The sequence below is a fragment of the Ambystoma mexicanum genome, chromosome 8 (assembly GCF_040938575.1).
Source record: "Ambystoma mexicanum isolate Mex_15411 chromosome 8, UKY_AmexF1_1, whole genome shotgun sequence".
Lineage (NCBI taxonomy): Eukaryota > Metazoa > Chordata > Amphibia > Caudata > Ambystomatidae > Ambystoma > Ambystoma mexicanum.
Window position 1 is genome coordinate 682,557,599 of NC_090929.1, and position 72,089 is coordinate 682,629,687.

The window sequence follows — 72,089 nt, forward strand, 5'->3', positions numbered from 1 at the left end:
AGTGCGGGGCACCTGCCAGCAGGCCCCCACTCATGTCCCACTCATGTCCCCTTGCACACCCACCCCCCAGCAGTGCGGGGCACCTGCCAGCAGGCCCCCACTCATGTCCCACTCATGTCCCCTTGCACACCCACCCCCCAGCAGTGCGAGGCACCTGCCAGCAGGCCCCCACCCAAGTCCCCCTGCCCCCAGGTCATGACGATCCTCAATCATGGCACTTATGGCCAGCCTCCCCAGACCAAAGATCCTACCAAGTATTGCACCCACCCACATAGAAAAGGCAATCACATGATACAACCCCACTGGCAAGTATGTAAATGAACACATGTCTGTCACACACACACAATGGTTGCAAGTGAATGTGAAAACCCATATCATGACATGCATGAAACCAATGAGATAATACCACACATGGAAGTATGAAGACACAAATGTATTAAAAGCAACATGAATGTAATTAAAATCAAACAAACAACAATGGGAATGAAAAAAGAAAAGCTGCATGTCCGTAAAATAATGAAAAACAAGAAATCATAATCCAAAGGAAAGGTGTCCAAAGTCACATTCCAACAAATCCAAGGGAAAAACAAAAGTGAAAACCATGGAAAAAAAAAGATGAATCCAATAGTGAACTATATACAGATGAACAATCCAGGGTCCATGATCCCAACTGAAGAAATGAAACCTATAAAAAATACTACCTAATGAAAAACTATATACAGAAACGTGGTGCATTGTCCAAGCGCAACCAAAAAAAAGAAAAAACCAAAGGAAACCTAACACTATCTAACTATTTACAAGGGCAGCGGGCAAGTCCAACGGCTCACATGTTGATGTCCCGGGCCAGGGCATCAACGAACTCCTGCTCGATGTCCCGGAGACGGTCCTCTTCCATGGCCCCGAGGGTTCGCAGGGACGATGACATCTGGAACTCCAGGTCCCTGAGAATGGCCTCGAGTCACTCGGCCTGTCTCAGGGCCCTACGCATGGAGTTCTCCGGCCTGACCATCGTGAGCCGTGCCTCTTCCGCCCGCTCCGCATCTATCGCATGGCCCAACCGCTGCCACACGGAAGAAATTTCCCGTCCAGGGTCCTCCTGCCCCCCGGCCGATGCCTGCCCCTCTGATGATGAAGGCCCCGAGCCATCATGGCTCCCACCTTGTTGCTGCTGCTTCTGTGCCGCTGCCTGTGCCCTGGCTCCTGCTGCCTGCACATCCTCCTTCAGCTGGGGTGCAGTTGTTGAGGTGGCCACCCCTGCTGGACGTCCGACTCCCGACTGTGGCAGGGATGTGTCCTCCACCAGCCTGGCCGCACGGTCAGAGGCAGCTCCACAGGGCACCCAGGTGACACATGGGTGGGAAGATGGCACGGAGGACAACTGGCACATAGGGGGTTCAGTTGAGGAGGGGGTCAGAACAAGGTGCAGAAAACAGAGGAATCCCTGGTGAGTTGTCGCAGTGGGTCAACGCGGTCAACGAGCCATGCGAGAAGACGTGCACTCTCCTCATGAAAAGACTGCAGGTCAGCTCGCATGGCGCAATGACGCAACGCCACCCCAACCAGGACAGGCTCAACCCGGTGCCGGATAGCCACATCCGCAGGGATAAGAAGGCCAGTTGGTGTAAGCCAATCCCCTCCCAGAGAACGGGTCTGGACGTAGGTATCCCTGCTGGTGCCAGATGATGCACTCACAGGATCGGGGACAGGATTACACACAGGCACCTCCGCGGCGGCCTGTGCTGCCTCCTGTCCCTGCCCCTGCACTGCACCACTAGCACCAGTGGAATCCCCACCTCCAGACCCATCTCTGTCCCTTGCACGGCCTCCTCCTCCACCAAACCCCCCACCAACCTGGATGACTCCGTGCCATCTTCCTCCGTCGGGCCCTGTGGGGTCTCAGCTGCCCCTTCGGCTGCCGAGGAGTCCAACTCCAACCTCCGCCTCTTCGACCTCCCCTCGGCAGCTGCGACCTGGGAGGCGGCACCGGACTCCTCACTCCCCGACGAGATGACAACCTGGGAGGGGAGCCGGGGCTTGCGTCTCCAGCTGGTGGTGTGATCCCTGCCGCTGTGCTCCACAGCACCTTCTCCGCCCTCTTCATCAGTTGACGCTGCAGACAGGGAGAGATAGGAGACAGGCATCAGGGCACTGTACAATGGACTCATACACACATGACAATTGTACATGAGTGGCATTGTCAAACTTCAGACATGGCATCACAATCCCCAACACACATGTCATTGCAACTCACACACATGAGCTATTCCACAGCCATATTGCAACAGCCAGCACCATCCATACACATACAACAGCATGAGCAGCCAAAGGTGAGCCAGACATCACATGAAACACAGGGAGTGCACTAGACATGCACACACGCCACCACAATTACATGCATGTGTCCACCTCCGCCAACTGTCACAGTGATGAGATTGGCATCCATGTCACATCTGGCAATAAGTCTTCTACATATCAGTCTCACATGCATCCATGTTGCATCACTGTTGCACCCATGTCAAATACACACACATGCACATGTACACGGTGCAGATACATGCAGCTGGAACCAACATCCATGTGTGAAACCACAACCATGAAAACTTACATACACAGTAATCCAAACATGTGTGCTCAGACATCTGCATTTGGCCTGCATGCTTACCCACACATACACCATCCATGTGTCTCACACATGAAAGGACTTGCATGTGTCAGCCTCACAGCCCTGTACATACACATCCATACATGGCCCTACAAAACCTCATGTACAACCTGCACACTACTGGCACACCACCACACGCACAGCTTCCAATCAGTATGCATGTACACTTACTGCTCTACTCCAGACCGGACTGCCTTTCAAGGACCTGGACGTGGAGCGCTGGGCAAATGCGTTCCAGGACCCTCATCTGATGTTCCGACAGGTGGCCCCGGCACCCCTTAGCATCCGCTGCCTTCAAGAGGCGCCGGGCCTTGTTGAGGGTCCTGGACCTGAAGTCCTCCCAGCGCTTCTTGACATGTTGGAAGTCGCGGACTGCCACCCCCTCCGCGTTGATGGCAGTCACGATGTCCGTCCAGATCCGAGTCCGTCCTTCCTTGTCGGCGGCCGACCTTCCGAAAAAGGCATCATACTGCCCCAGGACTTGCTCCACCAGGACACCAACTTCGGTGGCAGTGAAGCTGGTGGCCCTCTGCCTCTCTGGCTGGGGGTTGCCAGTGGTGCCAGATGGTGTAGTGCCCGACATGGCAACTCCAGAGCCAGGTGTGGGTGGGCAACTGGGTCCTGGGGCTGAGCTGTGGAGCGATGGAGTAGCAGTCAGGAGTCTTCGGTTCCAGCAGGGGTGGTCACAGCAACAGCACCCCGGGCTGACCTGCAGGCAGCAAATGGCAGGGCACGTGGGCAGCAGGCAATCAGGCAGCAGCAGATGGCAGGTGGGAGCGTGCTCGGGGCTCTGGGGGGCAGTAATTTGGCCTTCTGGGCAGGAGCGTGGTCTTCCGTGTGCGAATGCGTGGCCAGCTAGATACTGAGTGATTTGGCACGTGAAAATCTTGCACGTCAGAGTGTAATTCGAGGAAAGGCCCTTAGCGCGTAAGCGCGTCAGCACGCATACGCAATTTCATTGGACCAAAGGCCCTTAGAGCGTAAGCGTGTCTGTGACGTGCGCGCGCGGGCGTTTCCCTGAACCCGGGTGCATGTTACACGTCCAAGAACTGCACGTCCGAGTGTCAGCTCGTGTAATTGGAGCATAGGGCCTTAGCGCGTATACACGGAAGTGACGTTGGACGTGTGGGCCGGTTCAAAAGGTACGTGTAGGACGTCATTTCCTTGTATGTGGTTTTCGTGGAGAGCGAGTGGGTGAATTCTGTACTTTTTGTCGGTTCACACGCTATTTACTTCACAGCGTTTCTAGTTCGTACTCCCTGTTACCTCTGACAGCTTTTTTCTGATTTTCTGTTGGTCCTGTTTCCTCAAACAGCATTCACTTCTTCTTTTGTCCTGTCTCCTCAGACAGCGTACAATTCTTCTTTTGGCGGGGGTGTTGCAAACGCGCACACGCGCGTATTTTTCACACTCTTTTTACAGGCAGACGGTGAGTTGTGCACGTATTTACCAACTGTGCTTGCCCCGTGTGTCGCGTACCCCTTCAGAGGTCATTGTAGGCTGCTTGTAACACACGTACGTTCATTTTTGTGTTTCTGGGTGCCACAGCGTAGTGCGGGTTCATTTTTCCATGCACGTGGTCTACGAGGGGTTGTGTGCACGTTATTTTCTGTTTTTGGCGTGCCTGTGCATTGCGTGACCTGTCATCTTTCCCCAGGGGTCACATACAGCCTTGCTAGAGCACTAGGGTACGAATTCCATCTAGTACCCTACCCCTTTGACCCCCAATTGCCCAGGACAATAGTTTACTGCAACTCCCATACGCACAACAACATCAGTGCCATGGTTGGGAGGCGACCAAGCGGTAAGGGTGGCAAAGGTGGCCGAGCCTCAAGAGGTGGGCGTGGTGGGTGCGGTAGGGGACATGGCCGGGATTTGAAGGGTACCCCTAGCCCCCCATGTGTGGAGGATCAGTCAGGGACACCCATGCCCCCCCCCTCCTCATGGTTGAGGGAAACGTGGCTGACACCATCTCTGCTCAGCTCTTGTTGGACCGGCCCATTGTGGCACCTGACCTGGCACAGGGTGACTCCCAGGCTGACTTCCAGGTTGCCAAGTCTAGGCCACATGTGGCAGTGCAAGTTGGTGTCACCAGGCCACGTGGATCAGGGGCAGCTATGTCATCTGCTGCCCCGAGTAGGCAGGGTGGGGAGGCTGCAGGGGCAGATGCAGCTCTATCCAGCCCAGCTCTGACTCTCCCAGCCAGGGCAGTGTTGGTCCCAGTCCATCTTGCTAACGTTCCCCCTGACTACCTCACACTTCAGCCAATGCCTGCACCAAGTCCCATGCTCAGTGTGCATTCCCACACTCCAACTACCAAGTCCACCGGTGCTCCTGCCCCTAGTGGCCAGAGTAGCATAGGCCACTCAGGATCCCCACCACCTTCCAAAAGAAAGAGGAAGAGTGCTCGTCCATTACAGGCTGATACCCCAGACACGGCCACGCAGTCCGGCACGCCAAGGAAGCCTAGCTTCAATGATGCCGAACGTGATGCACTTGTGCAGTATGTGTCCGCAGATGACAGCGAAATGTTGATCACTTCAGGGTGCAAGACCACACCTGCTCGACGTCAGGCACACTGGCAGACCGTCGTGGACATCATAAGTTCCCTTGGATTTGTGAGGCACACAGCTGGTGAGTGCTACAAGCGCTGGAATTACCTTAAGCGCAGGGCAAAGAAAAAGCTGGCCTCAAGTCATGCCGCTACTCTGGTGACTGGAGGTGGGTCTCCACAAGAGGACATTGAACTCACTGTACATGAGTCTTTTGCTGGGACCTACATCACAGAGGAACAGATCCAAGGTGTGGGAGAACTGCCAGATTACGAGGCATTGTCCGGTGAGTGCACATGCATGTGTGTGTGATCCATGTGTATGCTGTGTGTGTGAGGGGTTCTGATTGAGTGCCAGGTGAAGGTGAGTGTGCCTGAGTGGTTTGGGTCACCCATGTGCTTCATCCAAAACATTCTGTGCCCCTGTATTTGGGTATTACAGTATCCCTTCTGCCCACAGTAGACATTTTGTGCAACATCACGCCAGTTGCCCTTGAAGTGGCATCTTGCAACAACATTGTTCCATGTTTTTCAGTGTTCATTCACGCTGATTGTTTCAATTCCCATACTTTCACTACGCATTTGTCAGCCCTGTTTTCAAACAATATGTGACATGCCTATGGTACATGCCATCTGTGTGATGGCATGTGTCATGTATGTGGATTGGACATGCAACTCACAGGCCAATGTGTGATGGCACTGCTAGCCAGCATGCAGCTAATGTGTTGCTCTTCCATCTTGGTGTCATCAGTGTCTGACATTTTCCTCCCCTTCAAACTCAGTGACAGTGCATGCATGGGAGGGTTATAGTCATGTGGGACATGTGTCAATCAAGTACTGGTTCTGTAGCTTGTCAGGCCTAATTGTGTGCCATGGTGCTAATGCCTGTTTCCACTTTTTGTCTTTCATGTTTTTGCAGGGGATGACACACTTGATGCTGTTGAGGGTGAGGAGATGGTGCAGACCCAGGAGGGATCTCAGGCACGACCGGGCACCAGTGGGGGTTGGGGTGTGGTGGTGGGTGAGAACCCACTCTTGCTGCAGACCGTTCTCTCCAGGGGTGTCTCTGGGTGCACCTCCCCAGACCTCTATTCAGGTGTTGATTCGGATGATGAGACCTATGTGGCTTCACAGGTAGGTGTTTCTGGAAGGGATTCTGTTCTGTACGACCCACCTGCACCAAGGGTACAGCCCACTATGGGGATGCCAGTGTTGGTAGGTACGCCTTTGGTGGTTACGGATGCAGTGCCACACTCCAAAACATCTGATCCTGTTCCTGGGCCAGCAGATCAGAGGGGGAATGCAGTCCTGCAGCCTCAGGCAGTGCCGACACAGCAAGGCACAGTTCGCCTTGCCCCAGACAGGTGTGGTGCCGTACGCCACCAGGCAATACCGCATGGGAGCAATTCATATACGGTATGGAAAACCAACAGGCAGCATCATCTGAGATGATGGCTCAATCAATGGAGAGGGTGGCCACTTCCATTGTCCCCCCAGAAAGGCAGATGGAGCAACTACAGCAGGCAACAGACTCCATTTGCCAATCACTCAGGAAGGACATGTTGGCGTCCAACAGGGAAAGACGGGCGGCCCTGGACACTCTGCGGGAAGCCATTTCTTTAGAGTCCCAGGGCCAGAGGGAAACCCTGAGGTTAGAAGTCCATCACCTCAGGCAGACTCTTGTGGACCTTGAGGCTTCCACTGTCACGAGGACAGAACAGCTGCTGGAGAGGGTCACACGTACGCTCTCAGCAGAGATGCCGGCAACTCGGGAGGAGGTCCGGGCATCACGTCTGGTGGTGCATGGGGATCTCCGCACCATATTTCTCCAGAATGAGACCTTCCACACCCGCATGCTTGCTGCTATGGAGGACCAGACTAGAGCTTTGCATGGGCTGCCTCCCATAGCACCACCACCTCCTGTGGCGGCAGCAGCACAGAGTGATGAGAGCGACCACAGCAATTCAGAATCTCTCACAATAGCGTAGCCGTGCAGGCCATGAGCCCATGGAGGTGTTTTTTTTCTGCAACATCCACACAGGTGGCTGTTGGTGTGCACCCTGTCCTCGGACCTCCTGGGTGGCCTCCCCCACCCCCCCTGTCCCCCACATGGCCATTTTTGATTTTTGATTTTTGATTTTTGGTTTTTGATTTTTTGTTACAGTGTGTTGCCTTGTGTGGCTCCCGTGGGCATCCACTGTATTCCAGCTGGGCACATGCAGGCTTGTCCTGAGTTTGGGTTAGATGCTTGGGTTCATGAGACACACACCCCTCCTGCTTCCCATTTCCATGGGCTTGCAAAGGGTGTGCCCAAGTGACAGTGACTTACACAGTGACATTGGACTCCCATGACATGTGTGGGCAGTCTGTAGTCAATACTGTGTATACATTCCTAGTGCATATTGTTGTTGTATTGTACACTGCATGGTGTATTGATGTGTGCTTGTGCATCCATGTCTCCCTCCTAATTTGCAGGTTCATTCCTCATGTTTTCCCAAGGCCGTCTACTTTGGAGATGGAGTTCATGTTGTAAGCAGTGCACTTCCAGATTTGCGTGGCACCAACACTGTACAGTTGGAAGTGGTTGATGTGCTAGCGTCACCAGGTTGTAAGACTACGTATCCTTTAACTTAGTACTGTCATGTGAATGCTATGTTTGTGGTTGGGTATCTGCATTGTAGTGTGGTGAGTATTTGGTCATGTGTGTTGTCAGTTCTACATTAATGGGAGCATATTGTGTCTGGCCAGTTTCCATTCGGGACACTGTACTTTGTGACACTTGTGTTATGTTTTGGGGATTCCTTTGTTTGCTCTCACATAGCATGGCATGCCATGGTGTGTTGGGTGGCGATGCTGGGGAGGGGTTGGGTGACATGGCACTGTTGTCATGTTGTATCTTGCAAGGGGGTAATGATTGTAGCAGCATAGAAGTGTGTCTTTTGATGACACAGCATTGGTGGTATTTGTGTAGGTAGGGATGCACACAATGGAACACTTCCAGGTGAACAATCTCAGGCTGGTATGGTTGTGACAGTTGACTGTCACTTGACTCATCATCATTGATAGTCAGCTGGTATGTGCCAGGGATGTGTGCACTCCACAGGGGTGTGATTTTAAGTGAAGTAATTATCCACCAGCTGCGTACGGGCTGCCTCACCACGTGCCCTTTCCCCTCCCATGCGCAGCAGTCGTGCATGTGGTTGGGGATCTGGGGGCACCACCATGTCTACGGCCAGGCCCCGGCGTGTTGCAACGTTGTGCAGGACACCTGCTGCCACTATGATCCTGCACACTACTGGGGGAGCCTATAACAGCTGCCCGCCAGAACGGTCAAGTGAGCGAAAGCGTGACTTGAGCACTCCGAATGTGCGCTCCACTATGCCCCGGGTTGCAATGTGGGCTGTGTTGTATCTTACCTGGGGTGGTGTGGTGGGGTTCCGAATTGGCGTCATCATGTGGGTGCTCAGAGGGTAGGCACTGTCCCCTGGGGAGGTGGTGATGGGTATCATTAGTGGGGTTGTGACATAACTCAGTATCTGACATGCATGCATGTGCAGTGGCATTTATACTCACCAAGCAGCCATGTATCGCCCTGCCGCCCAGCTTCTAGGTCTCGGTTTAGGGTTGACATTCTGTAAATGAAACTGTCGTGGGTGGACCCTGGATAGTTGGCATATACTGAGGTGATGATTCCCTTGGCATCACATACTACCTGGACGTTGATGGAATGCCAGTGCTTGCGGTTTCTATGGATGTGCTCAGATGCCCTGGGGGGACGTAGAGCCACATGGGTGCAATCAATGGCACCTAGCACTTTGGGGAATTGTGCCACCCCGTAGAAATCCTGGGCGACAGCCTGCCTTTCTGCAGGTGTTCTGGGCAGGTATATGTGCCTGCGGACTGATCGGCGTGTAGTGATGATGGCCAAGACCTGGTGTAGGCAGCGTGACTGCGTGGCCTGTGACAGCCCCCCCCACTATGGCACTTGTCCACTGAAATGATCCAGTGGCCAAGAAGTGCAGTACATTATGGACCTTCTCCAGGGGGCTGAGTGCTTGGGAGCACAGGGTGGGTGATGTGAGGTCATCCTCCCACTCACTGACCAGGTCGAGTATTATGTGAGTGGAAACCTGTACCTCCCATACACGTGGTCATCAGGCATCCCAAAAAGGCTGGTTCTGTCTGTAAATATTCTGGCCCTGACTATCCTCCTCCTCCTCCTGTGGTATCCCACGGCCACTGCTGCTAGGAACGGTATATTCATCCTGGCGTCTGAGCTTGTTTGTTGTTTGCGCACACTTTTATGATGCGCGGGTCGACGTACGCCTGCTTCCTGCTGGCGTACGTGTTTCAGGATTGGCCCGTCTTTTTGGGTGCATGCCTTAGCCACATTCGATTCCATGAATACATGTTGTAGGCGAGCGTGTGAAACTTCACGCAAACCCCTGAAATACACGTACCCAGGCCAATCGCGTGTGACACTTCCCGCGCAACCCAGTAATACACGTACCCCGCTCACCCAGGCCTGATTGCGTGTGAAACTTCCCGCGCACCCCTGGAATAAACGTACCCCGCTCACCAAGGCCCGATCGCGTGTGAAACTTCCCGCGCACCCCTGGAATACACGTACCCCGCTCACCCAGGCCCGTTCGCGTGTGAAACTTCATGCGAACCCCTGAAATACACGTACCGAGGCCAATCGCGTGTGACACTTCCCGCGCACCCCAGTAATACATGTACCCCGCTCACCCAGGCCCGATCGCGTGTGAAACTTCCCGCGCACCCCTAGAATACACGTACCCCGCTCACCCAGGCCCGATCACGTGTGAAACTTCACGGGAACCCCTGAAATACATGTACCCAGGCCAATCGCGTGTGACACTTCCTGCGCACCCCAGTAATACATGTACCCCGCTCACCCAGGCCCGATCGCGTGTGAACCTTTCCACGCACCCCTGGAATACACGTACCCCGCTCACCCAGGCCTGATCGCATGTGAAACATCATGCAAACCCCTGAAATACACGTACCCAGGCCAATCGCATGTGACACTTCCCGCTCACCCCAGTAATACACGTACCCCGCTCACCCAGGCCCAATCGCATGTGCAACTTCCCGCGCACCCCTGGAATACACGTACCCTGCTCACCCAGGCCCGATCGCGTGTGAAACTTCACACAAACCCCAGAAATACACGTACCCAGGCCAATCGCGTGTGACACTTCCCGCCTACCCCAGTAATACACGTACCCCGCTCACCCAGGCCCGATCGCGTGTGAAACTTCCCGCGCACCCCTGCAATACACGTACCCCGCTCACCCAGGCCCGATCGCGTGTAGAACTTCATGCGCACCCCTGAAATACACGTCCCCGCTCCCTCGGCGCACACTATTTTTCACACAGCGGGTGTCGCTGTTTGTCACGTACCCCTTTGCACGTCATTTGTCCTAGGAAGCCACATTATGGGACATTCATCAGAGCTGTATATTCGTGCTTTTTGTTAGCGCACATTTTGGCGCACATTTTTTTCCAGCGCAGGGACGCTACCACCTGCCTTCGTGTGGCGGACGGGTTTGGGTCTGTGCGCGTCTTTGCCCGTGCGCTGGTTTGCCCTATTCGATTCCATGAATACGTGTTGTAGGCGAGCGTGTGGGCGTTCCGCGCACTTGCCTCCTGTACTTCCCCCGTGACGCCCACATTTTCACGAGTTGTTCCCCATTCCGAGTGTTACGCCCCGTCTTCCGCCTACTTTTGTTATGTGCGCCGCACTACGTGCGCTTTCGCTGTGGCCTTAGCGCATGCCGTTAGATGACCTGTGGGGCGGCGTGCGCCGCGCACTTTTTCAGCGCACATCCCTGATTTTACTTGCGCACGGACTTCCATGAATAGATGTGCGCTGGTTTCCCTGTGATATTCGCACTTGCACTGCGATTTTCGCTCTTTCACTGCTAATCGCACGTTTTCGCACACTTGCGCCGAAATTTTCAGCGCACATTAATTCCATGAATCGGCCTGAGAATGTTTCGCTGGATCTCATTGTAAGGATGGTTGCGCACATGCTCAGTTCCCGATGCACAGACATCCTAAGCTAAGAGATGTATTTATATAGGATGGGCTTGGCGGCTATAAGGAAAGCCATACTGTACAATATCATAAACACTCTGTATCACACACAAATGTCTCTGCAAGACAGCACCTACCTATCTAAACAATGCCATCACCATCAATAGTGCCTCTAGAATTCTTAGATCTAACAACTCTACCCGGTTGTTCGTCCCACGCTTCAAACTCTCAAAGGCAGGAGAAAGTAGTTTCCCAGTGTTGGGACCCAAATTCTGGAACTCCCTCCCTATGCACACCAGAAATGAGCCATCCCACCAGAAATTCAAAAACCTACTAAAAACACTGGCTTTTTAACAAATACTAAACGTATGAAGTCACCCCACTAGGTTGGAAGGACTAGACAGCCAAACTAACTATTCTTGTATTGTGCCTTACTAATCTGCTTCTGAGAAAGTCGCTCCCCGCACATGTAACTATATCAATGTTAACCAATTACCTAAACTTGCCACCCATGCAACGTCTGAATTTTCTACGTATGCATGTATTTCACCCATGTTTCCCCACTGTAACCAGAATATTAAGCACTCTGTAACCTACGCCGTGATCCCTCAGGGTTTGGGCGTATAACAAATGCAATAAATAAATAAATGAATAAATAAATAAAATCTCAATCAGGGATTGGGATCTGGTGCAAAAAAATGAATGTAAGAAAAAACAAAAATAGCATTAAACATGGATAGTGGTGGTAATAACACCCAGTGGCCCAGCTTTCCCCATCAACCTTGCTCCTCCCACACGCACTTGAGGATACCACATGCTTTGCCTTAGATGGGAGAGGTCAGAGTCACAGACCCAGCTGAGCATCAGCACTAAGGGCCTATAACAAGTTCACCATTTCGGGATACAATCTCTAAGCCAGACCCCCTCGATCTGCTACACAGAGCTCTGGCAGATCTGACAGCCGTTTATTAACAGTGGCCCCTTTTTATGATTTTCCAGGACATAAGAATGCTTTTTGTCTGCCAGCATGTTTCTATGTATTTTATGTTAAGGTGTGACATAATATCTTATATAAATAGAACTTTGATGATATAGGGAGCTGCACATTAAGGGCCCGATTCATGGAATTATTTGCGCAGAAAAAAGTGGATTTGCGCTACATAATGCTTGCAGAATCCGCTCCTTCCATTAATGGAATCGACTGCGCAGGATATTTTGCCGACTTGTGTGGATTACCAGCGTGCTCCACTCATCTCTGTGAGTGGTCGAGTGCCTTGCGCAAGAGACCATGCAGGACGTGGGCGAGGCCTACGCAGAGGGTGGATTTGTGGGCAGAACATAGGAAATGGGGAACAACATGCCAAAAAGTGGGCGTTACGAGGGCTGGCACACAGGCAATCCATGGCATGCCCACTAGTGCGCGCGACAAAGTGTATTCATAGATGTGAACGTGCAACCACTCGCCTGCGAAATTCCCATGCAAAGCCCTCGATCGCTTTGCCACCCGAATGCAGGCATGCAGACATGAACGGAGGATTTGCATCTTTGGAGGTGAGTTCACATGTAATATTTCGGGGTGTGTGCACACAGACAGGGTTCCGATCATAGTTATGTGTGCATGTACCCAGCATAGCGGGGTGCAGGAACAGTTTCCGGGGCTCGCACGTACATTTCTCCAAGTTAAAACTGAGTTACAATAAATCTTACGAATGTTGTCGGGGTGTGGGTGACAGTTTCAAGGGACCCTTCGCCAGTTCCCCGAGGTGTAGGACTGTTTGCACGGGACACTGCACACTGTTTATAGGGTGCATGTATGTGCATCCGGGGGGCATGCAAATGTATCTGTTTCTTGCTGTTTTGACTTTGCATGGGGGTGTGTCGGGGGCGTTTTGGCCGCGACTTGCGACTATTCATTTGCACAAGGGATTATTATGTGAATATGTGGAGCACGCAGTGCAACTTCTTCATGCTGGCTCGCGCAGGGTCATTCTCGGCATGCAGGCATTGTGGGGTATATGCATAGTTTTCCATGAATCGGCCCTAAGAGTTGATCTCAATTTAAATTTGACTCTTATAGTATCTGAGCGGCTGGCTCAAATTTCGTAAGGTGCTCATTTGGTGATGTTCCTTCCAACAATTGAGAGAGTCAAGTAAGCCTACTCTGGCTAGTTTTCATTTGGTGTAATACACTCTATGGAATACTTTCAGTTTGAATTCATGGTTTTTTAGACAAAGTGAAGCATGTTCCCTTATTGGGATCCATAATCATGTCCCAATATGCTTGCATAACCACATCCTCTATTTCTTCTCCTAGTTATTCAATGCAGGTGGCAGCCAAAGTCTTATTATGCTTTCTATAGGGCCTCATTACGAGTTGGGTGGTATTCCGGCAGTAACTCTGCTGGAATACAGCCCAACTGAATTAGTGTTACTGCCACTTTGTCCGTCGGAATTACCACCGGATTACAATTGGCGGTGGTGGAGTGTATCCCCATTAAATGTTTTGTGAGTCCATTGGACTCTATGGGGCTTTTTTGGCAGAATTACTGCCGGTGGAATTACTGCCATGGTAATTCTGCCAATTTTGCTGATTTTTTGTGGACATTGGGAGGATATACCTCCAGCATGAGGGATCTGGACAAATCTGCCACTGCAGGGCCATACTCCTAGTATGGTGGTGTGAGAAAAGTGGCAGTAATTGCATTACCACACATTTTTCCTGGCACTGCGTAATGTCCATGATAATGAGCCCTTGTAATGTCGATGTGAACGATCTATTAATTTACCTTCATTTAAATAATCTGTGTCTGCAAAGATGTTCTCCCAGGTAGGCAGTTTGTGATAAATTCCTGTTCTCCCTCAAATCCCTTTTTGAGATCTTGTTCCAGCGGGTGTGCCAATCTGTCAGAGTCTGGTAGTTCCCGCATCTTTTGTAGGGCCCCAAAGGGAATCAGGTTCTATTCCTGAATCCCTAATCGTACATGCACTCACTGCTTTCCCTGGACATTAGCAGCACTATCCCCATGCCCAACATATAGACCTTCAAAGATCCCAACCAAGAGGTGTCAGAAAGCGAAAATGTAAGGGTTCTCTGTCCTCCTGCGATTTATTTCAAGGTTTACTCGTGCAACCTACAATTGGTGTTATCTAAGGGAAATCTGCCCAGAAGTTCAAAAGTAGGGTGCCTATGTCGCATGGAGATGCAACAGCTTGCTCAAGAGCCTTGTTCAAGAGCCTTCCATGCTTGTCTATCCTTCATTGTTTGCTTTCCTTTGGCCATTACCATGTGGAAACCAAGCGGTGTGCCCATCCACCATGTAAAGCTAGCACCCCATTGATTTTCCAACCTTTCAAAAGTCACATTCAATCTAGCCCTTATGCGTCTACATATACATTTGCCTACTACACTAGCTAAATATTTGAATCTCTTTGACACTAACTTTAATCTCTTTAATTGGGAAATGAATAGATGAATAGGTTTGGACACTCAATTCGTTTTTCAGGCATTTATTCAACGGATTCAAATAAATACATACATAACCCATCACATCATTGAAAAATGGAGGTCCTCCCATTTAGATCATATCTGATCTTTGAAATTGTGGGTGGAAAATGTACCCGTACAAATGTTGTAGATTTTGTTGAATCTTAGATCCCTAGGTATTTGATTTTATGAAGGCAGGTTTGGAAGACTTCTAGTAGATCAGGGGGCCCCTCAAAATATGGGGTGATGGTACATCATTTCTGGCCTATGAAAGTTCACTGTATAGTCTGCTTTTGCCCTTGTCACAGATGGCCTCAAGGACACACCATCTCTCAAAGGTAGTTCAAGGGTTTTTATTTGAAGTTTTGAGAAAGAGTTCACTAAGAACCGCCCCTCTAGTAGCTAGTGCTGGTTGGTCCCTCCCTAACCCAGACTTACTAAATCCCTTGTTGGTCTCTGGTGATTGCTAATCCCTATTGTCTAAAAATCTATCTGACTGGTAGTGATGGCCCAAATGCAAACATGTCTTACTAGCTCCTGCAAGGAACACATCTAAGCTGCCCAATGGAGTATGATGTATGAATGGGTGCCATTTAGTCCTTTCATTCTGTGCCCTGTTATTATGTCCCCTATGTGACAAATTAACTTCCGGGGCACCAGTGGTCCAGGAATGAAAATCGGTTTCTAAACCATCAATCAACCCCACACCTCTAGTACAGAAGAAGGGATCTGAACAGATTGGAATACAAGTGAATTATAAGACCTCCTTGTCCAATTTTGTGCAACATGGGCGAAATGGCAGGCTTATCTCCGCAAGGTCGTGGATCGCTGGTTAGTTGCAACACAGCAAAAAAACAAATATCACTCAATGATAAAAGGGACTGTCGAGTCAATGTTGTATAAAAATATCTATTTGATTGTTTCTACAACAGACAGTTCTAGCACACTACAAAAATACAACCCACCCTGATAAGGAACACAGAGCAGAGACAGGTTCACGAAGGAAAGGGAAGTACTCTTGATACTAACAGAGGATAGTTAGTAGAGTAACCAGTCTTACTGTTCAAGGTTATTTGGTTTCAGCACAAAGGCAGAAAAGGGTTGTAACTGTCTCTAGGGGCCTTCGGAGAAGGACCAGGGGGATCAGAACCACAATGTACCTGGTGCTGAAGAAGATCTTGGTGCTTGACAGCGTTGTGGTGGTCCCAGGGCACTTTGCAGCCCATGAGACAGAGTAAGTGGTGGGAGACAGCTGCCAGCACCAGGCGGCAGGCAGTTTGGCAAGCAAGGTTGGATGGATGTCTGCAGGCTGTCTGGAATGGCAGCTTGGGGCCAAGAATCGTTGTCACTGTGCTGGTTGACAGATCTGGAATTCTGGTCGAGGCGTCTTGGACAGCTCTGGTGACTGCAGCATGACAACAGTCAATGGTGCAGCCGGATGCAGTTCGAGGACTCGACTGTCTCGAAAATGTCCTTAAAAGATGGATGCAGGATGATGTTTGTGTGCCACTCCTCCTAGCTTATTCACAGGACTCGTGTCCTTTCAAGACAGACGGCCCAAAGCTCTGGAGAGTGTTTGCAGGCAACGTCCTTGTCCTTAGTTCAGATACTCTCTGGCACTTCCCACCTAGGAAGCTTTCTGGCAGAACCTAGCAGGGCATGCTGTGTGCTGACTGGGTACCAGTTCTGGAGCTGCTGGATGGGTCTTCTAAGTCCAGTATCTCCCTCTGTTCCCTGGGAGATGTTTAGGGGAGGGAACTTGCTTCTCTCTTGGAACTCCTGGCCTTCCTTCACTGGCGGAAGATGTAAGGTAGACTGTACCTTCAGCTCAGGTCCAAATGAGTCCTTCTTATTACGCCTGTCAAAGTCTTCAGATGATCTTCTAAGTGAGGGGTTCAGACCTCTTTTAAACCCACATGGGTCCGAGTGATTGGTGTAGGCAAAGCCCACCTTAATGAACCAATCCTGGGTCCCCACCAACAATCTTCTGTTATGCATGAGGCCAGGACCAAAGTGCTCTGTAACAGGACAGACAAGGGGGTGACTCTTGATTAAAGAGCAGGGTTCCCTTGAAGTTAGTACTGGGAGCAGATTTCATGTCTCCCCCAAACTACATACTTCTCCCCTCTGAAAGGGGTCAACCCTGCAGGGGTTTGGCTACAGTAAATAGTGGACTCAGACATGCATTTCAATGCCTTTCATACAGAGGGGTGGGAACAAGCTTCCAGTTGACACATTGCATACCAAAAGGGTGTTAGCCCCGCCTTTCCTGTTGTCTATTCCGGCAACCATACCCCTTCAAGCTTGCTTCAATTATCTCTCATTAGTGTTCACTGCCACCAGCCGGAGGACAAAGGAAAGCAACTCCATGGGGCCTTTGATATTTAAATTAGGCTGCCCATGCTGGAGGAAGGTGTGCCTTCTCCCTCCTTGAGATGCTTTGATGTACCCGGGGCTGTCACATTCCACCTGAATATGACAGGGGAAGAAGGCACCTGTAGGCTGTGTCTTCCCGGAGTACGTGTGACTATGTGTTTTGTGTGGGAAGTAGATGAAATTTGTGTGGAATGCCCTCACACAGTCCACAGATGTTGGTCTCCCATCAGTCCTGTTCATTAATAAAACATTTTTAAAAGCCCAGGCGTGTGCACTCACCCGGTGCGGATGGTCGAATTCCTCACTTGCCCGCCAGCCTCAACATGTGAACCACCACCCTACTGAGTCTGGTCTAGGTCTGGTTCATCATCAAGACGAAAGTACCGGCTGAGGCCATCTGCATTCCCATTGCGGGAGCCTGGCTTGTGCTGGATGTCCATATGTAATCCCTGTAGGGATATAGCCCACCTCAAAAGCTTAGGGTTCTCCCCTTGCATGGCCATTAACCATTGCAGAGGCCTGTAGTCCGTCTGGATCATGAAGTGAGACACAAAGATGTAGGGTTTCAGTTCCGTTATGGCCCACAAGAGCACATATAACACTTTTTTTCTATGACAGCCCAGTTCTTTTCCCTTTTTGTAAACCGCCTGCTAATGTGGACAGATGGTTGATCTACCCCTTCAAAGTTCGGCTGCGCTAACACTGCTCCAATCCCAAAATCACAGGCATCTGTCTGGCTAATTAATTCCTCACCATACACTGGCACTTTCAGAACTGGGGCACTGCACAATCCATCCTTTAAATCCTGAAAGGAGGTTTGACAGGCGGGGGTCCAAGTTACCTTTTTTGGAATCTTTGTGGATGTTACAGCATTCAGGGGCATGGCAATGGTCCCATACCCTCTGATGAACGACTGGTAGTACCCGGTGAGACTTAGAAAGGCTCTCACCTGCATCTGTGTGTTGGGGATGTCCCACTCCTTCACAGCCTGTACCTTTGCTTCAAGAGGTTGTTTCATACCTCCACCGACCAGGTGGCCGAGGTAAGTCATGGTACCCTGCGCTTTCTGCCATTTTGTGGCTTTGATAGTCAGGCCTGCATTCTGCAGTGCCTGAAGCACTTGTTTCAGGTGGGATACGTGATCCTTGCAGGTGTGGCTGAACACAGAAATGTCATCTAGATAGGCAATGCTGAAATTTTCCAATCCAGACAAAACCTAGTTATCCATCCTCTGAAAAGTGGCAGGGGCATTCTTCAATCCGAAGGGCATAACAGTGAACTGATAATATCCTTCCAGGGTTGAGAATGTCGGCCTCTCTTTCGCTCCATCTGTCAAGCCGACCTGTCAATACTCCACTGTGAGGTCAAAAGAACTCATGTACTTGGCAGCACAAAGCTTGTCAATGAGCTCATCTGCCTGAGGAATGGGGTAAGCATCAGTCTTTGTGACAGAATTGAGCCTCCTGTAGTCCAAACAAAAGCAAACTTCAGTTTATCCACTAATGGTCTTTTTAGGGACCAGCATCACTGGGCTAGCCCAGGGGCTGTGGGGTGGATCTATCACTTCTAGTGATAACATCTTGGAAAACTTCCTCCTCGATGGTGTCCCTGACCTTATCAGACTATATAAGCCACATCCGTTGAATCCTTCTCTTCACCGTCTTACTGTCTCCATTGTCCAGATCATGAGTGCACCAATCTGCACGACCGGGAGTCAGAAAAAACAGTCCGGTAAAGTCTCCCAGTAAACGGCGACAGTCTGTCAGTTGCTGTTCTGACAGGTCCGTTGCAAGGTTGACACCTTCAACTGCCCCATCTGTGGCTCCAATTTGCAGGAGGGCTGGGAGGAGATCAGTCTCCTCCTCAGTCTCTCCATCAGTCACTAACGCCATGACCAAGTCATCCCGGCTATAATGGGTTTTAGCCGGTTGACGTGAAAGACCCTGCACATCTATTTAGGTCCTTTCATGTCAATGAGATAATTCACCTCACTGATGTTTTCCAGCACACAGTCCTCTTGTCCTGAAGGGCACTGGGTTTGAGAGGCTCCATGATCCACAACCACTGGCCTGGGGAATAGACTGTAACTGTGGCCTTGTCATCCCAGTGTTTCTTCAGCTCTTGAATGGCCTTCAGATTCTTTGTTGGCTGTTCCATGTATTTTGCCATTCTAGACCGAAGGCTGAGTCCATAATCCACCACATCTTATGACCTGGATGAGGGTTTGCTTTCCCATCCATCCTTCACTAGACTGAGGGCACCTCGTACAGGGTGTCCAAACAGAAGCTCAAAGGGACTAAACCCCACTTCGCTCTGTGGGTGAACCTAATCCAATATGTCTTCTGTTCGTGCTTTAGGCAAACAGAAGGCATGGCAGGAGAACATCCCATTTTCTGCTCAGGTGCTCTTCCAAGCCACCTATCATGCCTTTCAGGGTCTTGTTGAACCTCTCAACAAGCCCATTGGTTTGTGGATGGAAGGAGGTAGAGAACTGGTAGGTGACTCCACACTCTTTCCACATAGCCTTCATACATACTGATATGAAGCTTGATCTCCTGTCAGAAATGATTTCCTCAGGGAATCCAACACAGGAGAATATCCCAATCAGATCCTTCGGAAACATGGGGCCTTTGATGCTACTCAGGGGGACAGTCTCAGGGTATCTTGTGTCGTGGTCCACCACCACCACCACCACCAAGATATAGCTGTTCCCTGAGCTGGTTTGATGATCCAAAGGACCCACAATATCCATGCCTATTCACTCTAAAGGCCACCCAACCACGGGTAGGGGAATTAAGGTGGTCCTTGTGGCACCACCTGACTTGCCAGAAGCTTGACAAATCGGGCAGGACCAGACAAATTCCTTAACTTTTACACCAAACTGCAGCCAGTAAAAGTGCGCAGACAACCGGTCTGATGTCTTAGGTCACTCCCAAGTGATCCACTAAAGGAATTTGGAGAGCCAAATCCAAAAAGAACTTTCTGTGACATTGGGGAACCACCAACCTTCTTGTGTCCTCGTTCTCAGAATCCTTTGGCTCACTGTACATGAGACCATCCCCCCAGTACACTTTGAACAGTCCAGGGGCCTCACCCTTTGCCGGCTTTTCTGTCTGCTTCCACAGGCTTGCCAGAGTGGGGCACTCTTTCTGGGCTGTGCAGAAGTCAGTCTTATCTGGGCCCCAGCTGATGCAAACTCATCCAGCTTGGACAGACCTGCGCCCACCTGGTCCTTCATCTTGGGTTCCTGCGCTGTGCCAGGCAACTCTGGGGACATAGAGTCCCCTGCTACCAAAGTAGGGTCTCCATTGCTACTAGCCTCCCTCCCACAGGGGTAGGCGACTCAGTAGTCTGTGGAACTGGACTAGTGGCTACCGGTCATGCTGGTCCTTCCAACACACCCTCTGGAAGCACTCCAGGCACTAAGGCTCGAAGAGCACTCAATCTGGCTATCTCTTTGGCCCTCGATCGGGTAGCTGATGCGACTATTTTGGGATCAGGAAGATCATTACCCAACAGACATGGGACAGGGATGGAGTCTTTCAGCGCTACACTGCACTGGGTCGTTTCACCTCGCCACCTGAACTCAACTATAGCCAAGGGGCACTTATTCTTGCCATTAAATCCATTTACGCACAAATCAGGCCCAGCAATATACTGACCTGGCTTTCTCTTCCAGTTTGGGTGTGCTTGTCTGAGCCTTTTTCTGGATTTGAGTACTCACAAACCTGTCGGTATCCTTTGCAAGCTCACTATGGTCTGTGATAGTCTTGTCTGCAAGATGGTGGTGTAGGTCAACCTCACAATTTTTCAACACATGCTCACAGGCAATCAAATTGTACATCCCTTTAAATGTGTCAACTTTGTTACCAGTCACCCACCCGCTCAGATATTTCTACGACAAGTGTGTGAATGCTTCAAATGTCTGACCACTTTTCTTTCTGAGCTCTCTGAAACTCTTTAGGTGCACCAGAAGGATTATGCCATCCTCATGTGCAGGGATAAACTCCCCTATAATTTGAACATTTTAAACCTTTGGATCTTTTGTGTCATACAAGGAGGACCATAACATTGGCCCTTTCAATTTGTCTGTTGTATCAGGGCATTCACAGCTGTGTCATGAGTGTCTTGGAGAATTGCACATCCTACTCTTGTCCAATGATATTTTACAGGTCTCTCTACTACTTGACGGTGCTAACCATCCCTCTAATGATCTAAGGAGATCAAAAGAAAGTCCATCACCAATCATTAACATGGTACATATTCTGATCAGTCACATACATTCCTACATGAGGTTAATGTGTGTCAGAATATATGGGTGGTGGGCCATAGAAGTAGCATCCAGGGGGGTAGAGGCAATAGAGGCATACAGACAGTCCATATTTCTAAACACCAACAGGAGAATCAGACGATGTATATAACAAATGTGAACTGAAAAGTTATAATCTCCTAGCCACAATATTAGACCATTTCAGAATTCCCCTTCTTTCACCTTTCTGAATGGGGTGGGGGAGTAGGGGAGGGGTTGCTGACCAGGAATCCATGCAGGAATCTAGCTGTAAAATTACTCTCTACAACAACATTCAATATCTGTGATATTTTGGAGTGCAATGGGGTAGGTGATGCATGGACAATCTCTGAGGATGGGCCTTCCCAGCCATAAATCCAAACCCCAGTCTGTATATTTGAAGGTGTCTACCTTCTTCTCCCCTTTGTTATGACATGATTGTAAAGACTGTTTAGGCATGTAGGCATGTAAAACTATGTTTAGATTTCTCAAAGTTTTTCTTTTATTCAGAGCGTATTTTTCCTGCCAGTTTGTTGCACTTTATTGCAGATAGAACCTTATTCATGGTCTGAATCACAACATGGGCGCACAAGGCAATCTGTGTAACTTGCATAATTCTAGTCTATGATAAAGAACAAATTCGAAAAGGTAATTTAGTTTCAGTATAATTCTTCTGCATTCAGTCTCATTGATTTGACATGCATAGAGAGACAAACGTGTGGTATAAAATATCTCAAAGCAAAATTAGCCGTGTTAAATTGTTTTACTTAGAGAGGCTGACTGAATGTTTCGTATTTCATTTGCATGCTTTACATTTGTTGAAATACAGCCAAAAGGGCATAGGCGTGATGTTGTAAATAAAACATAACATGAGAGCATGAGCGATTAATTCAGAGTGTATTAAGGCCAGTATTTGTTTACTGTTAGTGGCCCAGCTAAAATAAATATCATGCAGTATTCTGAAGTTAGTCTTAACACTATATACATACCACAAAATACCACAAAATAGCACGAAATACTAGATATAACCCCAAAATATCTCCTATAAATTCCCCTTAAAGGTTTCTTTCACCATGACCATCAGCAATTCTCAGGGACAGACTTTAAAGGTAGCAGGGTTTGACCTGTGGGGAGACTGCTTCTCACATGGGCAGTTTTACGTGGCCTGTTCCAGAGTGAGCTCACTTGACTCTTTAGTAACCCTGCCACCTGAAGGGAGAACCACTATTTTATCAAATCCCAAAATCCACACTGCCGAAGCCACGGGCAACAGCTAGTGATTTTTATATATATAGAATATACATATATATATATATATATATATGTATATATATATATATATATACATATATATATATATATGTATATATTCAATGAACGAAATTTGTTAAAGGGACTTTATGGTTAAGTTGCACTAATAAAAACCTATGAAATTCAATAAAAAAACATTGTTAAAAGGACAGTATGGTTACAAGTAAAATCGAAAAACCCCTGACATTCGCCAGTTATGGTAAGCTAAGCAACCATAACTCGCACCACCTCCGTGCACTGCTAAAACTAACACCCAGGACATCAAAGATGACATCACAAATATCATTGATGACATCACTGATGACATCACATGTCTAGCCCCTTCTTTTTTGTTCACTGTCATATCTAGGCCAGGTGGGTTTATTTACTGACAGTCAGAAACTTAACTTTCAAAAGGTATTACATGTATTGATATTGCTATTCTCACATGTTCGTACACTACTTTCCCTAGAATTTAATTGCATCTTATGATGTACATATAAAGGGGAAGAAGCAGGCCTGAAACACAGCAATCATTTTTGTGTGTGAATACAATCATGTAGATTATACACAGTTGCTAATGATACTGCCTCTTGTTTGCTTATTTTACTCTCCATATATAAGCCCCATATTTGTATGCATTGTAGTCTATTTATGTATTAGTAGAAATATGTAGTAAGTGATGCATTATTAGCTACTTAGTACATGTTACACAGACCAGAAAAGTATAATATGGAAGCATTTATCGTTTTATTATATAACTTTGGAAAATTACAAATATAGCACCTCTGTGGTGTGTGCTGCAGCCAATACCTACATTTCTGTATGAGTAGGTTCCTGTACTAGAAAGAACATTGCAATGGAATTTTCTTTAGAACACTACATTGCGTGATGAAGTATGTAATTTATTACATATCTCTCGATAATCCCTGATACTTTTTTGCCAACATTACATTCACAGCCCCTTGTATGAAAAGTAAATGCACATGTGATGTCATCAGTGATGTCATCAATGATATTTGTGATGTCATCTTTGATGTCCTGGGTATTAGTCTTAGCAGTGCACGGTGGTGGCGCGAGTTATGGTTGCTTAGCTTACCATAACTGGCGAATTTCAGGGGGTTTTCGATTTTACTTGTAACCATTAACAACGTTTTTTTATTGAATTTCATAGGTTTTTATTAGTGCAACTTAACCATAACATCACTTTAACAAAGTTTTTTCATTGAATTTCATAGGTTTTTATTAGTGCAACTTAACCATAACGTCCCCTTAACAAAGTTTTTTCATTGAATTTCGTAGGTTTTTATTAGTGCAACTTAACCATAAAGTCCCTTTAACCATGTTTTTTCAGTGAATTTCATGGGTTTTTACCAGTGCATGCTATTTTCCTACAACTTACTAATATCATACTTACCAAATATAACAATATTTGTGTCCAATTTACAAAGTGTCACCTTAAAACTCTGCCTTCTATTTCCCACTTTCTAGAATCATTTTTAACACTTCTATACACTTTTTGCAACTATTTCAACTAGTTTTGCATCCGTAGACATCTACGAATATCGGACTTCATTGCGGACCTTCCGGACAATGCCACATGACCATACGCTGGCGCGCGGCATGATGACATGTCCGAGAAACCATCCGCACTGCACGATAAGATCCGTCTTTCGCTGACAGTTCGGAACTGCATTTTCTACTGATCTAGGAACTTTCAACTTCAAAATTTCCCTAGCACACCCCCTACACCTTTTCGTACTCATTATCCATTACTAATCTAGTACACAGTACATACTTGGAAGAAATGTACCACAACTGCTATATTTCTTAAAAATTGCATAAGTTATTTCCATCCCTCCTCCCCAAAAGCCACCACCCCTACCATCTGGAGGACCATCACAACAAAAAAAGCGCAGTACTTTCAAAGACAATGAAGAGGACCAAGAAGATGAGGTAGAGGAAGTGTCTACTTCTAGCACCAAGATCGAATCATGGGTGTGCTAGTTCTTTGCTACTGTTGGGAGTGTACCAAAGGCTAAATCTACCAAAATGAAAGGCACTGAGTACAATTTTGTACTTAGTCGCAGACTACCTGGACTGTACTCCTACGGGACCACCTCCATGCGCCACCACACCAAATCCAATGACTGCAATGCTCTCAGAAAGGTTATTCCTTTCTCAGCAAGTAGTAAGCTGTCTTCCTCCACCTCATCTTCCTCAACAAATACTGTAACCACACAGCCTGATGTCTACGGGCATTGGTGTGTTATAAATAAATAAATAAATAAGGAGGGCTACAGGCCATTATCGTCCATTGCAGCCCCTGAAATGGCAGATAAAGGCCATTAGCACCCCTGGTTCCTAAAGCAGGAGCCCAGGGTGCTAAAACATAGATTTTTCACCCTATAGCAGGATGCCTGCAGCGTTCCGCTGTAAGAAGGAAGGATTATTCTTCCTACGGCGTCCCGCTGTATGAAGGAAAATCCTTTTCCAAGACAGCCAACATGGAAAGCGAAGGCGGGGCTCCATACACAGCCCCTGTTCCCTTGCCATGGCAGCCCGCAAAACCCTATGAACATATTACCACAAGCACTTTTTTTCCCTTTCAAACCTATCCTACCTTCGAATAACTTTACCACATAGCCGGTCCCAGGTAGACATAGCCACTTTAGCACCATTTTCCGTCCCTACCGGTCATGGCCGGTAGCCAGATTTTCCATGTCATAACCTTATGCCATGACCCAGACAATCTAGCTACTACCCACGGCCACAGGCTATACCTCAGTCATAAAAGTGATATGACTATTTTTTGTACCTACATTATTACACTTGTCAAAAAATAACACACGGGTACATATGCAAAACCATGCTTTAATGTCCTTGCCAATGCTCCTCACGGGTTTGCTCAAAATCCGGCCATGTTTTATTTTTTAAAAAGTGTCAAAATGTATGTACATTCAATAGTCATATAACTTAGCCCCCACTTGACAAAATCCATTTAGTCTTTACACAAACATTGAAGGTTTGGTCTATAATATTTCTCAAAACCTTTGTCCACATTCGTCAAATAGCAACAAAGTTACAAGCCATCAAAAAATGTTGAGACCCCCTCTAATTTCGCCACCTCTTGAGAAAATCCCACCAAACTTTAGAAAACTATTTATATCTAGATCCAAAATCGTTTTGCCAAATGTTGTGCAGATTCGTCAAATGACACCACATTTATTTGCCTTTACAATATTTTGGGACCCCCCTCCCCTCTAATTTTGCCCCCTCTTGACAGAATCCCAAAATATTTTGCAAAACCATTTAGGATTAGTTCTAGAATAAAATTGCAAATTACATGCAGTTTCATTGAGTGGCAAAAAAGTTATAAGCCATCCAAAAACTGTTTTTCCTCAACCCTATATTGCAGAAATAGGTAAAGATGTCCTAGGACATCTGAAGTGTCCGCAAACACCACAGGACTGCCCCTGGGACATCCAGAGTGTTCGCAGACTTTCGGGGGGTGAAACAACCTGTTTTTTGGCTTTTTATGGCCATATCCAATCCAATCCTCATCCCCCCACATCCCCAAGATTGTTTGTCGAGTTTGACAAGTGAAATGCTGCTTTTTTAAAAAAAAGTTTTCACCGCTCTCTTACTAAAGGTACTTCGCCATTACACATATACCCACTAAATATCTTTTACAATTACAGGAAAAAAGAGGATTGATGAAGACAGCTACCAAAGAAAGAACACTCTTCACATCCTACAAAGTACATTTATATAGCATGCATATCTCTCTAATTGTAACAATGTACTATCACTATATATATATTAGCATAGAGTATTTTTTCTACTCAACAGCACTGTATTTCATTCTTACTCATTATATTGCAACATTCACTTTCTTTCTATTCCCATCTAAACATTGCTCTTTATTGAATAAAGCACCAATGACTTGCTGCCTAACAATACATCCATCTCTCAACTTCTACACCACAATTGCACTTCCTTACTATTCCATACCCCTATCAACGTGAGCTCCAACAACATTCAAACTCATTGCATTCCAAATCACTAACAAACATTAGCACACATACACACACTTCTTCACCCCTTTTCCATTACACCCACACAACCCTCATACCTATGCACTAAATCACACCATTATAGCAACCACTGTGTACCTCAAAACATCATAATGTCCCTACTTACTCAATTACATCACCACTCCCTTATTCACTAACGCAAACCCATCCCACCTGCACAGCATCTTACCCTTACAACCTTCCTTTAACCCCACCTACCATCCCACTGCATACTCACACAAACTCTATATATCTGTACAATCACACCCACACACCCATGCATAACACATGCATAAACATTCCACGACTTTCAAACACAAACTTTCTTTTTTTACCAACAGACAGAACAGATTGCTCACTAAAAACCAACTCTGTACAAAACAAAGAAATAAGAGAGCAAATAAAAATGAAAAAAGTCATACAGAGATCCACCTGTAAAACAATTTATAGAAAACATTAAAACAAAACAGCTAGTGATCTCACACAACAAAACTAAACCAGCCACTACTAAAAAAGTAAAGCCCCTCTTGTAAAAACTAAAAGTAAAACAAGATGTAGAAATAAAAGCAGATCTACTAATGTACCTAACAGTATGGGACTCATTACAAGTGAGGTGGTAAGGGGTTAACGCCGCCGGTAAAGGTGCCAGCGCCGTTAACCCTGTTCTGCTTCATTATGAGTTCCCATTGCGGGACCCACTCTGGACGTCTGGTCAGACTAGACATCCTTTGCGGGTCCTGTGAGGGGACCAGCATGCTAACAACGGGCCCGTCATTAACGGGCCCGTTGTTAGCATGCTCCCCATTCCCATTGAGCCCTATGGGGCATCAAATGGGAATGGGGATGGTTTGGGTCCGGGTTCCCTGAATGGGGAAATACCGGGCCCTCCAAAGTCAGAATGGTCTGGTATTTCCCCATTCAGGGACCACAGACCCGGACCCGAGTTTGGAGGCAGTCATGCCCTTAATAAGGGCATGGCTGCCACCAAACTCATAATGATGCCCTAAATCTACCAATGTTAACGTAGCGACAGTAAAGCAATCTAAAAATGTAATTTTACAAAAAAATGTTCCTCCATGGAGTTCTGAACAATCTAATAAAAATGACACAATTTACCCTTAAAAACTGCTGCAGAAAACAAATCCCCGAAGCTCTAATTGAGAGCGCATTTCTACTAAAGAGAAAGCTGTTTATATTAATTTGAAAAAGAATGAAACCGTTAACTAAATTGATCAATAAATTACAAAAAGTACTTCTGAACATAAGCATTGTCAATATAAATAAATACCTTTTCAAACTTCTGTAAAGGTGAATGGATTCACACAAGCAGCGCAGAAACATATTTCAATGAAGAGTCTTATAAACAAGAACAAAAAAAAACAATTGCCATAGACAATAATGGCCGACGGTATGAAATAGAAGGAGACACCATTATTGTAAAGGAAACCCTTATAGAAAAAATGTCCCCAACAAACTTTCAACCAAATGTTACTTTTGCCCAAACAAGCTATCCAGTGTACAAATGGATGTGCAGTTCAATATGTACCATACGCCAAGACTCCTTCAAATCTTTACGACAACTATGTGAAAGCAAAAGACAAATGTAGAATGACAACTTTACAAACCATGGACTCCTGCCCAGTGCACATCCACACTGGACTGCGAGGACATTCATTAGCCTGCATTTCATGAACTGCTTGCAAAAGCACCTTCCACTACATCAAAATGTTAGCAACACACCATTCTCCTGTACGAAAGCATGTGCATATACTGTACTATGCAAAAACTCCTGCTCTAGAACTGCAAAATTGAAATCACATTCTCCTAAATGGAACAGCCAAAGAACTCCTTCGAGAAATAGAGCACATCCAAAGTAAATATTTGGGAACACACACCTCTTACAAACACATACAACAAAGAAACAGCTAAGTTTCAAAACTCATCTGCTGAAATACCAGACAAAATATGTTTCTGTTCTCGCAGTGCTTTTTATAAAAAAGAGTGCAAAAATAGTAGATATGGCTTACAAAATAGAGGAAAAACAAAAAGGTGATGGCTGGAAGGTTTAGAATGAATCTTAAATCTGGCATTGATCTGGGCAACCCTGCAGACCATCGTTCTTCGCCTGCTAAGCCATTACAGAAGGGGGAAGACCATATGCAAATCAGGCATGGTCCCACCAAAAAAAGGGCAGTGCAGCCAGAACGGCTAGGCCACATCCCTTCTGCACGAGACCACAAGCATGATTCAGCATTGTTGGGCCTCATCAGTGAGTGGTAGCTTGGGTCTCTAGGTCCAGCAGGCACGGGACCCATGTCTGGGCATACCAGTCAGGGAATGCCTTGCTGTCCATGGACTCCAAATTAGGAAATGAGTCGGCAAACGGGACCCAGATAACACAAATTTTGTTTGTCCTAATTTGTGGCCATTTTTTAAAAAAAGTGGTCGGATTTACACCAAATTTGTAAAAACATGCTTTTGGGACCAAGTTGCTGCTCCTCGCACAAGTTTGGTGAAAATGTGTGCAGCGGTTTCGGTTGTAGGCATGATCAAAACATTTTTTTCCTCTTTGTCTATGAGGGTTTCAAACATTCTGGGACCCCACTTCAACTTTGCCCCGCTGGATTAAACTTCACCAAACTTAGCAAAATCATTCTGAGGTGGCCATATACTTTTTTTGCAAAAGTTGGTGGGGATTGGTTGAATGGTATCAAAGTTAAAAGCCACCCAAAAAGTACTCCATCTATGAGTTGAACAACTTAACCATAACTACTGGGCTGCTACAGCAGGGCCTGTAATATATTTTAATTGAAAAAACTTTAGTTAAGGGACAGTTAAGCTGATCAGATTTAATGCACCCTGAACCTCCCCACTCCCAACGATGTCGGCGGACAGTAAACGAGCCCACAGACTACCCTACATCCCTAGTAGGCTTCTTGGTTCCACCAGTCAAGCTCTGCTGTGCATACCCAGATTCTGCCATGCCAGGGCTGGAGGAAGATCTTTTACAGTGCTGGCCCCTACACTTTGGAATGCTCTGCCACCTGACCTCCACAACATTACCGAATATATCAATTGCCGGAAGGCCTTAAAATCTCATATGTTCTAAACCTGCTTTGGATCTGTACTCATCTGGTCTTCACTAGCGCCTTGGTGCCTTTATCGTCTCTGCCTGCGCTCTATACATTTTTTCATACAATACAATACAATGCAACAAAACCCTTGAAATTCAGAGGGTGTGGAAAATGATGATCTTGCCCTCATGCCCTTTGATTACCACTAGGATCTAATGATGTGTTATTTATATAGCACTTACACCTAAGCGCTTTATATAGAACGCATAAACATACACTATCACCCAACTGGAGTTAGTACTCATTTATCGACCTCTGAAGGATAAAAGGTTGGCCTTGCTGGATTCGAGCCTGCAAACTGCAGATCACATACAGATCACAGCAGCAAGCACTCAACCCACTGAGCTATCTTCCTGGCCTCTAATTTTATTTGTCATTGTGAATCTGATCTGTTATGCATGTTCTCATGGACTTCACAAAAGGGGGGACACCGAGTTAAGATGATCATCCCTTCCTAAATCCGCTAAATTTCAAGGGTTTTGTTGCGTTAAATCTGATCACCATAACTGTCCCTTAACTAATGTTTTTCCAATGAATTTCAAGGGTTTTGGTGTACCATAGTTTATTGAAGGGTCAGTGGCCAAGGCATTCGGCCGTGGCCACTGTTGGCCACTGTGCATGTTGCACCAATAGGTTTCTTTAGTGCCGACTAGCCAGGGCATTCGCACCTGGCCAGTGAGCACGGCCTTTGGTTGGTTATTTATTTTGATACACTTGGTTTTTTTCAAGCTCGCTCGACGGCCGTGGCCACCTATTGGGTGGAAAAGAAACACATTGGGTCAACATGTACAGTGGACATGGCCAATGGCGTGGCCACTTGCCATGACTAAAGGCTATGGCTAGTGGCCTGTAAAAAAACTATCACATAACAAAATACTGGACATTCATTTAAAAAGCATTAGTTGTAGTTCAGTTAATTTGATCAGATTTAAAGCAACAAAACCCTTGAAATTCTGCAGATGTGGGAAGCCATGACCAGCTTAATTCTGTGCGTTCCCATTGCTGAGCCCATGAGCACATACATATTTAAGGGTTTATAGTGACTATTTTGAATTACATAATTTCGAATGCCAAAATGTCGAAAAAATTATACCTAAAAAAATGTGAATGTCTTTTTTTTCCATTTTGTGTTTGAAATGGGGGGCTCCCCCCAAACCCTCCTTTTTACTCACGAAACAAAAAAAACATGTAAATTAAAATATAAGACATTCCCCAAAAATAATTTTGGTATCATTTTTTCAAAATTTTTGTCATTCGAAATTCTTTTTCCGACATATTAACTGGATACCATATTTAAGAGAAGGGATTCACAGCGACATAGAAAATGGCAGCATGGGGGACATAACTATATGGAGGACATCAACGGGAACACAGTGACTTAAGCTGGTCATGACTTCCCACATTTCAAAGGTTTGTTTGCTTTAAATCTGCATTAAATCTGCTCAAATTAACTGCACCTTAACTAAAGTTTTTTCAGTGAATATATCTATATATCTTTATAACCTTTTGATATATGTATTACATTTATTATAATCATATATGTATGTATGCATATAATGGTGTAAATATATATTATTTGTATTTGTATTCAATCTAAACACAATATAACACACTCAATAAATGCATTGTATACACATGTAATGTGTTTATGATATAATAAATAAATCATATAACATAATAAACATGAAATACTAAATAGATGCTGTTATATTTTATCTTTGTTTATTCGTTTTACATATTTATTATATGTATATTTATATTTGATTATATTTATTATATTTATTACATTTACTACATATTTATTACAGCAAATTAGTTATTATTGATATATTATATATATATATATACATATGTTATGCTGGTGCAAGTGGATCTAAGTCAAGTGACCTCTCCCTCACCCACCTGCCAATCAGTGCTAATCCTTGCCTGCCTCACAAACTCTTTTCTTCAGCAGTTGGTTGGCTGTTACAAGTAGATCAAGTCTAGATGTACTGTGTATTTATTATACTACATAGTTAATATTGATTTATTAACTATAGTTGTTGTGCTTGGCAAGTGGATCTAAGTAAAGTGACCTCTGCACTACCCACCTGATAATCAATGCTAATGTTTGGTCAGCTGGGGCAAGTGGCTCTAGGAGGTCGTGTGAAATCTCCCCCACGGTCCTGCTAATCTCTGCTAATCTTTTGGCACTGTTTTAGTGCCCTTTTTTGTCTGCACTACACCTTTCTTGCCCTTCTTAAGCTGCCTCCAAGCCTTTTTTATTTTGCAAATGGCAGCTGGTGCAAGTTGATCTAGGTCAGGTGACCTCTGCCCCACCCACCTGCTAATTACTGTCAGAATATTGACACTCTTTTCAGCTCTATTATTTCCCTTCTTAAGCTGCCCCCTCCTATTTTTTATTTTTCCGTTTTTCAGCTAGTGCAAGGGGATCTGGGTCACTTTACCTCTGTCCATGCACCTGCTTACACTGCTAATCTTTTAGCATTTCTTTTGGAGACCATTTTTGTATGCTCAGGCTCTGGCCTTGCCTACTTACGTTGCTTACCAGCCTCTTTTCTTTCACCTATCAGCTGGTGCAAGTGGATAGAGGTTGCTTAACCTCTTCCCCACCAACCAGCTAATCACAGCTAATTGTTGATGGGGAAGAGGATTTTTGGTGCTCTTAGTGTCTGCCCTGGCATCTCTCAGCAGGACGTCTAAAGCAAAGGGAGGATGAAGACATTGGCAATCCCTGTTTGGTCCTGTTATGCCCTGGAAAGGGCCTGAATCCCTGCTTCAGGCAACCTAGTAAAGCCAGCAACATATGCTTTATGACTCACTCACCCCTTCCCATCATCGCCCAGACCTACACACAAGCACCCAGGCTATGACTGTGCTCCCATGCCCACCGGACCCACAGAACCTTATCCATTTTTAACTCATCACCACCCATATTCTGGCTCCAACGAAAACTCACAACCCCATGATCATCAATGCTCACTCACTCAGTACTGCATGCAGCAGGCATTGCTGACCTCATCACCACCATCAATCTTGATTCATGTATTATGACAGAGCTCGCTTCCACTTCCACAGACATTCTGGATGTCCTCATCTGCACAGACTACAGCATTCAACTCACGGACCATCAAGGGACGAATGGTGGAGTCATTCTTATTGTCCACAAGACCTCATTGACATGCAGTTTACAGGAGCACACCACCCCTGCATCCATGGAACTCTTCACTTGCCACTTTCCACTCATCAATGCTCAGACAGCTGTCTTGTTCCTGATCTAATGATCACCCAAAGTAGCAAGACCTTTCTCAAATAAATCACAGACCTCATCAAAACAGCATCATCAACAACAAGACAACTAACATCATCTTTGGAGTACTCAACAAGCCCATTAGCTATGCCACCAAGAATTCCAGCGAGACTCTACTTTAACTGCTTGACACCAAAGACATTAAGCAACTCATAACAGAAAGAACGCACAACAAAGGTAATACACTCAACCTGAGATTCACCACATCTCCAGTCTTCATATTTTTCCATCCCCGTACCTTTGGACTGGACAGAAGATGCAGCCATAACCCCACCAGGGCCAACACCAACTAAGGCACTGCACTACTCTTTCAAAAGCTTCTCAATGGACACACTGGAAGGAAACCTCATCACCTTGGCCTCCACATCTAACCCTTTGAGGAACGTCAGCAACCCACTCAGCACGCTCAAACACACACTAACTGAGACCACGAACACCCATGCACCAGAAAAACATTGAAACAACAAACATAAGCCCATCAAGCCGTGCTGCACTCAGAAAGTCATTGACAGCAAGACTGCCATACTCAGGCAGGAACAGTGTTGCAGAAAATCCCACCAACTAGAAGACTTCACCAGGTTGAGCTCCCCCTCACCTCCCATTCAGCCTGGAGGAAGCAACATACTACTAAACAACCACATGGAAGCATCTTAAAAGAGCCGAGCGATCTTTAAAGTGGTGAAGCACTGTATCAACTCCATTGCTATGCCTGGCAATGTGGTAATGGCAAATGCAATGCCATGAACTGCTCCTTCACAGACAAATTAGAGAAGATAAGGTAAAAAAACATACAGCTCCGAACACCACAGATCTTCAACTAATACCAGCTTGCAATATGTAGAAATGGACCAAATTCAGGACAATTATTCCAGGAGTCCAGACAAACAAACTTTTTGCCCTCAAACCCACAAGGTACAAAGAGAAGAGCTCCCTAACTCAATGCTCTTTCCCATTGGCCCGAAAAACAGAACAAATCTGCCCTCTATTAAAGAAACCAACTTTGGTTCCTGACATCCAAGGTAACTATAGCCTCATCAACCATCTTCACATCCAAGATAAGATCATTGAGAAAGCGGTAGCTGCACAATTGCAGCAACACATCGACACCAACAATCTCCTCCAAACCAACCAATCCGGATTCAGACCCAGATGCAGCAAGGCGGCAGCAACCATACAGGTGGTTGACGACACCCTCAACATTCTTGATGATGGCCACTCTTGCCTCCTGGTTCTACTCAACCTCTCGGCTGCTTTAGACACAGTAGACCAGCAGGCATTTACAGACATCCTACATCGGTGCATGGGGATCAGCAACCTTGACCCACAGTGGTTGAAGTCCTACCTTGCCAGTTCCAAATAGTTTGTTCAGATGGATTCCTCTCGATCGCCAATGCTACCTGTCACCTGTGGAGTCCTACAGAGTTTCATTCTCTCCCAAGTGATGTTCAATCTATACATGTAGCCGGTGGGAACCCTCCTAACCACACACAACATCCACATCCACCAATACACCGATGACACAAAGTTATACCCCAAGATCAAATCCATCAAGGACACCCATAGGCTTAAAACCTGCCTCTCGCTGATCAAGTCTTGTATGTCCAGTGCATACTTGAGGCTCAACCCCTCCAAGACCAAATTCCTACTGCTCATCAACAACACCGAACATCCAGACATACAGACATGGCTATCAAACATGAACTCTCAAGGTTTCACACATGAACTCACATCGTGCGCTAAGTCCATCGGGTTCCACACTGACAAACACCTCTCCTTCAAGACACACATAGCTAAGAAAACTCAGACAGCTTAGTATCAGCTCTCCCTCCGGCAAAAAGTCAAGCTCTTCCTCCCTCAGGACAGCTTTAGATCCACTGTTCAAGCACCGGTCCTATCCCATCTGGATGGGGGTAATGGTCACCATAAAAAGGCCTCCCGTCATCCTCCCTTGCACCCCTGAGAAGTGTCCTACATGCGGCTGCATGCCTCATCAAGGAGCTACGCACATACAACCACATCACCCCGGCCCTCATTGACCTTCACTAGCTCCCACTGAAGGCACAAATCACCTTCAAGTCTTGCTGCATCATCTGTAAGGCAGTCGCCCTCAAGTCAACCAGCTACCTCGCGGAGAAACTCAGCATCTCTGGTGGACAGCACACCACCAAAAGCCAGGACACTTGCAGACTTGAAATCTGCTGCTAAAAAAGGAAAGGACCAGAAAACATGCCTTCTCTGTCTATGCCCCAAGACTATGGAACCTCCTCCTCCTCGGCATCAGACCCACCCCCACGCTCTTACAATTCAGAAAAGAATTTAAGACCCACCTCTTCAAGGAGTCACTCCTCCTCACACCTAGAGCATCACATCGCCCTTGCACTCCCGATGCACTAGACGCCACCCACCCTTCTCCTCCCCGCCTTCCGGTGCAGCTGTACCACTCCTCAGTGACCCTCTGTATCCTACCCTCGCTAATAATAATAATAATACATACTGCTCTCATCCATTGTGAAGGTCATCACAGGTGGAGCACTAACAACCCATCTCAATATCATAAATGCATATCTCACACAAGGCACCTTCACAGATGCAAGAAAAATAGGAGACATACTCTCCTATAGTGCAGAGCTTCATCATCTAGTTGCATGAAAGGATCGCTCAGCACTATCACCAACAGTACCAACAATTAATTTTCCAAATATGATAAAGCACAGAGACCATGATCAAAGTTATTGATGATGGTCTACACATTCTGGACAAAGGAGAACCCTGCTTACATACCTTACTTGACTGCTCTGCTACCTTCCAGATCACTGGCCATGAAGACCTCCTCAACATCCCTCGCCATATGCATGGACTTTGACAAAGGAATCTGGCAGTGGTTCACTTCCTCACTCTGCACCAACTCGTCCAGAGGGGCCCAACAGTTCATATTCATTCCACAAGGCTCCAACCTGTCTCCTGTCACCTTTAACACCTACATGTAAACTCTGCAGGACCTCCTCACGAACCCAACACTGGCAGAAAGATAAACCAATGACACACAGCTTTAACTAAAGATCAATTTCATCAACAACCTCCATTGACTCAGTGACTGCGGGAGTAACACAGCTCCTCTACTCATTGGGCAATTTCTGGGCTGTTTACTGAATTTATGAGCCATATTGGATTGTATGGTCTAGAAGTTGGCCGGTGGGAGAGTGCTACGTCAATCCCCCAGATCATAATAAGGACTATGGTGACAGAAGCAGAGGCATCTAGACTTTTGTCGCACAGAAAGCAAGAGAGCAAAGCTTGAAACCTGGTTAGTGACAATATAAATTGAATACTGTACAAAAGTACTGCTCATGGGAAAGTGGAAGATTGAAAGGAGTCCCCACTGTTGCTAAGCCCATGAACACATACATGAGATCACAGCTAGGATCAACAGTGAGGGGGGATTCAAAGTTAGGATGGTCATCACTTCAATTCCCATGCCTGTCAGATTTCCTGGCTTTTACTGAGATGAGCCAGATCATCTTAACTCTGTCTTAACTAACTTGTTTTCACTGAATTTCTGTTTTCACTGAATTTCAAGGGTTTTGTAATAATGTTTTTAATATATATATATATATATATATATATATATATATATATATATACATATATATATATATATATATATATATATATATATATATATATATATATATATCACACAGCCACGGTAGTGGCTGTGTAGTTATGGGTAAGTTGCTGTTTCCATAGGAAGAGCACTTTTTTGGTGGCGTATAACTTCGCTCTCCCTGAACGAATCCTCACCAAACTTTGCAAAAAAAAGTATATGGCCCACTCTGAATTTGTTTGCAAAGTTTGGTGAGGTTTGGTCCAGGGGGGGAAAGTTATAGGGGTTCAAAATTATTTTTTTTCCCATAGACTGAATGGGGGAAAAACATTGCGCACGGCTACAGCTCAAACCGCTGGACAGATTTTCACCAAATTTGTGGCAGGAGCAGCGGCTTGGTCCCAAAAGTGTGCTTTTGTAAATTTGGTGAAAACTGACCAGCAGTTTTTTTTTTAAATGATCAAAAAGTAGGTCTAAAAAAATGAGTGATATCTATGTCCACTCCGCGGACACACTTCCTGTTTGATCCGCGGGCAAGATAACGATTGGCTAATTGGTTGGGTCATGTCCACGGACATGTGACGCATTCGCTCATTGGATGGTGAAGAGCGTGAAGTGCGTCAGATTGTTCTGATGCGCCCGCCATCTTGGCTCCGTGTTTTGGTGTCCGCGGATATCACCGCAAAAACATTTAAAAAACACAACATTGCACTTGTTAAACTTATCAAATACTGTCTGGGTAGGTGAGGGTTGATGAGGATGGGATGGAATATGGCAGCAAGAAGCAAAAAAAGTGGTGTTTTTTTGTCACGAAAGTCATACGGTACATTTGGAGGTGTTCCACAATATAATGTGCGTAAAGTACAGGAGAAGGAATAATGTGTCTGTGTTAAAATGTATTTAAAATAATATTGGAGTCAGACTGCCGCCCCCTAGAGTCTGGCATCTGAGGCAGCCACCTGCAGTGTTTGATGGAAACAGCGGCCCTACACGTGTATGAGAATATGAGTTCTCATCGATGCGTTGAGCCATGTTGTTGCAAAGTGAGAATGTATTTAGATTCTGAATGAAGCTCACCAGCTTTGATTTTTTGGTTGCAAGCTAAGGAAGCCCACGCATGGAACACAAAGTATAAGGTTCAATTGTTTTTTGACCTTTAGAGAAAGGGAATATTCCGTAAGAATTGCAGTGAGAGGAGGTTTCTAATAATGAACATTTGATAAGGTTATGCATTCCAAAAGTGTGTAAGGAACATGTAAATTCAGTTCATGAAGAATCTTTGGTGTGAGCGCAGTGAGCGTTACGGTCTGACTTACGCTAAGAGAATGGAAATGGTGAATATAATGTAAGTTTGATTTTGACGACTGTATACCGGAACGAGCATTAACTCATTATTATCCGTAGATTAATTTTGGCAATGTAACGCAATTACTACCTTTCTGTGTGGTTGTCTTTATTATGTGGTTATGGGGAGTGCAGGATCTAGGTGCATGTAGACTATCACAAGGTTCATCCAGGTTCAACGCTAATATTTCATTAAAATGTCATGTATGACCATATCGAATTGTGTATCAGTTTCCACATTGTTTTTGTCTTTGTTGAGACTGTTTGATGTGTGTGCTAATCGTTAGTTTAAACTCTATGCCGAATTAGAAAGTCAATAGATATTTTGTAATAAAGTTCGGTATTGATACACATTTTCTGTTATGTTTTCCAAATAGCTACATGCTGCCTTACTGCGATTGCCATGGATTCCAGATGCCAACTAATGGCTTCTTCAATCGCAGGTGCACGTAGTTGTCAATGGCTGGATCACAGTGACTGTTTTTTGGGACGATCGCCCAGGGCCAATTTGCCTGTATGCTGCGCTAGCGATTAGGAGTGACATAACATCCTTTATGGTGGTCTAGGCCCAAGTTGATGCAGAAGCCCTGGAATTCACTGTGGGACCCAAGCGGTTCCTTTATCGAAAACAAACACTTTGTGTATGGAAAAAGAACAATGTGTGCCTCACGATTAACATTTTGGATCACGAGCGAAGAAACAAATTTGCAATTTGATTTAATATGGGAATAGTCACAAGATGGATGTGCCCTGCTGCCAGAATTCGTATGTTTTTAAAAGAGGGAAAATGAGGTAAGGTGAATTGGAAATGTTTGCGATAGATCAACGTATGTATAAAAATACATGGTTGAACACTCGGGACAATAATATTTTCTGAGCATTGCACTTGAGAAACTTATGAAATAATGTTTGGGGAAAGAGGGGTGATGATGATGGGTGGGATATTTCTGACGTGATTTCGAATGAGTTTCCAAAGTTTGTTGGGATTTTGTGCAGAGCTTATATGACGATTGTATGTGCATTCATTTGACAGTTTTGAAAAAATAAAACGTGGGTGGATTTCCAGCAAATTTGCATAAGGCTCATTGGCAAAGATCGAAAAGCATGGTTTTACAAATGTGGCAGTGTTTTCTTATTTGAAAAGTGTCATAATTTAGTTAAAAAAAATAGCGGTATACCTTTAGTGACTGAGGGGTAGGCCGTAGCCATGGGCAGTGGTCAGAATGTCAGGGTCATGGTATAAGGTCATGATCCGGACAATGTGGCTACTGGCCATGACCAGAAGGGACAAACACCAAAACATAGGATTAAAATGGCCATGTTCACCTGGGACTGGCTTTGTGGTAAAGTTATTCGAAATTAGGATAGATTTGAAAGGGAAGAAAAATGTGCTTGTGGTAATATGGTCACAGGGTTTTCTTTTTGCCTTTTTCAGGCTGCCATTGAAAGCTAAGAGGGGCCCTGTATGGAACCCCCACCTTCCCTTTTCATGGTGGCCATCTTGGAAAAGGATTTTCCTTCCTTAACCGGGACGCCTTTGAAAAATCCTCTTTTTTAGTAGCCCGGGTTACCGCTTTGGAAACCTAGGCTGCTACTGGCCTTCATCCCGCATTTCAGGGGCTGGAATGGGGGGGTAATGGGCCAGAGACCTTGTTATCCACCCTCGCTTCGCTTGGGCAGATAACTTGGCCTGCTGGGCCGGTATACACCGCTCCAGTCCGTGGAACGGAGGATGAACGTCCCAATATTCCCATTAGCAGAACACAAAATGTAAATGGAAATGTTGGAAAATCTTAACTGAGTCTATGTACTTTACTGAGAAATATAAAGTAGATGGAGTCTGTGCGGTCTTTTCTTAGTTCTATTTTTTAACTGTGAAAGGTGGTTCCTAAAGGAACATTTATTTTGTTTTTGGATGGATTTTTTTGGCAGGAGAGCTAAGAACGAAAGGTGGGGAGGAAAATGAGGGAAGAGGCACCAAACACTAATATGGATGGGCAGGTGGATAGGGGAAAATGTTGCGCGTGTGTTATTTCTAAGGTAGGGGCAGTGTTTCTCATGCTCCTTGATTACAGCAGTGGTGGTGTCTCTTGCGGAGGAGGGATGGCCTTAGCTGATACCATTTTATGATAAATAGCAGTTTTGCTAAAAGTATGTACTGTGTACTAGATTGTTAATGGATGAGTATGAATAGGTGTTGGAGATGTCCAAGGGAAATGTTGAAGTTGAAAGTTCTTAGATCAGTAGAAAATGTAGTTCCAAACTGTCCACGAAGCACAGATCTTATTGTGAAGTGCGTTCTCGGACACGTCATCATGCTGTGCGCCAGCATATGGTCATGTGGCATTCTCTGGAAGGTGTGCAATGAAGTCAGATGTTCGTAGACATTATGGTTAAGGTGCACTAATAAAAACCTATGAAATTCAGACAAACAAAATTGTTAAAGGGACGTTATGGTTAAGTTGCGCTACTAAAAACCTATGAAATTCTGTGAATAAACTTTGTTAAGGGGACATTATGGTTAAGTTAGAATAATAAAAACCTATGAAATTCAGTAAAAACACTTTGTTAAAGGGACATTATGGTTAAGTTGCGCTACTAAAAACCTATGATATTCAGTAAAAAAAACTTTGTTAAAGGGACGTTATGGTTCGAAGTAAAACTGAAAAACCCCTGAAATTCACCAGTTATGGTAAGCTAAGCAACCATAACTCGCGCCATCACCGTGCATTGCTAAGACTAACACCCAGGACATCAAAGATGACATCATAAATATCATCGATGACATGAAATTCAGGGGGGGTTTGGTTTTACTTGGAATCATAACGTCCCTTTAACAAAGTTTTTTTATTGAATATCATAGGTTTTTAGTAGCGCAACTTAACCATAATGTCCCTTTAAAAAAAGTTCTTTTACTGAATTTCATTGGTTTTTATTATTCCAACTTAACTATAACATCCCCTTAACAAAGTTTTTTCACTGAATATATATATACATACTGTAAAGTGACTTCAATTCAGTACTCCAACTAAGTCAGTGCCTAGTCTGGGATGCCCAATGAAAGCCCTTATTTATATATTTCTATGACTAGTTCATGATTCTGGATGATAAACCCTTGTATAACGCCCCTCTCTTTGAATCCCCCTGACCTCACTGAGCCAAGAAGTAGGTTTGTTTTGCAAATTAAAAGATTTATTGAAAAATTAAACAAGATATATATCACACTTTTATAAATAAATTAATATTTGATAGCACACTTATGAAGATAATGTTGATCAAAATGGATAATATTACACTAGCACACTTATTACATTACTTAGGAGTTGGTATAGAGTGGATAAGGTAGCATGAGAATGCTTTTATGGGTTCAAGAAAATGCAATGAAGGAAATGAATGCAGCACAGAAATAACTGAGATGGTTTCCACAAGAGATAATATGATCACTTTTTCTTTTGACAATTCACTCCCCCCCTATGCAATATAAGGAGATGGAAGGGGAGCACACAATTTTCAGCAATACAATCAAATGCAATACCAATTCAGTTCCGCCCTAGCAAGCTTAGAGCAACAGGGATGATTTTAAAACACAGGCAAAAATACTTTAAATGTGATTTGCAAAGAATTGAAAATACGCTAAAAATGATTTTAATTCCCTATAGGAGATTCAGGGTAGGTGACAGCTACTTTGAATTAGTTCAGGTCAACACTAGCAATGATTCATGAGGGATTATCAGGTTGAAAAGGAATGTCAGCAATGCAAGCAAAAGACTGCTATTTTTAACGTGTGGTAAAACTGAGCCAAATTGTAATTCGCGGCACTTTTTACGAGTGCGTCGATCGCGATTACGGAAAAACTATAGACTGTAGATGGTCGGCTTTGGGCTTGTTGGAAAGCTTAGATTCCTATGGTTCTAAAGATACGGACGATGTAGTGGAGGTAGATTCTCAGAAATAAAGTAAGATTCAAATGACAAATGACACTTTAACAGGTTTGAATTTACAGAATGGACACACGATTTCTATGCAGTTCTAAATAGGTGGAAGTGGTTTGAATTAGATTATTTTAAACTAAGAGATTGGTTTTGCACAGTTCTGGCTGAGTACTCACACTATAAATTTGAACTAGGCCGTCAATATCTGGTCAGGTTGGGGCTGGACTTCCGGCGGGTGGTTCTGAAGTCACGCTATCTGGGTCAGCTCTGCTCTTTAGTCTGGATCTCTGGTTCTGGTCTCGGCACTGCACAGCAGTCTGGTCTGGTCTGCTAGCGGCACTGCACAGCGGTCTGGATACAGCGGTCTGGTTCTGGCACAGAGTTCTATCCAGAAGCAAAACAGCTCACCCAGCTGTTGAGAATCAGTTTGCAAAAGATTTTGAGGCCTGCTGAAAATGATTCAGCTTGTGGATTGGCCTCTCTGCTTCAAGTTCTACAGTCTGAATTCTAAGTTCTGGTCTCTTGAATATTGTCTGGATTTGAAGTCGTCCGTCAAAGTGCTTCGCAAGAAAGTGGAAAGAGCTTCCCTACCAGGGTTTCAGTGGCTCCTTTTATGTCTTTTGAAAATGGGTCGGAAGGCTGAGTTTCTATGCCCAACCCTCTGAGGATCCTGATAGGTTAAAGGTTTTTCTGTGCTCTCACTGGAGAACTGAGTTGTGAGTCATCAGGCCTCATTTTTATGGCAGAAAGAACACTCCCCTTGTTACTTTGCACACAAATCTATTTTTGATCCAAATGCATATTTATCTATGTACAATTTCTCTAATATTATATGTCCAGTTAACATATTTTCTGTAGCGCCAAACCATCCGATCCCTCTCTTTGTAAGATGTTATTCCACTTCTGACAGAATTCTGCCCTTTTCATCCAGAACACAACCTCTAAACTTTTCCAGAATTTGCACAAATGTGCGCAAGGAATATGGGCATCAGATGATGAAGTGTCAGATTTGTAACATACAGACATTTGGAGTAATACCCTATTTTCCGCTACTACCCCTCAGAACATACCACAGAATCCTAACACCTCTTAAAATGTGCACAGAAAAATCACAGGAATAATGATATTATTGATATAATTTTGCCAATTGTGTACTATGAATTATCCATCTTATTAAAATTATGCTCTGGCCTAGAGGGGTGTGGTTTAGGTTCCAAAGCACATGGGGGAATTTCTGTCTGTCCCCGCCTCCAAGCTCGGCTGGCCATTTACGACCCCATGATTTAGCATTTGCCTGAGCCAAGGAAAGTTCATTGTTCTGTTTCCTGCAGTCTCAGGTACCCCTCCCCTAATTCAATCAGAGAGGTGTAATCTCCTTTTGGTGGGGGCAGGAGAAGCCTGGCCAGGCCTGTGAATGCAGTTGCTGGGCAAGTTTCAACTCCTGTCGGGGGTAGTTGCAGGGCAAAATTCAATCTCTTTAAGCCAGGCTTCAGCCAAATGTCACTTTTGTTCCAGTTTTTCTTCATTCAAATCAAATTTACAATTTTGACACATGCTGCTAGAACTATGATTCTAAGCTCAAAACTATGACATTTAAACAGTTGCAACCTATGTGACACTCCAAAGTAAATCACTCATTTATTTTAAACATTTCGATTTTAGTGGCTTTAAGTCCAATTTCACTTAAGCTGCTGACATCCACAGCTCAGCCAGTTTTGTTATGAACATTATTTTAAGCTCTTCATCTTTCCAGATTTTGTATGCACACAAGACTTCATTCTGCCAGATGTCTGCTGGTGTTCAGTAAGATTTTTGAATATCTTGCAATGTTTGAAATAGGCATTTTGAGCTCGCATTCAGAGAAACAAAGGTGATTTTAAAGCGCTTTTTGAGCTAACAGGCACTGATGTTTTTCCTTTGGCACCACGTTTCACTCATGACACTTCTGGCCCATCACGCTCGCGCTAGTGGGTGGCAGGTCAGGCGACCATTTTGGTGTGCGCAAAAACTACGCGGTTTTCCTGGATTCTGGTGCAAATGTGGGCTTTTTGGCCATCTTGGATTTTCTAAGCCCACAGCACCAAATGTTGCAGCATAATAACTTGAACGTGGGTCTATACACCTGACAATACATATTTTCAAGGACAAAACTTTGGTTGAAGTGCAGCTCGGGCGATTAAACTTAAAGCAACAAAACCCTTGACATTCATTCCAATGGGAATCTCAGGACCGGCTTAACTTCCCATTGATCTCCCCTGTAATGCCAAATCCCCCATAATGACATTTTGTATGGCATTGTGAATTCATTCTGTTATGATATATGGGTGCCCTTGGGCTTTGCAATGGGAACGCGCCGAGTTAAGCTGGTCCAGAGTTCCCAAATGTGCTGAATTTCAATGGTTTTGTTGCCTTAGGTTTACTCACCTTAACTGCACTTCAAAAATTGTTTTTTCTTTGAATTTCAAGGGCTTTGTCAGACCATAGTTTTTTTTCATGCCCACTGTAAAGTTATCCTAGCACCACAAAGTGACTAAGATTCATAGGTGACTCCTCATACGTTTTCTATAAACAAATATTATTCAATTGCTGTGCGAGAGTGACTTAATTGGTATGTATATAATGTGTTTGCGCATAAAGGTTTAGAGCTTTAGTGCAGATAGGTTAGTAGAGGGCCCAATATGGGTGATGTTTCAGTTACTGTGCCCTTATGGTAAGGTACATGAGAGGATATGTCCTGAGGTGAACTTGAGAGGGCTAGTATCTCTGGTAGTGGACAATGGGCAGCGGCTGGTCCTGGCCAAGATTGGGTTGACACCAGGAGGAATGGAAGACATAGGTTTGAGAGTATAGTATAGAGTAGATAGGCACTCCAGAGGGGATAGAGTCCTGGTTGGCTCCCTAGGAACAACTCAACTAGGTCAAGGTGCAGTATCTAGAAGCCAGTTACACGACTGGGCATCAGATAGCATAGAATACACGAATTGCATTGGAAACCAAGTGGTGAAATTGCGATGGGACACCTGGGAGCAAACGCCCACAGGGGGGAAATTGCAGTGGGACACATAGAGGGGACAATTACAGTAGGAAATATGGTGACATTATTTCAGAAGGCAAAATCACAGTCTGGCACCTGGGAGCGATAAAGTATGACCTACAGCTTAGCATGTTGAGCAGGTTGGTTGAGGGCTCTCCTGCTCCCTCTCTCTCTGTCTCTCTCTATCTCTGATAGATACCTTATGTACTGTGTACTGCAATGATCTGGGTATTGGCAGACGAGTGTAGTGTCAGTCTTGGCACTCAACATTACCATGAGCAGAGCGCTAAAGCAGAAGCCTTAAGCACAGGGAATGGGCTACATGAGATGTGGAAACCCAAGGCCCAAACTTCACCTTCCTGCATATTTTGCTTAGCAGGCCGAGTACCATCCCAAACCTCACCCTAAACACCCCAGCACCCATGCTGCGGCTTTTTCCAGTGGGGAGCTGCCCGGTATTTGACAGGCAATCAGGGCAGGAGCAGGAATCCCTGGTTCTTTCTCTCCAGATGTCTAACCCAACTTCTCCAGAAGGCCTGAGCCACATTTCCCACAGTGCACCCAGGCACAGGTCAAAAAGGAATCCCCTCACCTGCTGTTCTGCTCCCTCGCCTGGTTTTTACACAGCTGCATACCTTCTGTTTTTGAATGATGCAGAAACCATGCAGGCATTTCTTCAGGGAGAGTTCAACGAAATGAGGAGCTGGCAAGATTAAAGGGGGAGTGTGGATTCTTCAAAGTGCCCCACAAACATGGGCGCACCAAACCCGTCACCTAAAGAGTGGTGCAGAGGCTCCAGCACTGGAATAGAAGCATACTGACAGTGAAGGAATTTAGTTTGTGAGGTGCTGAGGGGTGGGGCTAGGATGGCCATCCTATGATACTTCTGTCTTTTATGTGCAGCATCTGTGGCCTCATTCTGCATAGTGATATCAGCATATCTCATTGGACAGCGCTGTGCACACGCTGAAGAATGGACCATAGCGAACGGCAATAGGAGAGATGGTCCATCGTAAAAAAGATCACTACTTGTTAGCCCAGCAGCAAGGAATGTGGAAGCTGTCCACATCAGGTCACAGATTACAGCTGAGGCTGTGGCAAGGGGGTATCCACTATGTGCCTCTGATGAGGGACATTTCCCTCAGCCTCAGGTCCCCAGTTCTCAAAAGAAACATGGATTCTGAAGCCGGTGCATGGTATTGTTCAAGTGTCAGGGGACTTTCCTGCCAGAGATGGGGTGGGGCTGTAATGCACTATCCTGGAGTCAGGAAGCAGCAGGCCGACCCATTAACAGGTATTTGCACACACAAAAAGGAGAATACAGGCCTGACGTTCTTAAATAAGATAGTGTTCGGACTGTAATTTGTACTGTTGTACATAACCTTTTACATAATGTATCATGATTCCTAGCAGGACTGTTGGCAATGTGTTCACATAGTTTTGAAACTAGCTCCATAAACTATGAAATAACATTTGTTTTGACTATGTGCACTCTTTTGGTCATTTTCAGAATCTTGAACCGTGTCTCATTGCACTTGGCATGGTTGGCACGTGCAAAAATGTGCCACACATTGAGATTTCGATGGTCAGTCGGCATTTTGACATGTTCTTTAAGCACTGGTCAACAATTTAGCTGGCTATCTGCTCTCTTTAAAGCTCAGGGGGGGATTGGGGGGTTAAAGTTATTTGTCACCATTGCCTGAACTCTGTCTCTTGTGCCTCTGGCATTCTTGAAATATTTCAGCTGCCTTCCTAGGAATGCCTCTGTTATGCCTGCTTTCAATGGCTCATCTCAGAGCTGTTAGGTGAGCGTCTAGTTTGAGAGTGTCCGTGCCAGTTAAGAAGCAATTGCTCTGCTGTGGTTGCATCCCCTTCAATAATATCCTCCTTACCTTCCTCAGTTCTCTCATCACATAGTGCCCAGTGCCTAACCTCTCCTTTCTCTTTCTCATACCTGCTTCTTCCCCGCATGGTCCTGTCCGCCAGTAGGAAATAGAAGATGAACACACTAGGTAGTGTTGTTGAGCGTCCGTTGTTCGATGGCCATTCCGTGGTGTATCATTTTAGTTTATGCCTAACCTTTTGGGCAATTGGGGTACCTGACTAGCACCCATCACCATGGTCAGTTGCTGTTAGTAATTTATGTTCAACCCAAGTGCAATACGAGTAATTATGTACCCAAAGCAGTCAGCTGTGACTCATAATTTGGGCTTCCGGACATATACCTTCCCATTGGGACCCCTGCTCCCGCTTCTTTCCCCTCACTCTGGCCATCCTCCATGGGCTCTCCCCCTGCTCCTTCTTCTGAAGCCAGACACCTTGGAGTCATCTTCGACTCCTCTCTCCTTCCTCCCGCAGAATCAGGTCATTGCCAAGAAGTCCCACTTTCAACTCTTCCTTCTCAAAGGAATTCTCCCTTTTCTCACTTTGCCCCAGAAACTCAATGTTACATGAGCCCTGATCTTCTCTAGGCTTGACTGATACAATAGCCTTCTCCTGACTCTACCTTCTTCCAGTTTACGATCCCTCCAGCTAATCCAAAATAGGGCAGCAATACTTTTCTTTGGCCTTAAACCCAGGGACTGCATCTCTCCTGCCCTAAAATCTCTGCACTAGCTCCCGGATGCGGCACAAATTAAATTCTAAACCCTCTGCATCATCCAGAAGGCTGCCTAGGGCCTGGGTCCACGCTATCTGCAACTTTCTCTTACCAAATACTCTCCATCCAGACCTCTGCGGTCCTCTGGAACCAACTTTCTATGTGTAAAGCATGTTGCTAAACGCAGGGCGGGAGGCCGATCACTTTCATCAGCTGGCTCCCTCTTACAGAACAGCCTCCCCATTCCAATTCGCCTTGAGCAGAACTTCCTCAAATTCCAGAAGCTCCTTAAGACTTTCCTCTTCACCGCCTCGTTCTCTCCTCTGCTAATCTCACAGTGGCTCTGACTGGTGGCCAGGATCCTTATGTATCGTTCGGATACCTAGCCCCCCATTCCCAATCGCCCCAGCCTCTGCCTACCTCAAAGCACTTGCCTCTGCACCCACCTGCCTCAATCCTGTAGGCTTGGACTTTCTATCCACTGTGGCTCCAGGCCGCATAGCACTTACCATACTATGCACTTCATCTGCTGCTCAACCGTGAGCACAGACTTTCCAGCACTTACCCCCCACTTCCCCTCTTCTCGCTGCACTTGCCCGTTCTGAAAACTCCCAAGGCATGGTAGGTTTGTGTTTATCTTTCACCGTATTCATTGTTTTCAATCCCATGTTCACTCCCTGTTGCCCTGTGGGCGCTTTGAAACAAAATTGACTTACTGTATAAGTGCCTAACAAATGCACAATAAATCTAATCAAATCAACTTCCTGTATTGTCTGCTGGTCTGGCACAAAACGTTTAAGTAGCACTTCCATTGGAATGTTAGGCATATGATAGCCAATCAGAATTCTCTGAATGGAGTCTGAGACGACTGTGATAGGAGGGTCTTGGCGTCTGTCCCAGAAGACAACTCCATCAAAGCACAAGCATCGGAAGAACTACTGGAGGAAGGGACAGGGTGGCAATGAGAAGGAAGAGAGGTTGTGAAAACAATGGAGCATTTGCATATCATTATTATTATTGACCTTGGAAAATCGACTTGAGAGTATTAGCCCTAGATCTCCATTTACAGCCTGCCGTTGACACTTATTTCAGGTGGGGGCCAGTAACTCCTGTTTCTTGGTCAGTACTGGTACACATTGTGTTCCCTTGGATGAAGGATGCAAATACTTCCTATGAGCATTCATTTTCCAAGTATGATCTTGGGAGTCTTAGTGGAGACCATTGTGTTGTTACTGGAGACCTATACTTGGAACTGTTGAAATAGTTTGTCACAATGAAGTCCCAAACATGATGAAAGGGATCAGCATGATCGATACTGTGTCAAGGTGGTATGTACGTACGGAAGATCAGCTGAAATATAAAGCAGGGAATCCCTGACGTTGATGCTAAGAGCCTGATTCACACAGCGTTTTCCAATGGGATTGCACCATTATAAAACAGTTCTGTGAATTCTGCCATAAATGTCCTAACACAACATAGGAATGCCTAGTGTTCAAGGAGAAAATACAATTATCTGTTATGAGGCTTCAACAAGAAGAAAGATTAAAACAGTAAAAATAATAATATGGTGAATTTGACGACATAAACAGAAAGTCTTGCTCGCAAGATACAAGCTACTATTGCAAAACATTAAAAGTAGAAAAAATCAAGATCAAAATTAGGAAAAGCACTTTCAGCATCAGAGAAATAAACTATTGCAACAGCCTGCCACATGAGTTAGGTGAATGTTTATAATTAGAAGGCTTCCAGGGAAACCTTGATAAATAATGAGTACATTAGTGTAGCCTCAGCGGGGGGTTGAATTGAATTAAACTGAATTGAATCAAATTGAATTGGGCATTTATTGTGTGCGCACCGTGAACTGAATTGCCTCTCGTCACGGCATGCCTTGTACCATGACTGGAGGCCCAGCTAGTGGAGGCTGATATGAAAAGTGAATGCGTCCCAGCATGCAGGCGGTGTTCACTGATGCACAGGGTATCCAGCAGGAAATTCCACAGTTACTGTCCGGGGAGGGAGAGGCTCCTGCCGTCGAGAGTTGTGTAGGTCGATAACGTGACTGCTAGGCGGTGAGAGATGGAGGAAGGGCGGGGTCAGCTGGATAACGTGACTGCTAGGCGGTGGGAGATGGAGGATGGGCGGGGTCAGCTGGAAACGTGACTGCTAGGCGGTGAGAGATGGAGGATGGGCGGGGTCAGCTGGATAACGTGACTGCTAGGCGGTGAGAGATGGAGGATGGGCGGGGTCAGCTGGATAACGTGACTGCTAGGCGGTGAGAGATGGAGGAAGGGCGGGGTCAGCTGGATAACGTGACTGCTAGGCGGTGAGAGATGGAGGAAGGGCGGGGTCAGCTGTATAACGTGACTGGTAGGCGGTGAGAGATGGAGGATGGGCGGGGTCAGCTGGATAACGTGACTGCTAGGCGGTGAGAGATGGAGGAAGGGCGGGGTCAGCTGGATAACGTGACTGCTAGGCGGTGGGAGATGGAGGATGGGCGGGGTCAGCTGGATAACGTGACTGCTAGGCGGTGAGAGATGGAGGAAGGGCGGGGTCAGCTGGATAACGTGACTGGTAGGCGGTGAGAGATGGAGGATGGGGGGGTCAGCTGGATAACGTGACTGCTAGGCGGTGGGAGATGGAGGACGGGCGGGGTCAGCTGGATATCGTGACGGCTAGGCGGTGGGAGATGGAGGATGGGCGGGGTCAGCTGGATAACGTGACTGCTAGGCGGTGAGAGATGGAGGATGGGCGGGGTCAGCCGGATAACGTGACTGCTAGGCGGTGAGAGATGGAGGATGGGCGGGGTCAGCCGGATAACGTGACTGCTAGGCGGTGAGAGATGGAGGATGGGCGGGGTCAGCCGGATAACGTGACTGCTAGGCGGTGAGAGATGGAGGAAGGGCGGGGTCAGCCGGATAACGTGACTGCTAGGCGGTGGGAGATGGAGGATGGGCGGGGTCAGCCGGATAACGTGACTGCTAGGCGGTGGGAGATGGAGGATGGGCGGGGTCAGCCGGATAACGTGACTGCTAGGCGGTGGGAGATGGAGGATGGGCGGGGTCAGCCGGATAACGTGACTGCTAGGCGGTGAGAGATGGAGGATGGGCGGGGTCAGCCGGATAACGTGACTGCTAGGCGGTGAGAGATGGAGGATGGGCGGGGTCAGCCGGATAACGTGACTGCTAGGCGGTGAGAGATGGAGGTAGGGCGGGGTCAGCCGGATAACGTGACTGCTAGGCGGTGTGAGATGGAGGAAGGGCGGGGTCAGCCGGATAACGTGACTGCTAGGCGGTGTGAGATGGAGGATGGGCGGGGTCAGCCGGATAACGTGACTGCTAGGCGGTGAGAGATGGAGGAAGGGAGGGGTCAGCCGGATAACGTGACTGCTAGGCGGTGGGAGATGGAGGATGGGCGGGGTCAGCCGAATAAGGTGACTGCTAGGCGGTGAGAGATGAAAGATGGGCGGGGTCAGCTGGATAACGTGACTGCTAGGCGGTGAGGATGGGCGGGGTCAGCTGGATAACGTGACTGCTAGGCGGTGAGAGATGGAGGATGGGCGGGGTCAGCTGGATAACGTGACTGCTAGGCGGTGAGAGATGGAGGATGGGCGGGGCCAGCTGGATAACGTGACTGTTAGGCGGTGGGAGATGGAGGATGGGCGGGGTCAGCTGGATAACGTGACTGCTAGGCGGTGGGAGATGGAGGATGGGTGGGGTCAGCTGGATAACGTGACTGCTAGGCGGTGAGAGATGGAGGATGGGCGGGGTCAGCTGGGTCTGTCCCGTGCACATTTATGCTCAATGGATCGCTGTAATGCACAGCTTGAATGAACACATTGCGTTTCAAAAGCAGTTCGTTACAATATAAATGAACATGCACAATTGAGTTGTTTTGAGAATATTGAAAATAAACAAAATCGTGTTGACGATGTGGAATCCATCCTTTTTTTTGTAGGAAGATGTTTGGGATGTTAATGAACTTTATAATGAATTGTATGACATGGAAAAATGAAAAGTTTATTTATAAACTATATCATTTAAATAAAAAATAAAAAAAACTATGCTTAAATGTTTTCAAACCCAAACAGTTAAACTCAATCGTTTCCTGCTTACTTCTGCAGTTTATGGAATTTTAAAACTGACCTCTTCTCGAAAAGGCAGAGGGGGGTCTTGTACTCCAACTACCTTGCTGACTGCATCACTCTATACACCCCTACTTTGTCCCTTTGTAACATATCTGACCCCTGCCCTCAGTACACCTACTCCTTCTCTTTAACATAACAGGTGTATTTGTAGAGCGCATGTTCACTCTCACAGGGGCATCTTAACGCTATTGACAGATAACAGATGTTTATTGTTACCAAACTTAATGGTACTCATTTTATGAACCTCAGAAGGATGGAGGGCTGAGTGGGCCTGCTGGGATTGGAACCTGTGACCATGAGGTCAAACACAGGCCCCTGTAGTGGATGCATTGGTCTACTCAGTCGCAGACCCAGCTGTATTAGTCTCACTCCAGTGCAATGCTTTCCCTACTGACGTCAATGCCATTCCATCGTTAGAATTATTCAAAACCAGACAATAGCACCACCTACTTGTATCAGAAGAGTCCCCACTAATCCCCTCCTTCATACCCTGATGGAAGACTTAACCGACTTCTCACACCATTGCACCTTAGGTACACATACATCTAGATTGCCACTTTTTACCTACTGGCCCTAAGACCCTTTATATCAGATTATCTGTGTTGGTGCACAGACTTTTCAGCCTTAATGCTCAACAATGAGACATCAGGCTCAGGTTAGACAGTCCATTGAGTTCATTAATATTCATCTGCCCAATCTGGCAAAGAAGATTCGTAGATTCACTTATCTATTTATCATGGCCCGCAAACCCCCAGTACCATTTGCCATGAATAATAATCTCATATGTGATAACAATAGACAATATATATTTCATGACTGTTCTGTATGTCTGTACTCTGAAAATTATATGTTAAAGCACCTGATCATATACTCTCATGTAACCACTCTCTTAAGTAAGTTCTAGCGCCTAGATGCCTCTGGGTTACGTGCACTTTATAAATGAAAACATAAATAAATAAATAAATGCGCATGCCACTCTTAAATGTTTCCACAATCCCCGTTCATCCCCTGAAAATCCATCTAGGCTCATTGAAAAGGTGCCCTCCCGATGGAATGCCTCAACCCTCTGTTTTATTACCTATATCTGCTATTTCGGGTTGATATGCCATTTTGCTTTTTAAATAAATATAAATACAAATAAATAAAAAACTGCATGCACTGAGAGCAACACTTCTTGTCTCTGAACAGGGAAGGAGGTTGCCGCACCGGGGCTGTGGGGCAAGGAAAACTCAGGGATTCCCATCTACAGAAACATGCATCTTAGTATTAGGCGCTGCTCTGCTGCCTCCATTTGACCACAGTCAGCTGCCACTAACTTAAGAAGCTGCTTCTGCTGACAACTCTAGAAGTGCTCATCCTGGAGATGTCTTGTGTCGATCGAGACTCCAGCAGTTTAAGCAACCTCTGCCTCCACTCTCCTTGTAGGTATGCATATCTGTTTGTATGGGATATATAATGCGTGGACTTAGCTGGGAAGCAATGGAACGCTATACATAGGATTCGCACCTGGGGGGGTTACAAATAATGTTGAAGGGGTAGCAGGGGAGCTGGGATGGAAAAGAGAGTAGGGGATGGGCTGCCCTCCGGGGAGAGAATTAGGGTTGTGTGTAGTGATCAGTGAATGGCAAGATGTTCTTCAACGTGTAGGATATTCAGAAGCCTTCTGAAGGGTAAGCCATATGGGAGCAGTCTTTTCTACTTTGGGAAGGTGTTACAGAAACAAGATGCACAGCATTAAAAGCCCTGTTTCCTGTTTTTCCCTTTCTCTTGCAGTTTTTGTAATTGAAGGCTGGCCTCTGTTTGTACACTGGCCTTCAGAGATGGTGGGTTTCTCAGTGAGGTGGAGTGGTGTTTTGGTTGTGACTCCTTTGCAGGTGTTGAGGGCTGTCTTGAACACGATGCACACTTGGAGGACTAGCCAGTACATCTCCTTGAGGATGCAGATGATGTGGCTGAATTTTCTTAGCCCTGTGATGAGGTGTGCTGCAGCATGCAAGACAACTTTCAGGGGGCCAAAGGTGAAATCTTTGGCTTTTGCAAATAGGGAGGCCACCACCCAGGCACGAGATGACCAGGGCTTGGGAACCTGTTCTGAAACTCGGGGCATGGATGAAAGGCTTGACTTTGCAAAGAGCACAAGCTGGTGTCATAAGGCCCAGCGTACCTTTGGGCCTGTACATTGTGTTCTATGACTCCCTTGTCCACCTATCTGTGTGCCTTAAGCTAGATGGGCTGGGGGTCCTCTTGCCCTTCCTTGTCATCTATTTCATGTGGAGTTGTGAGACTGAACCTTTATGTGCTAGGCTGCTGAGATTGTTCTTTATGGGGTATCTGGGTTACCCAATTTTTTCCTCAGGAGCCATGAGCTAAGGACCACTACAGAAGCGAATACCATATGTCCCACAAAGGAAATAATATCCGTCAAGTGTGCAGTGCATCAAGGGGAGTGTTTTCTCTCTGTGAGTCTCCTCTGACTGGTTGGTTTCAGCCTTGTGATTCTAGTGAGGTACACAAAGGCTAGAGGGCTACCCCAACACTAGTGTGAACTGGGGAATACTTATCTCAAAACATAAGGTGTTCCCACTAGGAATTATGACATACTTGTCACAAAATTAGTAAGGACAGTTATACTTAAATAGAGTGTACCTCATAAAGGTTGCACTTCTACAACCCTATATATGACACACATTGAACATCAATCAAAAAACAAATCACAGCATTAAACAATTAAATTGTTGTACGTTAATTGTATACATGTGTATGAAAATAAATCAAACACTCGGTTACAGATGATAATGATTAATATTATATAGAAACCTAGAAAAAACAAGTGTAGCCATGCACACATAGATACCAGGCACACTTAAGAAACATGAATGACACTAAAACATAAAAAAGCTACTAACAAAAAAGGATCTACTCTAAAGTGATAAAAAAGACAACCTCCAAAACTGTGCTCGGAGTGACACAATGCACCTCGAATGGGAGAGTGGCCCCTAGTATTGCCCAGCCAATAAATAACAAAGACAATCTACCCCTATCACCATAGGGGTCACTAGGAGTGGCATCTACATATGGATGCAGGCCTGATCGCTAACTAGAGGATTGTTCTTGCATGCACCATACGTTTCGGTGGCACCTGAAATTTACACCACCTTCGTCAGGACCATTAAACAACCCCTTCCTTATATAACGAAGGAAAGTCATTCCGAATTTATGACTTGAACTAAATCATTTCATGCCAGGGAAAGTTGATATTCAGAACTGACAGTTTCAGCATGAACCTGAAAATAAGGGCCTGTGATATTTGGATGACACGCTTCAGGTGACTAGTTCCACTCAAATGGCCTATTGGACTTCTAAAACTCCCCTCGTTCCCATTGGTGCAGCTGCTGCTGGCTGGCAGCACCTGCTCTCAGCTGTGCTCTCTCTGCGTGCGACCGCCCTGTCTGATGCCTGTAGTTTGTCTTTGTTATTTATTGGCATGACAATATTAGGGGCCACTCTCCCATTCCAGGCACATTGAGTCCCTTTGCGCACGGTTTTGGAGGTTGTGTTTCTCACCACTTTAGATTAGATCCTCATAAGTGGGTGGTTTGATTCCATGTCTTGAATCGCCTTTGGATGAATCCTGACGTACAGAAGAAGTTGTTAATCCACAGACTGTTTGTGATGTGTATGAGGTTCTTACCCCGACTCTACAGAACCTCCTTTTACCAGCGAGAGACCAAGTCATGATGTTCCATTCCTTACCCATCAAGATCAGCCAATTCACAAGCCTCTGAGAGCTCCTTCTGTCCAGTCGCCCTGCTGTCTGATCCCTGTGCAGACCTGACTGAAACAGGGGAGCAAAACACACAGCCCATCTCCATCTCACTGCATCAACACCCTGGGGCTGAGAAAGAGCAGAGGGGCCGCATCTGTAGCATAGAAAAACCCAAAAGCGAATGCTGTCACTCTATGAGTCTCCAACCTAAACCTTTGTTGCTGGACTTCACATGCACCTTGTGTTCATGTCACTATACTGGGCAGCTGCACCACACATCAGCTGTAGCCTTTCTTTCTAGGTGTTGGTTTAAATATCAAGTTTTGGCTTTACATGGACAGTCATTCTAGGAGAACAATAAGCAAAGCATATGGGTGAGCGGGAAGGATTGGGTAGTTGGGATGCATTGCTTTTGTGTTCAAGACCATGACCTTCCTTCTACTGCTAGTCTGTGATACAGCACCCAGGATTTAGGGCTATGGGGAAATAAGTGCAGCGATTTAGTGACTTAGTAGCTGCACATTTGGTGCATTCATCTTTTCCACTATCAGATTCAAATCGTGCACTGAAAGAAAATCCCTAACTAGATGCTTGTTTGGGAGAGTGCCATTGCTATTGCTACCAATTGCTGTGTATTAACGTCAACGAGAAAGTGAAGTACCGATCACATTAACATACATACCACCATATATATTTGGATACCACCAAACAGCATTACTGTTACTGGCACATGGTCTGGTGGAATTATCACCAAATTACAAGTGGTGGTAAGGGTGGTAAATCCCCACTGCTCCATGGGGGGAATTGCCGGCATTACCATTATCGGTAATACCAGCAGTTTTTGCTAGTGGGGTGGCGGAATTACCTCCAGCTCATTGCTGGAGGTAATTCTGGCCACCCCACCAGCAAACATGGAGTTTGCCGCTGCTGAAACGTGCCAGTAAACGATATTTCTGGCTCTTTAATTCCGCACTGGCAAACTCTTAATGAGACTTAGGGCCTCATTACACGGTAGGCGGTAAGGGTTTACCGGTACCGGTATTTTACCGGTACCGGTAAACCCTTACCGCCTTACTACGAGGTCCCTTTGCAGGTTGGGGAATTTAACACCTGCTTTTTGCAGGCGTTAAAAACCAACCCGCAAAGGGACCAGGGAGCTAATTACGGTACCGCAATTTGCGGTGCCGTAATTAGCAACTTCCCCATTCCCATTATGCCCTATGGGGCAAACATGGAAATGGGGAAGGGGGAATTACCGCCCCACCAACCTTGGAATAGGGCGGTAATTCCCCTTTCCACCAAGGCGGTGCAGGTATTTTACCAGCATTGACCAAGGTGCTAACAGCACCTTGGTCCACCGCCATCCGTGTAAGAGGCCCTTAGTATTGACACCACTGTAGAGATAGCTCAGTGAGGGGAACTTCTACTGGCTGAAGCAATCTCCAGAAATCTTCTAATAATAATAATAATGATAATTAGGTTTTTATATAGCGCTACAAACCCTCAGGTATCTGAGCGCTGCTTATTATTACCCACGGTGTGTGGTGCTCATTTATCGACCTCGGAAGGATGAAAGGCTGAGTTTGGCCCCGCCGGGATTCGAACCTGCGTTAACAGGCTCTGCACGGGTGTCAAAGCGGGCGCTCTACTCGCTGTGCCACTTGACCTTCTGGGATGATAAAAGAACTGGTTGCAACCAGTCAAAAGAAATACAGGTTGTTTACCTCACAATGGTGTGCTCGATGATGGTGGAGTCGAGTTTGCTGAACCCAGAGAAGAGAGAGGGAGAGAGAGCGAGAGAGCGAGAGGGAGAGAGAGAGAGAGAGAGAGAGAGAGAGAGAGAGTCGAGTTTACATGGAACAGAACAAGGGCATACACCAACTGCCATATGGTCATTTTTTACTTATACTTGGGCACGGGGCTAGCATGCTATTTATATTTAATTCTCAGAGCGAGTCCAATGCATTGACGAAGTAATAGGAGGGGTCCAGCATGTCGGCAAACAGTGTGAGTATCTTTGCTGAGGAAAATCAGCTAAAAGAAAGGGCAAGTCCTGCTGTAAAATATAGAGTACTGGGGAAAGTCTGTGTGAAGAGAAAAGAAATTTGGGAAAGACTAGTGAGAAAGAAAACAGCAGTTGGAAGTGTATGACATAAGTGTATCTAGCGTGCATGGCGAAAGACACATGCTTTGAAAGAATTACAGATCTATGCTTTACATAGCACTCTCCAGCCATCACCTCTTTGGTTTGCTTTATCACCCCGAGTGGGACAAGATCAGATACACTGATCCAGCATTCATAAAGAGGAAAAATAATAAAATGGTGCCGTTCCGTCCTGATATTGGACAGCAATTATTGTGTAAAGGGTGTTGTCAACTGTACCACAAGCACCACATTTCTAATGAGATTGCCTATGTCCCTTTGGATAGCTGTGGACATATGTCTCGGGAGGATATCTCAGGGGCAAACTGGGGCAACGCGCTCGCCTTGGAAGCAATACGACACGGACGCGGAGCAACACTGGTTCGATCCCCGGGTCTGCACTTAGAAACCACTGGGTATTAAGCGCGTTGTAAATGACCCATTATATTATAAAGTAAGTACCAGTAGGTGGACCTGCGCACCTGCGCGACACAAGTGCAGGCAGCATGCAGGAAGATTGGGAGGATGAGGATGAGGGGACGATGACAAGGGCCACAAAAGTGAAAAAGGGTTTGCACCCATTCACTGTAGATACCTGTGTGGGGGAGGAAAGCCTCACACACTAATTCAAGATGCTATGTCCGTTGAGTTAAAGATATAGAAAGTGTTATTTTTTGGAGTTATAGTGAGAAATGTTAGTTGAAATGCTATGTTCATGTGATGCCAGAAGACCAGAGTTGTCGGAGAACAAAGCTCCATGACTATGTTTTGACACATAATTTAAAAAAATATATACATATATTTTTTTGTGTATTATTATTTGTTTATGGTTGAAAAAAAATCAACCTCACAATAAAACAATATAAAAAGAAACACACATTGCTTACATTTGAAGCAATTCATCGATATACACAAGTCCACTCCGGTGGTGATAGAGCGTGGTACAAATATCCTTTAACATTAACAATTCATCATTTAGAACCTTAAAACATTTTCACAGAGGGCCCTAAAAGGACTATTTCTAAAAGAAACCCAATAAAAAAAATATTGAAAATAAACTTCCATGACAGAAACACAAGAGTGTTTTGTATACAAACCTGCTCCCTGTTGCCACACCACATTAACAAACAAAACAAGGTGGCACCTGGGGAAGGGCCTCAGGTGCTGGAAGAAGAGGGCGGAGAATGTTTATTCTCTCCGGCTGTTCCCCAGTCACCTGATGGGCTGAGCCCCCTTCCCTGGGTGCGAATGTTCTTATTAGACTGACCTGGCCAGATGATCGGTGGAACACAAGCTTCTGCATGGAAAAGCTGGAGAAGAACATGGCAAATTGAATCCATTGCAAATACCCCAGTCTAGGACACCGATCCCTGACCGTCAAGTGAAGTCATGTTTTGGAATGTCTGCCTAAGATCCAGGGCCCAAACAATCTCAAATATGGGATGAATTTCTCTAGTTCTCAACATGGGAAAGAAAGTTGCTCAGAGAAAATGGAAATCAACAAATAAGATGAACATGGAATTAACCTGGTCAACATGCAAACAATCTTCTAGAAGAACAATGTAAACAAACATAAACCCAACACCATGTTGAGGCCATCCCTAGAGTAACGTGATGTTAAGATCTGTCTCCCGACTCCCGGGAACATTTGTTACCCCCTTACTCATCTTTCCCCTAATGCTGTTTTATTCTTCTATATACCTGTACATTGATCTAAATTTGTTTATTGTTCAATTGTTTATATTTCTTGAGAATGATGAATAAAATATGTTAGAAAGAATGCCATAGCCCTACTCAAGCCGCAGTATCACGGCCGGCGAGGTGGTTGAAGTGGGATGGCGATGGCGGCCTCTACATATTTGATATCACTTCTGCCGTACCACGAACTGCAGTTTTTTACAGTCAAACTGTTATTTTTTTTTTCAGTTGTGTTCTGATTGGAGAGAAAGGAGTTCCCGTAAACCAGTCTTGACAGCAACATGAAAAACAAGTGCGACAGTTCACGCGCCGACCTTAATTCCAGAGGGCGCCTCCAAACAAGGATTAATTACTGAGATTACAGATCCAAAGTTTCTTGAAATTGGAGACAAAACATATCCATAATGGCTTCTGGTTCAGGAAACGGGATGGATTTGCGTGTTCCTGGAGACCAGCTGTGCCCTGTCCCAGACAGAGGCACTAGAGGATGAAGGAGGTGGGAGCCCCATTAAGCCGGCATCGGGGGCGCAAAAAAAAAAATGAGGCACTGCGAAGGAGAGAGAAAGAGTGTGATTGAGAGACAGTAAGAGGGGGGAGAGGGGCCGAGCGAAAAAAGGGATTGAATCATGAAATGAAAAAAAATATGAGACAGGCTGGAAAAACAAGGCAGAACAGGGGAGGAGGAAGCCAAGGAGGAGGCAGGAATGGCGCAAAGAATTTATTGAGCATTACTGACACAAGGCCTTTTAGTTTTCGGTAACTGCTAAACTGCGAGGTATGTCCAATACCCAGATCCAAACACAGAGGCGGCTACAGAACCTACCACTGCAGGCAAGCGGCCATCTCGGTGGCCTCTATCCGCATGACTGGGGCGATGGGAGTTTACCTGTCTTCAGGTCCGTCCTCTTTTGTCCATATTTATTTAGCATTTATTTACAGGCTCGATTTTTTTCTTCTTCTGGGAGTGAAGCCAGGCATATAGAGAAATCCTTAAGATGCTATAAAGCCGCTGAGGTATAAAATGGAAAGTGCTTAGCCTGCCTGTACGGAAATATCTCACAGCGCGGCGGCGGAAGTCACGGACGCCGGGCACTGTAAATCTCAGGGAGTTTAGCTTGTTTGTTTACACCATGACGATGATCTAAAGAGAAGGAGAGTGAGAGAGAGAGAGCGCCTCTCTCTGCGCCCCTCGTCCCTCCTTCCCCTCGACATACCACCACGCAGATCATCAAACCAAAGCCATGAAGTCGCCCCCGCCCCCTCCCCGCAGTTACCGTGCCTTCCCCGCGCATTTACAAAAACACACGCCTTGGCCCCTTGAGGACTGCTATGCTATTGACCTAAATGGAGAATGCATTTAAGGTTTCCAGCCGGCGCACGCATGCTGTCTATTTGCTCGTTGCTACTGCATTCAGTGGGGCTTCTTGTCATGGCGTCTGGTTAAGCCGCATGGTTCTAGGACTCACTGCATGGGCGGAAGGGATGTTTGTGTCTCACCTAAAAGTCAGATGAAGGCAGACAAAATAATGCATTTTTCATTGCCTCTCATCTCTTCTAGCATTAGTCGCCCTGATGGACCATCATGTTAAAGTATTTTAGCAGATGCTGTATTGAATATAGCACAGGCTTCTTGCATAATACATTATTTTCTCGTATTCCACATTGCTCCGCATGCGTTCCATTTGTTTTGATGTAAAGTGGTCTTATAGACACACCAACCTCTGCTTTTTTCTTGGTGCGTGGTTAAAGAAAAAGGTTAGGAGAAGATTGGTCCGAAGGGGGTGGGGGCAGTGGCCAAGTAAAGCGAGGGGATGCAAGGTGTGAACCTTGATGTGTTCATGAGTGCAAATCAGAAAAGCCCATTTGCTGTGTGTGGCAGTTTATTGCTAGGTGCTGTCTGGTGAAGACTTTTCGGTTCCTTGTATTGTGGTGAATCTCAGGGTATTGTCACCGCTTCCATGGGAGAAGCACCTTCCCATGGGGTAAGGGAGGTGAGGCCGCTACCTGATATTACCCCTGGGGGTAGTACTCAGCGGGTGGATCTCTTGGGAAGAGAAATCCTTCATGGGACCAGTGAAGATGGCCCTGGGAGTACACAGTATGCATATATCCCATCGGTGTCCCCACTCACCTCTTTCCCCATTTAGGTCCCTCAGGTTCCCCACACCACTACATGTTATAATAAAGCAGAGGGTATCCTTGATAAGACTGGGACAAGGAAGATGGAGACTTACCCAAGCTGGATGCAAAAGAATACTGAGATGAAGAAGATTGAACAAGAAGGCACAGGACAACAGCGGAACCAACACAAAATGGGAAGAAGGACTCAATGTTCCATCAAACTAGCTCTGGAAGAACATGAAACAAGATACTTGTCCCATGGCAGGGGACCCAAAGGCTGAGAGTCGTGATGCAGAGAGTTGTGGTGACCAGAGAGGTCCAGGCAAGGTGGACCTGGCCAGCGGCAGGACAGGAAGGAAAACAGCCAGTCCGGCAGAAACAGAGCAAGAAGCAAGGCGCGGGCAGCCGGAGACGTCAGGGGAATCCAAAGCTGCGAAACCACAAGGAGAAGGAGAATGCAGAGTGCAGCGACACCAGAGAAGATCCGCTCCACAAGCTGAAGAGACCAGCAACTGCCCAAGGAATCCCAAAGGTAGGGAAAAGGTTGGACCGGAGGCTATGGCATTGAAGGAACCAGAGAAGCAGAAAACCCACATAAACACATTCCAAAGAGCACAAGGGTACAATAGAGGCATTATATTTGATACAAACTTTGTAAACAAGGAGATTAAATCAGCATTTCGCAGAGTGACAAGAGCTTTGTAAAGCAGATAAACCCATCTCAAAGACCACAGATGGATAAGAGAGAGCGAATACTCAAGCTGATATCAACATTAGGAAGACACCTAGGTGGGATAGGGCCTGGAAGGAGAGTATACCAGGTCTGTCCAGGTGGAAACTAAGTAAAGGAGGGAAGAAAATCCAGCAGAAACAGAACACCAGGGTTTGGGTCCCACATGGAAATGAGGAAGCCCTGCCTGTGTGCAGCAGGGTCTGGGACCCAAATTTTATCTGGGCCCATAAGTAACCTATCTAAGGGTTGAAAGCCCTCAACAGTGTAGAGATAAATACAGCCAATGGGCTGGAGCCCAGAAGCAGTCGCGGAGACCCTAACTAGAAAAGGAGAAATAAAACAGGAAACCTGAAGCAAAACAAACATCTTTTTGGGTGTAAAAGTTAGGAAGTCAAGTCTGGCAGGTAAGTGAAGCAGGCTTGACATACCGTTGAGGAAGACTACGGTCAGGTCTGGCAGGTGAGTGAGCCAGACCTGATAAAAGACTAGAAAGGTGCATTTTTAAAAAGAATTAACAACGGAAAATGATTCCTCCAGAGGATTTGAGGAACTGTATTACGTTCACAAGTGGGAGCAAGATTCAAGAAAGAGGCTCCTCCCAGGAGTTTGAGTAACAGTGCTTTTTTGTTGGTTTGAACATACAAGCAATACACATTTAACCATATATTCTTTGCACAAGAACTGTGCCTTGGAGTCTACATCCAGAGTGATAAGGCCTCCATCTTGGTGAATATGACATGCAGTTTTTGTAAGTTAGTTGAAAGTGTAAGGGACGGAAATAGGTTTAGACACAGGACGGTGGACATTCACCTTACAGACATCCTGACGGAGTCCTTAGTATTTTTGTTGAGGTAGGGCACTCCCTCATAGTAATTAGAGCATGATAGGATTTTCTTTCCTTTTGTTTACTAATAAATGTCTGTGCCAACCACTTTACCACAACTGTGTCAAGACTCATACTTGTGCACCTTTACAGTATCCAGAGCCCTCCCATCCCCTCAATCCCCCAAAGGGGGTAATGTCCAGGTCAATAAGGTCTGCCTGGAGAAGGGGGTGGTTAGGGAGTTGCGAGAAGTTGTGTCTGGTGGAATGGTAGCAGGAGTGCAGCTCGACCTCACTGATGAGGCCCGGCTAGGCCGAAACACGTGTCTGGGGTTGCTGTTGGTACAAAGGAGGACGCCTAGCATTTTGGTGCTCAACTGCTCTAGTGGGCGGGACAAAGACTGATATGCAAATGGAAATTCCTCCTTTGTGAAAGGTACAGTGAGCTAAAACATGTGGCTGCAGACTCTGAGTGGGTACATTCCCACAGAACAGGTTATCGTGCTGTTTTCTTTCTTGCAGAGGGGCGCCCTGACCTCTTTTTGAAGACAAGATAACAGATACCCTGGCCCGATCAGGGAAATTATCAAGTTATTCAAGGAGCAGAAGTCAGTGGAGTCAGGGGCCAGACAAGGCTGCCCACCCTCATTACATTATAAAGTTCCTGATGGAAAATGTCAGACAGAACAGGTACCTGGCCCGATCAGGGAAATTATCAAGTTATTCAAGGACCAGAAGTCAGTGGAGTCAGGGGTCAGACAGCGCGGCCCACCCTCATTGTATTATAAAGTTCCTGGTGGAAAATGTCAGACAGAACAGGTACCAGGAGGAGACAGCAAATGTTAGGTGAAGTGCTCCCCCTACATTGATGATGTCTCGGTTTTGATGGAAGCTCTGTGACGACCCTGGCGAAGAACAGTGTGACCTTCAGCAAAGTGTCAGGGGCCAAGATAAACTACACAAAGTCAGAAGGCCTGCACTTTGGTGACTGGAACACTGCACATGAACCTTCCCCAGCAGGCTTGACCACATGAAGATAGATCCTGGGAGTCTGGTTTGGACATGACAGAGCCGTCGAGAGGATGTGGGATGAGCAAGTGGTGAACGCCTAGCAGAAGCTAGGATCCTGGAGCTTCAAGAAGCTGTCCATCAAGGGGAAGACATTGGCCCTGAAGAACAACAGCATGCTACCGGTAGTGCAGGACGTGACTCAGGTCTTGCCCGTGCAGAGGTGGACAGCAATGATCATCACTCGGATGGTGTTGTTCTTCATCTGGAACTTGCAGATGGACAGAGTGAAGAGGATTGTCATGTACAAGGAGCATGAAAAAGGATGGAAAGGATTGCTAGATATCCCCACCATCCTGAAAAGTCTACTTCAGCTACAACTGTGTGAGAACCGCCCCGAAGAGGAACGACAAGAGTAATGTGAGATTCCTGATGGTCCACTTCTTTCTCCTGACGGTCTGCCATAGACTGAGGCGGGAAGAGTACACAATCAGGATCCCATACAACTGGGCGTCACCATCGTAGTACACAGAAGCAGACGGATTCATGAGGGAATTCCAGCTGGAAGCAATCAGACCAGACCAGTGGATGATGGGAGCCACCTGCACATGCAACCGGGAGAGCGATGTTTTCAAGTAGATCAGCGTCCTACCCTCAGCAGCAGCAGTGCATGTGTGGGAGAACATCACATTGAACAGATTGACGAACAAGCACACAGAGATCTCCTGGATGGCTGTCCAGCAGGGACTGACGGGTAGGAGTTTCCTGCACACCAGAGGACTCAACCGCTCAGTGGTGGATGGTGAATTTTTGAACTCGGGGTTGGGGGGGGCATACATGTATGTGTTTAATATGATCGAGCACAGCAACAGAGCCCAAACCAAAAAAGGTGGGTTTTGGGGATTTTTCCCCTGATATCCTTTTAAAAATATTGGGTTAAAATAGTGCATTTTTACAGCACTTTCTTTGAAATATTGGGCAAAAGGTCATATGATTTACTATCAATTTTGTATGGTAGCACCTGAAAAAACCGAATAGATGCAAGTTACCAACAGTGCACAGGACCATTTTCCAATGTTTTGTCATTGTGCCTTTTCCCACAACATATGCCAATATATAAAACATGTTTATTCTGCTGTGCCCATACATGCTAAGGCATGCCGGAACAATATATGGCAATGTTACCATATAAATACTCCCAGCCAGTAAAACATGCAATGACACACAAAGGGCCTCATTACGACCCTGGCGGTAAGTGAAAAACGATGGCGGTAAATGGTTACCGCCATCGTTTTCCGCCAGGTCCGATCATGACTCCTGACCGTAAACTACGATGCCAATAGCGGCATCGTAGTTAACGCTGCCGCTAACTGCGCTAAGGGTGCGCGCACGCGACCGCCCACACCGTACTTAGCGCCATGGCGGAAAGGTACGCAAATGCCGACCCAAGCGGACATGCACCTAACGCCATCACCGAGGCCGCTAAGTACCTTACCGCCATGGTGCAAATAACGCCATCGCGAACCAACCGTAAAGGGCCAATTCAAGTGAATGCAGCTGCCACAGGTGCACAGAAACAGCACAGGTGAAGGCAATACAGACTCAGGGGAGTACAAAAAGAGCACACCCCACCCCTACCCACACCCAGTCACACTCCACAATGATGGCAATACGACTAGCAATGTTGGGGCTGGAGGACCTGATAGCAATGCATGTGCTACTACAACAGCAACAACAACAACAACAGGCAGCACAGAGGAGACGCAGGAGGAGAAGGAGGGCAAGGCAGGCCCAGCAAGCCCCACCAGCACAGCCAGTGCCACCACGCAGGCAGCCCCCAATCCCACGCATCAGAGCCAATCCAAACAACCTCACTGCTGAGCAGATCCACACCCTGTACCGTTTGGACCGGGACACCATCACCGCCATCGTAGACATGACACACGACGACATCGTCAGCATGATAGAAAGTCCAACCGCCATCCCCCCCCTACTGAAGGTAGTGGCTGTACTCCACTTCCTGGCCACAGGCACCTACCAGCACACAGTGGGGCACCTGCATGGCATTTCACAACCATTATTCTCACGAACACTCATCCAAGTGCTCGATGCCCTCCTCAAGCACACAGACGACCACATCTCATTACCACGGACTGCCCAGGAGATTGCAAACACCAAAGTGGGTTTCCATGCACTAGCCAGCATACCCGGTTGCATTGGTGCCATCGACTGCACCCATGTGGAATTGGTGGTTCCACGTGCCATGGAGGTACCGTACCGCAACCGGAAACAGTTCCACTCTATCAACGTGCAAATGGTCTGTGACTCCAACAAGATCATCACACATTGTTGTGCCCGATTCCCCGGATCAACCCATGATTCAATGGTCCTGAGGAACTCCACAATACCACGCTACATGGAGCGACATGCAGGCCCAAGATCCTGGCTACTCGGTGAGTGCAATGTCATGGAAGTGGGCATGGGAATGACGTACCAGTGCATACTCCACCTGGCAGAAAGGGGGGGGGGAGATGCATACTCCACCTGGCAGAAAGGGGGGGGGGGAGATGCATACTCCACCTGGCAGAAAGGGGGGGGGAAGATGCATACTCCACCTGGCAGAAAGGGGGGGGGAAGATGCATACTCCACCTGGCAGAAAGGGGGGGGGAATATGCATACTCCACCTGGCTGTGAGTAACACAGAGAACGGATACAGAGGAAGGGCACTCACAATGCACAAAACCCCTCTGCATACATAGGGTGATGGCATGCAAAACAGGCCATGGCAGCAATGAGCATATACTGGTTGCATAGTGTGAATCAATTAGTGCATGTAGAAGTGAGCCAAGGTAACAGTTCCATGCCAGCCATGGTGGAACATCATGTTCCTGATCAGACAACATGACTGACACATACATTCTCGCCTACATACAGGTGATGCAGCCTATCCCCTGAAGAGGTGGCTCCTCACGCCAGTCCGGAACCCGCAGAACCAGCACGAGGAGGACTTCAACCGTGCACATACACGTACTCGTGTGGTCATAGAGCAGACATTCGGCCTCCTGAAGGCACGGTTCCGAAGCCTCAGCAGGTCTGGTGGGGCACTCCTGTATGGCCATGAGAAGGTGGCAAAGATCGTCATGGCATGTGTCATGCTGCACAATATGTGCGTCAGACGGAATGTGCCCCTGCCCCCTGACGCAGAACTGCAACCACCTGACGATGAGGATGAGGAGGGTGCAGATGGGGCGCCACCACATGGAGGAGGCGATGCACAGGAGGGGCGTGCCATGCGCCAAAGTATCATCGACCACTGCTTCTAGCACACACGGCTGGTGTTTATCGCATGGAGACTGCACTTGGGGCACTGTGTGTCTCTGGGACATGCACACTGTGGACTGTACACCAATAAAGCACACATACGCAATGAAAATGTCCACACATTTCTTTTTTTGAAAGAAAAAAGTGTATTGGAACTATGAACTGTCGTGTCACACCCCCTCCCACCTCCCCCCTGCACACCCCAACACACCCCCTCCCACCTCCCACCTCCCCCCTGCACACCCCAACACACCCCCTCCCACCTCCCACCTCCCCCCTGCACACCCCAACACACCCCCTCCCACCTCCCACCTCCCCCCTGCACACCCCAACACACCCCCTCCCACCTCCCACCTCCCCCCTGCACACCCCAACACACCCCCTCCCACCTCCCACCTCCCCCCTGCACACCCCAACACACCCCATGTAGCTGTCAACAGATGCCTGTGACAGTGTCCACAGGCCGTCACAAGCCCCCTCTCCCGGCCCCCGGGGCACCCCTGGCTGTGGAGCGCAGGTTGCGTCCGGAACGGCGCACGGGGCTGCTCTGCGCAGAACTGGCAGTGGAGGATGTCCCTGGCTGCCCCTGTGCATGCAGCTCCTGTACTGTGTGGGTGAGGTCAGTGACCGCACGACGCAAGCCCGCAAGTTCGGCACAGATGTCCCTGGACATGGCCTGCATGGCATCCCTCAGGGTGGCAGTGCTCTGCGCCACTTCCGCCCTTAGTGTCTCCGTGGCCTGTTCAATGCTGAACCTAGCCCCCACACATTCCGCGGCATGCTCATCCAGCATTGCGGACAGTTGATGCTGCCGCTGAGTGATGTCCTCGAGGGACGGCTGGCCGTGCTGGCCCATGGCCAGTGCAGGTGGAGTGATGGAGGGGCTGGTCCCCTCCTGTGGAGTGTGGACAGGGCATGGGGTGGAAGGCCACTCCTCTGCCTCAGTGTGCCCCAGTTGCGATTTATTTCCAATCGTTGTGCATGACCACAGGGCAATATGGGTCCTGGTGCCGCAGTTCCTTCAACTCCATCTTCCCAATTCGCTTCCTACTCATGGTCTTTGATCATCCCTTTCCTACTCCCTCAGGGTCAGTAACTTCTCATAGCAATTATTTGGTGGTTAATGCCTATCTTTGGCTGGGGCCTCCCTCTGATACGGCCTCCCTGCCTCAATGGAACTGTAGGTGGACCTTATCCGGGTTTGAAGGCACTTCTGATCCTTCCTCATGTGTTGTGCTTCTCTACCTCCTCTCCCCTGCTGGAGTCCTGGGTGACTGAGAGAACGCACTAGTCACCTGCCCACACTCTGATCTCCGACACGGGCCTCTGAGCCACCAGTTGTACCCATGCACTACCTCCCTGCCATCCCCCACACTCGGTGGCTGTTTACTGTATCCCTACAACCCTCTAGCAGCAATTGACACCTGATGTCTGCACATACGCTTCCACCAGTCCATTGCATTTTCATTGCTGATTATGTTCTTGTATTTCATTGGTATGCCATTCCTATGTACTGCACTGCCCACTCCCACTTCCAACCCCAGTTCTCACCTTCACCATGCCTATTCACTCACGTGATGTCAATGTGACCTGGCCTCATGGAATGGGTTTGTCTGACTTCACTCCATTCCACCACCCTTGCATCATGACACTGTATGACACTTGTGTGTATTGAATTTGTGATTTACATGTCATGTCATGTCACATCCATTGTACATGGCTCTGGGACAGTAGTCATCAAGTTCCATGTCATGCAGTATTACAGTTCAGGCATGGCTATGCTACAAGGCATATGTGTCTTTGCATCTGTGATGTTGGTGTATGAACTATGCCAGTCAGGTGCTCATGTGTGTAGCAGGTGCTATGCACCATGCACTACATGTTGTATTTAGCCCTTCCAGACACGTCCATGGCTGCGTTCATGCTACCCTTCACTTGTATTGACACTGCGTATGTGCGGGAGTTTGTGACATGGCAGGATGATGTGTTGCATGACGACATTGTGAGGCCTATCTGTGTGGGCTATGCTATTTACATGGCTCTTCATGTATTTTTTTGTCCATGTGCAGGTTATGAGGCACTGGATGCAGAGGGGGAGGTGGAGGAGGAACAGGATACTGAGCCACGACCAACCACGAGTGGAGGAAGTGGTGTGGTAGCCCATGAAGATCCACTGGTGCTACAGGCCATCCTGGCACTGACTCAGTCTGAGTTTGCTTCTGAGGAAGCCTTTGGCTCTGGTGATGAAACAGATAGGGAAACCTCTGTGCTGTTGCAGGTGAGTGCATTAACTGTGGGTGCTGTTGCATCCCAAATGTATGGAGGGGGGACGACCCCTCACAGTGCCAGTCAGTGTTGGTATGTCCATCTGTGGTGATTACAGTTGCGGGGTCACACTCCACAGTATTGACTCCTGTTCTTGGGGCAGCTGATCAAGGGTGGAATGCAGCCCTACAGCCTCAGATGGCATCATCACATCAAGGGCCAGGTACCCTTGGCCCAGGCTGGTTTGGGGTCCGCCAACGCAGTGGCCGTGTGTTAGCTGGTGATACTGTGTGGGAGCAGTCCATGTATGCTGTTGCACAACAACAGGCTGCTTTATATGAGATGTTGGCTCCGGGCATGGATAGGGTGGTCAACTCCATGATACCCCTAGCAAGGCAGGTGGAGCACCAACAGCAGGCACTGCGGTCCACATGCCGCTCACACAGGCTGAACATGGTGGCCAGCAACAGGAGCCGACGGGCACAACTGAGGGCTCTGCGCGCATCCATGGCTGCAGAGGGTGGGGCCCACAGGGAAGACCTGAGGTCAGAGTATAGGTCCCTCAGGATTACACTCACTGCACTCGAGGCATCCAGCAGTAGACGGTCTGAACAGCAGATGCAAATGATGACTCGTACCATCACAGAGGAACTGTGTGCATCCCGTGAGGTGTTGCATGGAGTCCTCCGAGCCATCATGTTGCAGATGCAAGCATCTCCGTCCCGCATGGCCAATGCCATGGAGTACCAGACATGGGCTATACGTGGTGATCCTCCCTTACCACTACCACATTCTGATGCAACACCAGAGGGTGGAGACAGCAGCGACAGGTCTCCCGATCCTGCTACCTGTGTGGCCCTTTAATCCATGGAGGGTTTTTTATTTTACATCCACACATGTGGGTGTTGACATGCACTCTGGACCTCCTCCCTCCTGGGTGGGCCACCCCAAGCCCCGGTCCCCCTTGTGCATTTTTGATTATTTTTTACTATTTTTTTGTTTATTGTGCATTTAAGTGACAGTATGTTGCTCAGTGTGCCAGCCGAGGGCATCCACTGTAGGTTCCAGCTGGACCCATGCAGGCTTGTCTCGTGTTGGTACCCTCCTTGTTTGTGCCTTAGGGTCCAGACACATATGCCACTCCTGCTTCCCCTTTTCATGGGCTTGCAAGGAGTGCACCGTGTAAAAGTAACTTACACAGGGGCATTGGGCTTCCATTCTATCTCTGGGCAGTCTCAAGTCTGACATGTGTATACACCCCTATTGGGATTCATGATTGTTTGTCCAATGCATGTTTAGCATCCCTTTTTGTTTGGACATTGAGATCCATCCTTTGTTCATGTTCCATCTACATCTATTGGCTTCACTATCTCCATTATTGTTAGCCTTCCTGCTGTATGCACTTCCCTCCACCCTTTGGTTAGCAGGGCCACACAAATTTACTAGGACATGCTCATTTCAAGCCAAAATGTAGCTGCTGGTCTTAAAAATTAATTTTTGTTCAAGATTTAACAATTTCCAATTGATATCATCTTGGTATGGACGCTTGATTTCCTTGAATATGACGCAATGTATATCTTCTAAGGTATGTGCACATTCAATATAATGCTTAACCAAAGGTGCCTGAATTATCTGATTCTTAATGCAACTTCGATGCTCAATGAGTCTGGTCTTACATTTCCTGTTTGTTTTGCCAGTGTAACGAGAACCACACGGACAGGTGATCATACACAACATCATTGCTGTTACAGTTGGTATGGTCTCCTATTTGCCATTTCTCTTCCAGCCCAAGTTCACTTCTGTAGTTTTGATAGTAAATTTGCACATAACACTGGATCCATATGGATAGTGACCCATCACTAGAGCCATACCCCACAAAGTTGTCTGCTTAACATGCACATGAGTTTTGTTAGTTATGTAGTTCCTGACTAAGATATTCCTCATGTTTGCACTTCTCTTAGGGTCCACCAGTGGTGGTCCCAAAGTTCTCAGAAACACTTTTTTCCAATTCTTCATAATGATGGTTTTAATTCTATATGACAGATTGGTAAAGGTGTTGTCCAACACCATGGAAGATTCCTTCCTCCTTATTCTAGGAGGGTGTTTTAACAAAGCCTCCTATTGTTGTTATAAGCCTGTTTTGCTGAGCATTTCCCCAGTTTTAAAGGATAACCTCGAGAGATCAACCTTTTAGATAACTAATCAGCTCCTTTTTCATAAAACTCCTTAGTTCTGCTTTTCCGTTTTCATCTGAGTTACTGACTGAATGGCAAATTGTCTTAAATGTACTTGCCATGATGGCTAGAGTAGTGAAGTAACA